Below are 72,089 nucleotides of genomic sequence, written 5' to 3'. Positions count from 1 at the left end.
ATCTCTGAAGGTTCTATGTTTGCAGGGTGGATTCAACCTGACAAAATGGGTCAGTAACAGCAGAAAGGTTCTGTCATATATTCCTGAAAATGAAAGAGCTGCAGAGATGAAAGATTTAGACTTGAAAAAAGACACTCTGCCTACTGAGAGAGCTTTAGGAATACACTGGTGTACCGAGTCGGACACTTTCACATTTAAGGTGAACATACCAAGAAAACCTGCCACAAGGAGAGGAATTCTTTCAGTTGTTAACTCAGTTTATGATCCTCTGGGTTTAATTTCACCGTGTATTCTTCCTGCCAAGCTGATTTTGAGAGAACTCTGTCAAAGGAAATTGAGCTGGGACAAGAATATTGGAGAAGGAGAGTCACAAAGATGGAAGCAGTGGGTGTCAGAACTTGAAGAACTTTCCAGCTTCCACATTAAGAGATGTATGAAGCCAGATGATTTCTGCCCCACAGCTAAAGCAGAGATGCACCATTTCTCAGACGCGAGCGATGTTGGTTATGGTACTGCTTCATATCTATTGCTAATCAATGAAGATGGACGGAGGAGCTGCGGATTGCTCATGGCCAAATCCAGAGTTGCCCCTCTAAAGAAAATAACAGTTCCTAGGATGGAACTGACGGCGGCAGTCATAGCAGTGAAGGTCGACATACTGTTAAGGCAGGAGCTGGAGACCCCCCTTGGGGAGTCTGTTTTTTTGGACAGACAGCTTGACCGTACTTAGGTACATAGAGAATGATGCTTTACGTTTCAAGACCTTTGTGGCCAACCGGGTTACATTCATTAGAGAAGCTACTTCACCATCTCAATGGAGATATGTGAATAGTTCACTTAATCCAGCAGATATTGCTTCACATGGCACAAAATTTACCACTCTCATCCAGAACCACAATTGGATCTGTGGTCCACATTTTCTCTATGAAGAGGAGTCTGAGTGGCCAACAAGACCTGACATACCAAACACCATGGATAAGGACAGTGAGATCAAAAAGACAGCGCTAGTCAGTCTCTTGACTATGACTGAAGTTTCACCCATTAAAAAACTGGTGGAATACTACTCTGACTGGCACAAACTGAAAAAAGCTGTTGCATGGATGCTACGCATGAAAGACCTACTTCACTATCGTGGAGAAGAGAAAGGAATGTAAAGAAGTTGCTGTCCTGAAAGAGTCAGAATCATTGAAGCAGTCCCAGAAAGTGCATGAAAAATTGATAAGATTGAGAAAGTCAGTGAAAGGAAAACCTTTGTCTGTTCAGGACCTGGAAGATGCAAAAATGGTGTTAATATGTCACAGTCAAAGAGAGATGTATCCAGAAGAGTTGTCTTCACTTTTGGGTAAGGATTCCCATCTAAAGAGGTCAAATCGACTTTCTAAATTAGATCCTTTTCTGCATGATGGCATCATCAAAGTTGGAGGTCGACTGAACAAATCAGCCATGCCAGAGGAAGCAAGATGCCCAATTGTGTTGCACAAAGAACATCACATTGCTAGGCTGATTCTGCAACAGGTTCATCGACAGAATGGTCACTGTGGAAGGAACCAGCTGATTGCAAAGGTCAGACAGCAATACTGGATACCAGGACTGAACAGAGCTGCCCGCACAATAATATCAAAATGCATCACATGCAGGAAAATACATGCAAAGCCTGCAGTCCAGAAAATGGCAGACTTATTGGAAGAGCGTGTACTCCCAGACAAACCTCCGTTCACACATGTGGGAGTTGACTATTTTGGACCCTTTGGTGTGAAAAGGGGACGGAGCATAGTGAAGCGCTATGGCGTACTATTTACATGCTTTGCACTGAGGGCTGTCCACATAGAGGTTGCTCACTCTTTGGATGCCTCATCATGCATAAATGCCATCAGAAGGTTCATATGTAGAAGAGGTCAAGCTTCTACTCTGCACTCAGATAATGGCACTAATTTTATTGGTGCTAAAAAGGAGCTTAGAGAAGCCATAGCTGAGCTTGATCATTCTAAAATAAGAGAAGAGCTAATGACAAAAGGTATCGCTTGGACCTTTAACACACCAACTGCCTCCCATCAAGGTGGAATATGGGAAAGACAGATTCGTACTGTCAGAAAGGTGTTGAACTCTGTTTTGGGGGAACAAACATTAGATGATGATGGTCTTCACACACTATTATGTGAAGTGGAAGCGATCATAAACGATCGTCCTTTGACTGCTGCATCAGATGATCCAAATGACCTGGAGGTTTTGACCCCTAATCATCTTCTGTTGTTAAAGAAACAGCCAGTCCTTCCTCCAGGCTTATTTGACAGCAATGATATATTCACGTCGACGATGGCGACAGACACAATACATGGCTGACTTGTTTTGGTCGAGATGGACAAAGGAATATCTTCCATTGCTACAAGAGCGGCAGAGATGGCGGATTCAGATGAGGAATTTTATCCCTGGAGACCTTGTACTCATTGTTGACAGTTTCAGCTCCAAGAAACGCTTGGTTGACTGGAAGAATCCAAAAGACCTTCCCGGACTCTAGAGGACCTAGACCTATTAGTAAACTCTGTTTGTTACAAGAAGCAGAATGATTCAAGGAAAGACTGCTTGTTTGTCACAGCTAAAATGTTAGATTTTTGGTAGGTTAGTATGGCTCTTTTTGAAGTTTAATTGTTATGCATCCTGCCTATACAATTAGGGGCCGGAATGTTAGAGCCATAAATAGAAAATATGTAAGTAATTTGTTTGATGGTTTCTTTTTTATTTTATTACACTTAGATAAGATTATTTGTTCATACAATTTTTATTGTGAAGTTTAGTTTTATTTTGAAAGGCTTACTTCCTGTTGGGAATATGTTGTCAAGGAACAATTCTATTAACGGTTTGACACTTAACGGATTATTTAGACAAGGTGCAGTACAGTTTTTGACCGTGTAAACTGTGTATTGTTAGAAAAGAAAGAAAAGGAAATTGTAAACGGCAGCTCTAATTTTTGTATTTATGTAATTTTTATAGATAAATATTTTTCGTTAAAATTCATAGTTTCACGCGTCCTTTACTCTCCGTCTCTAAGGAATGACACAGATATTGGATCTGTTGCCATAACACCTGTAATGAAGGTCTTCATTACGTGTAGGAAGACAGTTTAAATGTTTTAATTGTTTACTTAGATTGGCTTATCTCAGTTCTTTCCTTATAAGGATTCTGGGAGAGACCAAATATAGAGGGGGAGAAAAGCACTGTGACTTTTAGAATTTATTAATTGGATTGATATTTATAAGAGTATTTTTAGAAATGAAATGATTGCTATGAAATGAAGTGTTTAATATTATGTTGAAGATGTATTGTCTTGTTTGTGTATATGTATTTTGTTTTATCCTGCTGTGAATTGAGTCTGATTTGGCTGAAGCAGTGGCCAGATTCAACCAGCAGGGGGAGTCTAACGCTTCCGCTAGTCATAGTGATGAGCACCGGAAATTCCTCCTTAGATAAAAACCATCGCTGGAGCAGACGCACCGTGTCCGGGTCCTTTTATCAAGACATCCCCCTTTTACAGGTAAGAGTACATACATAAATACACACCTTCAGATTGTAAATAAGTTTATTTACTTTCGGAAAGCTGTAAGTTATTTTCGATGTTTCTAATGTTAAAAAATTCCGTTGTTAGTTCCATTGTTAGCACCGTGCTAAGATACTGCTATCTCAACGCTGACGCCATTTTGTATGTTGGAAGCTAAACTGAGATAACATGTTGACGCCATTTTGTATGTTGGAAGCTAAACTGAGATAACATGTTGACGCCATTGTGTATGTTGGAAGCTAAACTGAGATAATAATCGCTGGAGTAAAAGCACCGTGTTCGGCTCTTTTATTAAAATATCTCCCTTTTAAAGGGCATTTACATGAGCTGATAGGTTTTAAACAGCAGGATTTAGACTGAAAAATGTTTTTATAAGATCATTCAGTTTGAAACAGAAACCACATTCCCTCTAAACAAAAAAAGAACAATTGTTTAAATAAGACATTAGAGAAGGCAGAAAATGTGAGATAATTAACACCTTATTGTATCCGATTCTCATTAGAAAATAAATAATAAACCTGCTGATTAACAGAAAATCTTCCATAGGATCCTAGAAATACAGAAAAACAGGAAATAGTTCAGAGAGAAAAAAACTCAAAGAAAACATTCAGGATCATATGTGTCACCTACCTTCCACCAAACTACCGGTGTTGGAGAAATTGTGATATTGTTAATCAAATATTTGTTATTCTCATTGCTTTATTATGTGTCTTTCTTTTATGCTTTCATTTTAGTTAATCTCATTATATAATTAAGATTATTTCTGTATTGTTGATTAACTCTGATTCCTTTCTCCGAAGGCCTCACTGATAGAGAGCAGAGACGAAATGGCTTCCAGACCAGACGATGATCTCTGCTGTCCGGTCTGTCTGGACATATTTAAGGATCCTGTTCTTCTGTCATGCAGCCACAGCTTCTGTACGGAGTGTGTGCAGAAATCCTGGAGAGAGAAACCAGGAAGAGAGTGTCCAGTTTGTAAAAGGAGATCATCATCAAAAATCCACCACGTAATCTGGCTCTGAAGAATCTGTAGACTTTCTTACAGCGGAGACAGAAGAGAGCTTCAGAGGATCTCTGCAGTCTGCACTCTGAGAAACGCAAACTCTTCTGTCTGGACCATCAGCACCATGTGTCGTCTACAGAGACTCAGAAAACTACACCAGTCACAGATTCAGACCCATTGATGATGCTGCTCAGCAACACAAGAAGAAGCTTCAGGAAACTCTGGAGCCTTTAAAGAAGAAGCTGGATCTCAGGAAGAAAGTTCAGGAGGAGTTTGGTCAGACAGCAGAACACCTGAAGGTCCGGCCCGACAGAGAGGCAGATTAGGGAGCAGTGTAAGCAGCTTCATCAGTTTCTAGCAGAGGAAGAGGAGGCCAGGCTGGCTGCACTGAGGGAGGAAGAGGAGCAGAAGAGAGGGATGATGAAGGAGAAGATGGAGGCTCTGAGCAGAGAGATAGCAGCTCTTTCAGACACAGTCAGAGCCACAGAGGAGGAGCTGAGAGCTGAAGACGTCTCATTCCTGCACAACTACAAGGCTGCAGTGGAAAGAGTCCAGCGCTGCCCCTGCTGGAGGATCCACAGCTGCCCTCAGGAGCTCTGATAGACCAGGCCAAACATCTGGGCAACCTGGCCTTCAACATCTGGAGCAACATGCAGACCATGGTGACCTACACTCCTCTGGTTCTGGACCCAAACACGGCTGGTAAAGAACTCCATCTGTCTGAAGATCTGACCAGTTTGACTAGAGGAGAGAAACAGCAGCTTCCTGATAATCCAGAGAGATTTGATTATTACTGGTCTGTTCTGAGTTCTGATGGTTTTAACTCAGGGAACCACAGCTGGGATGTTGATGTTGGAGACAGTTTATACTGGAGACTCGGTGTGATAGAAGAGTCTGTTCAGAGGAAGGGACTCATAAAGTCTGGATTGTTGTTTATACGGTTCTATGAAGGTGAATACTCAGCATGGTCTCCACCAGCTCCTTCCACTCGTCTCTCAGTCCAAAAGGTTCTCCAGAGGATCAGAGTGAATCTGGACTGGGACAGAGGAAAGCTGTCCTTCTCTGATCTGGATACTAACACACACATACACACCTTCACACACACCTTCACTGATAAGATGTTTCCATTCTTCTCCACTAATAAAACCTTAAAGATGGAACCGATGAAGATCTCAGTGATCAAGCAGCAGCTCTGATGATCTCAACATAAATAACAAAAGTCCAAATATAACATTATGATCAGGTGATTGATTGGTTTTATCATTGATTATATAGTTTGCTGGTTTGGTGAATTTCTGATTGTCATTATTAAACTGTTTTTTAATCTGGAAACTGGAGACTTTTTCATATCTTTCTGTGTTTTCCACTGTAATGTTTTGAATGTTTATTATTTACAATTTGATGTAAATAAATTAGTTGGTTTTTGAAAACTTGCTCTTTCAATTGTACTTGTGATGGATTACAAATGAAAACTATCCCAACATGTATCCACATGTCAATATATTTCCTTCTGGTTGAATTATTATTGCTTACATAAATGTTGTAGATTATTATTTTTTTCCAAACCTGAAGATTTCTTTTGTTTTTTCGTGTTAATTTTGGAAGAATTTCATGAAAATAAATGTATTAGCTGGTTTATGGGATTAATTGTTCATGAATGTCTCTTGTTAACCTGAAACAGCAAAAATAAAACCAATGAAAACAGATAAAGTTGCAAAGTTTAATTTTATTGATGGCTTCAGATTAATCTGAAACCTTCTGTTTAATCAGAAGATTACAATCACAATGTACTGATGTCTCTGCACAAGACCAAAATTTCATTTGATTTGTAATCAAAAATGTTCTTCTCAGTTTCTATAAGCTGAATTTTTTACAACTCAGGTTTGGTAAACATTTTATGCAGATATTTTGTTGAATGTGCAACATGTACAATTACATGTTTTATATTAAATTACTGCAATTTATTGAAATATTTTTGTTTACCTCGTCAAAAATGTGAGTACATAACTATTATTTGTTGTGAAAGTACATTTGTTTCAACTTTTACAAATATAAACACACAGAATAGTTAATGTAAGAGTTATTAGGTATGAATAAACAATGATTAAGTAATAATGGTTAAATGAGGCTAAATTAAGTGAAGTTGGTATAAAGTGCTATCAAATATTTTGCGTTTTCTGTTATGTTTTTGGAAAAACTTAAATAGTTAAAAAAAACACCCCTGAAGTTTGTTGCCACAGATTTCAGATCTGACCAGTTTGACAAGATGAGAGAAACAGCAGCTTCCTGATAATCTAGAGAGGACTTATGATGATTCCTGGTTCTGATGGTTTTAACTCAGGGAACCACAGCTGGGATGTTGATGTTGGAGACAGTTCACATTGGATAGTTGTGTGTTAGAAGAGTCTGTTCAGAGGAAGGGAATCATAAAGTCTGGATGGTTGTATGTACGGTTCTATAAAGATAAATATTCAAAATAAATATCCACCAGCTCCTTCCACTCGTCTCTCAGTCCAGAAGAATCTCCAGAGGATCAGAGTGAATCTGGACTGGGACAGAGGAAAGCTGTCCTTCTCTGATCTGGATACTAACACACACATACACACCTTCACACACACCTTCACTGATAAGATGTTTCCATTTTTTGACACTTTTAATATTTTAAAGATCCTACCACATAAGATGTCAGTGATTAAACAGCAGCTCTGATGATCTCAGCATGAAGAACAAAAAGTCCAAATAAAACATTATTGATCAAATGATTGATTTGTTTTATGATTGATAAAAAGCAGAGTTTAAAAATTATTAATATCATTTTTAAACTCTGCTTTTAATCAGAAAACTGGAGATGATCTGATTATCCACTTGATGATCAATAAAATATAATCTAATCTAAAACCATTCATCTTTTCCAGGGATTATGTTACCAGCTTTTGTTATCAGTCCACTAATAAACACCATTATTTTCAGTTTTTCATTTATGCTAACAAGACACTGAAAGTCATTTTTCAGAATGTTTGATTTCTTCTTGTCCAGATCTTTGACTCACTTATCCAATCAGTTACGGTCACAAAATGTTCTTTCACAGATAACACAGCAGAAACTTTTAATCAAATCTATTCTTCCTCCTCACCACTAAGTTGTAATGATGTAAATGAGTTGGTATGAAGCTTTCTGTCTAAACTCTCAGATATCATTGATTACTTTGCCCCCATTAAATTGAAGGTTGTGTCTGGTAGGATCAAGTCTCCATGGAGAAATGCACAAACATTTAGATCTGCAGGAATATTCTGACATAGAGCTGAACAAAAATGGCGTAAAACTCGACTTCATGATTATTATGATATAAACAAATCGCTCTACTAAATCTACTAACACTCAACACTAAAACATGCAAAAGAAACATTCTTTGTACATATCATCAGTAAAAACATTAACAAAGCTTGAGCTTTATTTGCAACCAATGAGAGAATCACAAACAAATATATATACAATTATATATGTTATATATATTTTATGTATACAAATATGTCTTTGTTTTTAATCAGGAAACTGGAGATGATCTGATCATTTGGGGATTTTTTCATATCTTTCTGTGTTTTCCACTTTAATTTTTTAATGTTGTAATGTTATGTACAACAACTTGATGTAAATAAATTACTAGAAGATGATTGAAAGCATAATGGGAAGCCTAATAAATTTATTTGTACCTGATAAGAGTGTACTTTGTTTTTCAACACCACAAAAATCTTGTAAAACAACTTTAACATAATCACAATATGCATCCAACCATCTACACTGCTCTGCTTGACTGGTAAACAAAATAAAGGAACACAAAAATCATCCATTTTGAAGCAGAAACCACATTCCCTCTAAAGACAAATAAGAAATATTGGGTAAGTCAGACATTAAAGAAGGCAGAAAATTTGAGATCATTAACACCTTATTTTATCTGATATCTCATTAGAAAGGTAATTATAAAAATTAACCATTTTAAAGGATCCAGAATAATGAGGTTTTGGCAGCAGCTTCAGTCACAAACAGGTTTTTACTCCAAAGCCAAAGTCTTAGATAAAGACAGAAAATTAAACTCATTAGTGGTGAAAGTTCTTAAGGTATCAGTAGTTTTAGGGACAGAAACATTAATGGTCTCATTAAAATCATATTTTAAATGACTGTCTTCTCTGTGGTCAGCAAAGCAGACAGGATTCCATCATGTCCTCCTTCAAATCATATATTTGCATAAAATTCTTCCAAAATGAGCAAGAAAAATACAAAAACAAAACTTCAGGTTTGGTTTAGAAGAGGCTCATTTGTATAAACAATAATGGTAAGCCAATCTGAAACATTATTTTGGATGACTGTTCAGATTTTTGATTTGTAAAATAAATCCTTGTTTTTACAAATCAGAAGTTTTTGATCAGGAAACGGGAGGACATCTCCCATTTCCTGATTAAAATCATTGATTTTTAAAATGATAGAAATAAATTTGCTACGCAGGCAATCATAAACCAACTAATCATCTGATCAATAATGTTTCATCCTCCTCAACTGAACACATCAAGGTTAACCAATTCAACACCTTGCTGCTATGGGTACCTATATAATGTGAGGGAGGAAACAAGCACCTTCCTACTGCATCCTGGGTGCAAAAAGGAGCGCTATAGCAGATCCTTCCTGCAAACAACTTTTATACTTGACAGGCAAAGCAGTTCTTTGCATGTTAAAAAAATTATTAAAAGGTCCAAATTATATGCAAATTTTGTCAATCATTCAAATATTCTCAGTTTCACACTTCTTTTAACCTGGATATGCTATCTTCACTATGGTGTTTTTCTGATGGTAAACCTTAGTTTTCCAACTGAGGCAAAATAAATAAATTTTCATCCAGAGCCAAACTAATCCTCTCAGACCATAGCGCTCCAGTTTCTTAACTAATATTAATGATCAATTGTATCAAATGCTTTTTAAAGTCAATAAAGACCCCCAAGAGCAGATTTCTTTTTATCTAATGAAGTGGTACCCTCTTCTATTAATTTAAGAACTGCCATTGCTGTGGATCTTTGGGAACTAAAGCCAGACTGACTCTCAGCAAGTCATTGATATTTATCAATAAATCTCTCCAATCTGGCAACAAATACATTTTCCAAACTTTGGAGGTTTATGGAAGAAATGAAACAAGCCTGTAATTAGCAAAATGGAGTTTGTTTCCAGGTTTATATAGTGCAGTCTTTCTCAAACTGCTGATGGTCCGCGGGAGCCCCCTAGTGGTCCGCCAGGTACTGCATTTAAATGGCTCTATGGTGGTGAACAGTGGGGCTTGACTTTGCTTGCTTACGATGCTCTGCTTACACGTCACCAGCTATTGACAGTTTGTTCAGATAATTAATCTTTTAATCCATTTATAGATTCTGTAGTCTTTAATCATTTGAAACATGGATTTTTCTTCTGTTGTAACTTTTAAACAATTTGTCCTTCAGTTCAACCTTATAAGTGGAGACAATTGTTGATGTTACATTATAAAATAACTTACAATTAAGTATTAGCAAAGTTCTATGTAATTTTCACAGGTGGTGGAGCGCTGTTGATAGCAGCTACTGAAAGTAACTAAAACGTTACTTTTAATGTAACTTAATTACTTTCAAAATCAAGTAGTCAGTGATTAACTAAGTTACTTTTTCAAGGAGTAATCAGTAATCTGATTAAAGATACTTTATCAAGGTAACTATGCCATCACTGGTTGTATGTCAGTTTGTTGACATTTCACAGATTTATACTATGGAAGTATTCAGTTGGCCTTGCAGCAAGGAGGTCCTGGGTTCGATTCCCGGCCCGGGGACTTTCTGCATGGAGTTTGCATGTTCTCCCTGTGCATGCGTGGGTTCTCTCCGGGTTCTCCGGCTTCCTCCCGCAGTCCAAAAACATGACTGTCAGGTTAATTGGCCTTCCTAAATTCTCCCTAGTGTCTTTGTGCATGATTGTTTGTCCTGTTTGTCTCTGTGTTGCCCTCCGACAGACTGGCGACCTGTCCAGGGTGAACCCGCCTCTCACCCGGAAAGGAGCTGGAGACACACCAGCACCTCCAGACCCCGTTAGGGAGAAGGGAGCTCAGAAAATGGATGGATGGATGGAAGTATTCAGTTGTTTCCATCTGGTGGTGGAATTTCGGTACTACATTTAAGAGTCTGCCGTTTTCATGATGTCACAAAAAGAAGACAAAGCAGGAGAATGCAAAGCCTGGTTTTCTCTCAGTACATTACAACTTTGATTCAGTGGGTCTTTGAAAGCACTGTTGGTATGTATTCAATTTTGAAATGGATTTGTTGTTGACTAAGAATAATTTAGCCATTTGTGAAAAAAGCAATACTTCTTTTATAAGAACTTTTACAGCCTTGAGCTAAATATTTTATCTGTAGCAAATTTATTGTACATTTAAATGCTTTATTGTTTGCTATTGTGTATTATTCCTGGAAGATTGTATTTTCATTTCTCAGTTTAGCTCCAACTGTCTTCAGTAAAGAGTTAACGAAAGCCATCTTGTTTGTGTGGCCATTTTGGAGAGGAGTTCATCTGAATATCGACACCTATATAAGGCGATGGAGGTTGAGTGTATGAGAGAAATGCTTCAAACAATACAAAGATGGCAATAAGGCTAAATAAAATGCTACAGAAAATATTATGTTTCCCACAGGAATTAAGGTTTTTACACTCTCAGGTCTGCCATTTTTATTCTTCACACCTTAAATCGGTTCAAACGATCATTGTTGGTCCTCCACAGTGAGATCGGCGGCGCCGCTGCTGCACACTTTAAAGTTAATCTCCACATAATAAAAACAACAAAATTTTAAAGTGACCTTTATGTTTTGAAAAACAACAGACAAAATGCAAAAACAAAAGTTTATTAAGTTTTTGAATGTCATATTGAATGTCAAATGGAACCCCACAGGATCCATTTTTCTATTGACTATAACAATATTTTTCAGTGTTTTTGAAGTTTTAATAAATAAAGTTGATTACACCCATGTATTGTTTCTGTAAAATAGGAAAAAATCATTTAGTTTCTCAGTATTTTTAAAGTATTTTTCTGTTGATTTTATGTAAACTTCACTGCCATGTTTTTACAGTGTGCTCTGGGAGAAAAGCTAAGGGGATTGCCGTAAACAAGAAAAACCTGTTTTAACATTCATGTTCCTGTTCATCTGCATTTTGTTCTGTAGTTCTGAGTCACACAGAGCAGAAAACAAAATTCAACGATAAAAACAACGTGCAAGAATTAAAAACCTTTTTATCATTAACATGTTGCATATCGGCTCTAATTTCACTGAAATACATTCTTAGCCTAATTGATGGCCTTTAGCAGCTAAATGAAGGGATTTCAGGCCAACCTGAGTTTATGTTTTATTACCACAGCTTCTGTATTTGTTCCTCTATAATATTTCAACAATCATATTGACAAAGTCCATCACAGTTTTTACCTGAACTGTGGCCTTCCTTTAATCTTTCATCATGTTTTTATAGTTGCACAGGAGATGAAATGAAAGTTAGTCAGGAAATAAGCTAAATAACAACCAGATATCAAACTTGATCCTAATCCTGAGATCCTTCCTTTGTGTTTAGTTTTTTGTGGAGCAGCTGGTCTTTGTTCCCCACAGGATCCATTTACGCCTTGTTTTGATTTCTTCACATCACTTCATCTTTAAAAGCTTGAGGACGGCGTTCCTCCAGTCTGACCAATAAAATCAAGTCTTCTGTTATCAGGAGGATGAGAGAAAACATTAATGCATCATTTATTGATGCATGTTTAATCTGAAGCCATCAATAAAAAGAAACTTTGTAACTTTATCTATTTTTGTAGGTTTTATTTTTGCTGTTTCAAGTTAACAAGAGACATTCATGAACATTTGATCCCATAAACCAGCTGATATATTTGTTTACATGAAATTCTTTCCAAAATTAACAAGAAAAAAAAAGAAAAATCTTCAGGTTCGGAAACAACTAATAATCTACAACATTTGTAAACAGTAATTCTTTAACTAGAAGGAAATATATTGATACGTTGATACAAGTGATAGTTTTCATTTATAATCCATCACAAGTAAAATTGAAAGAGCAAGTTTTCAACAAAAAACCTAGTAATTTATTTACATCGAGTGATAAACAATAAACCTTCAAAATATTTCAGTGGAAACAGAAATATGTAAAAAATCCTCCAGATAATTTATTTAAAGTATTTACTTGCAAATGGTGTAAAATAAGTATTTAGTTAGTAGCATAAGTTCACCTCAATACTTGTTACATATCCTTTGTTGGCAATGACAGAGGTCAGAGGTCAAATGTATTCAGTACATATTCCATAAGTCTCGGCACAAACTGTAGCTGGTATTTTAGCCCATTCCTCCATGCAGATCTCCTCTAGACCAGAGATGGTTTGAGACTTTCAACTCCCTGCAAATGTTTTCTCTGGGGTTGAGGTGTGCTACTGAGTAGGCCACACCAGGACCTGAAACTGGTTCTTACAAAGCCACACCAGGACCTGAAACTGGTTCTTATAGAGCCACACCAGGACCTGAAACTGGTTCTTATAGAGCCACACCAGGACCTGAAACTGGTTCTTATAGAGCCACACCAGGACCTTAAACTGGTTCTTAATAAGCCACACCAGGACCTTAAACTGGTTCTTAATAAGCCACACCAGGACCTGAAACTGGTTCTTACAAAGCCACACCAGGACCTGAAACTGGTTCTTACAAAGCCACACCAGGACCTGAAACTGGTTCTTATAGAGCCACACCAGGACCTTAAACTGGTTCTTAATAAGCCACACCAGGACCTTAAACTGGTTCTTTCAAAGCCACACCAGGACCATAAATCTTGGGGTGAGTGTGATGCTGTCCCCTGCAGTGGGTATACCGTTATCATTATGTTCCAACGTGTCCATATTGGACAGAATGTGTGTGTGTGTATGCGTGCGTGTGTGTGTGTGTGTGTGTGTGTGTGTGTGTGTGTGTGTGTGTGTGTGTGTGTGTGTGTGTGTGTGTGGTGTGTGTGCCGTCCCCGGAAGGTGTAACTTGACCATTGTGTCCTGAAGTATCGTTGTTGGACAGAATGTGTGTGAGTGTGTGGCCGTTCCCTGACTTGATTATTTACTGTTTTTATTAGGACAGTTATTGTCCTATGATGATTTGAAAATATTTAGAACAGTATTATATTCATTATCCACATCATCCATGAACCCAGAATTTCATGAAGCTTCTTCTTGTGTTGTTGAGCAGCTTCATTGATCATTGGTGTGTTTTTCTGAATCTCTGCAGACGAGACACAGAGTTTGAGTTTCTCAGACTGCAGAGATCCTCTGAAGCTCTCTGCTCTCTCTGCTGTAAGAAAGTCTCACACAGATTCTTCAGAGCCAGATTAAAAGGTGGATTATGTCTTGAAGATCTCCTCCGACAAATTGGACATTCTCTTACAGGTTTCTCTTTCCACCAGTTCTTCAGACTCTCTTTACAGAAGCTGTGGCTGCATGACAGAAGAACCGGATCCTTAAAGACGTCCTGACAGACAGGACAGCAGAGATTCTCCCGCAAATTGGAAGCCATTTTGTCTCTGAGTGAAGCTGAAAACACAGCAGACTGAATGTTAAACCAGGAAGTCAGTTTCCCTTGTGCAGAAACTGTATTCTCTTACTTTCACTTTGATTTCCTTTTTTTTTTATTATCCAGCAGCAGTCTGTGTTTCAGTGTCTTGTTCTTCAATTTTCTCTCTGGTCGCCTTTAATCTTTCCTGAGTCAGTCGTTTGGTGGAAGGCTTGTGAGAAAGACATTCGTGATTGCTTTCTTCGAGTTTTTCTCTCTGAACTATTTTCTGTTTTTCCTGTATATCAAGGTGTCCTGTTTGAATTCCAGTCTTGAGGCAAAGATGTGGCGCCCTCTTATGGATTTTCTGTTAATCTGTTTTAGAAAAAACTGCAGTCCTGGAGATAAAGGCAGTGTTGGATTTTGAGGAAAACTTTGCCCTTCTGCAAATAATCAGGTTCAGAATAAAAAATGCTTTGATGCAAATTTGATTATTTTTCTGACCTTTGTATAATGTGGTTAAAAACGGAGATAGAAAAATTACAAAAAATATTGTAAATGTAAACCAAAATAATGTTAAGAAATTCAACAAATTTAAATAAAAGCCATGAAAGTATAATAGAAACTAAGTATTGATACTCCTCCATTGTTAATGGAGGAGTATCAATACTTTCATGTTGTTTCAAATACTTAGCAACATGTTTCATTGCACCTCCATGGATTGATGTGTTCTTGGAATGTTTCAGGGTCTACTGTCTGTCTTCACATCTCTGTTAATGTAACTAATTTCATAACCATCTAGTTCAAGTCAGCCTTAATATTAATCCAGGTTTCAGACATAGTTATGATACTTAAAGCCTGAATGAACTGGATTAAACAGTCTTTGATGCTGGTCAAATTCACATATCAGCTTTTGCTGTTGAAATGTATGATGGAAAATGTATTATCTGCTTTAACAGTCAAATTGTATTGCTGAGTAGAATAGTAGCAACAATGGTCAACATTATTATAGATAAAGTTCTTTTCGGGATCCAAATCCTTTTCTATTTCTAGACTTTAATATTCAATGTTATCAAATGTTTTTGATAGAGGTGTTCATGTTTTATCCATAACTAAAGATAAAGTTTTGGCAAATTATGACATGATTGAAATACATCATGTGACAGGATGATTGTCTCTTAATGAATCTGCCTTATTTTTGTCCTTTAGCTCCATCTAGTGGAGGATAAAATACATAGATCTGTTCTGCATCCCTGACTGCAAATATTTCACTCCCAGTTTATCGTATATTTTAAAGTGCTTCTAATTATCGGTTTCCAGTTTTCTTTCTTTAGTTCTAGAAATTACTATACCATACCATACCAACTTTATTTATAAAGCACTTTAAAACAACCACAGCTGAAACAAAGTGCTGTACATAAAATAGATAAAAACAAATACAGTTTAAAACAACAAACATACAATATAAAACTAGATGTCGCTGGAGTTGAAAGCCAAGTAAAATAAATAGGTTTTAAGACGAGCTTTAAAATTGTTAAATCATTTCATGGCTTTAAAGCATGAAATCCTTTTATTCCATAAAAATCATTTCAAAAAACTACAAAGAACATTAAAATCTCATTGAAAATTGTTTCATTTTAGTGATTCCATTGATCAATTTAATAATGGCTTCCAGAAAATAGAAGCAGTTTCAGGATTTCCTTTTTGTATTCGGTAAATAATAACTTTCCTGCTAATGCTAGCTAGCCTGTTTGCTTTGGTTGTATGTACCCAGAAAGCCTTGCTCTGTGGTCCACCTCATGCTTTTGGAGCAGCTGCTGGTCTAGTCCACCTCCAAGCACCAAACAATTCTGATCAAATCAAATCAAATTTTATTTTATAGCATCTTTCAGCAGCAAGGCATTTCAAAGTGCACAATCAATAATCAAAAACTACATTAAGTCCCATAACAATGCAAATAAAACATTTTTAATATTTCATCTACACAACTCAGCCAATGGACATTGACCTAGAGGGCCCTTCAAAAACTCACTTAAACGTGATGTTCAACCTACAAAACTCAGAGAAATTTAACCATCTAAATCCTTGATGAAAGAAAATTATCTTTCCTGATGACAGAAAATACAAAGTTCTTTGATATAATAGAAGAAAATCAGAACATTATATTTCTGTCTCAAAAACACACCAGGTCCCTTCAATCTAAGAGTTTAATTCAAATAAAAGTTTGACTTCAGAGTAAAAACTTGTTTGTAACTGAAGCTGTTGCCAAAACCTCATTATTCTGGTGCCTCTAATTGGTTTCTTTGTTTTATAATTACTTTTCTAATGGAAAATTGGATACAATAAGATGGTAAGTCGCTCAAATGTTCTGCCTTTCTTAATGTTTCATTTTGTTAACATTTAGCTTTCTGTTTCTGAACGTGGTTTCTGGTGCATTTCTGGTCCTAATTCTGAGATCCTTCCTTTGTGTTTAGTTTTTTGTGGAGCAGCTGGTCTTTGTTCCCCACAGGATCCATTTAGACGCCTTGTTTTGATTTCTTCACATCACTTCATCTTTAAAAGCTTGAGGGCGGCGTTCCTCCAGTCTGACCAATAAAATCAAGTCTTCTGTTATCAAAAGGATGAGAGAAAACATTAATGCATCATTTATTGATGCATGTTTAATCTGAAGCCATCAATGAAAAGAAACTTTGATACGTTATCTGATTTTAAAGGTTTTATTTTTGCTGTTTCAAGTTAACAAGAGACATTCATGAACATTTGATCCCATAAACCAGCTGATATATTTGTTTACATGAAATTCTTTCCAAAATTAACAAGAAAAAAAAGAAAAATCTTCAGGTTTGGAAACAACTAATAATCTACAACATTTGTGTAAACAGTAATTCTTTAACTAGAAGAAAATATATTGATACGTTGAGACAAGTGATAGTTTTCATTTATGATCCATCACAAGTAAAATTGAAAGAGCAAGTTTTCAACAAAAAACCTAGTAATTTATTTACATCGAGTGATAAATAATAAACCTTCAAAATATTTCAGTGGAAACAGAAATATGTAAAAAATCCTCCAGATGATCAGATCATCTTTCATTTCCTGATTAAAAACAGAGTTTAAAAATGACAATAAGAAATTCACCAAACCAGAAAACCATATAATCAATCATAAAACCAATCAATCATCTGATCAATAAGTTTTGATTTGGATCATCAGAGCTGCTGCTTGTTCACTGAGATCTTCATCGGTTCAATCTTTAAGGTGTTAGTAGTGGTGAAGAGTGGAAACATCTTATCAGTGAAGGTGTATTTGAAGGTGAGTATGTGTGTGTTAGTATCCAGATCAGAGAAGGACAGCTTTCCTCTGTCCCAGTCCAGATTCACTCTGATCCTCTGGAGATTCCTCTGAATGGAGAGACGATGGAAAGGAGCTGATGGAGAATATGCATAGTATGTACCTTTATAGAACCATAAAAACATCCATCCAGACTCTATTCTTCCCTTTCTCTCAACAGACTCTTCTATCACACCAAGGCTCCAGGCTTTAGTGTCTCCAACATCAACATCCCAGCTGTGGTTCCCTGAGTTAAAACCCTCAGAACTCAGAACAGAACAGCAGGCTTTATCAAATCTCTCTGGATTATCAGGAAGCTGCTGTTCCTCTCTAAAAGTCAAACTGGTCAGATCTTTAGACAGACGGAGTTCTGAACCAGCCGTGTTTGGATCCAGAACCAGAGGAGTGTAGGTCACCACTGTCTCCATGTTGCTCCAGATGTTGAAGGCCAGGTTGCCCAGATGTTTGGCCTGGTCTATCAGAGCTCCTGAGGGCAGCTGTGGATCCTCCAGCAGGGGGCAGCGCTGGACTCTTTCCACTGCAGCCTTGTAGTTGTGCAGGAATGAGACGTCTTCAGCTCTCAGCTCCTCCTCTGTGGCTCTGACTGTGTCTGAAAGAGCTGCTATCTCTCTGCTCAGAGCCTCCATCTTCTCCTTCATCATCCCTCTCTTCTGCTCCTCTTCCTCCCTCAGTGCAGCCAGCCTGGCCTCCTCTTCCTCTGCTAGAAACTGATGAAGATGCTTAAACTGCTCCCTAATCTGCCTCTCTGTGTGTCGGGCCTGGACCTTCAGGTGTTCTGCTGTCTGACCAAACTCCTCCTGAACTTTCTTCCTGAGCTCCAGCTTCTCCTTTAAAGGCTCCAGAGTTTCCTGAAGCTTCTTCTTGTGTTGCTGAGCAGCTTCATCAATGGGTCTGAATCTGTGACTGGTGTAGTTTTCTGAGTCTCTGTAGACGACACACACTGGCTGCTGATGGTCCAGACAGAAGAGTTTGCGTTTCTCAGAGTGCAGACTGCAGAGATCCTCTGAAGCTCTCTTCTGTCTCCGCTGTAAGAAAGTCTCACACAGATTCTTCAGAGCCAGATTACGTGGTGGATTTTTGATGAATGATCTCCTTTTACAAACTGGACACTCTCTTCCTGGTTTCTCTCTCCAGGATTTCTGCAGACACTCCGTACAGAAGCTGTGGCTGCATGACAGAAGAACAGGATCCTTAAATATGTCCAGACAGACCGGACAGCAGAGATCATCGTCTGGTCTGGAAGCCATTTCGTCTCTGCTCTCTATCAGTGAGGCCTTCGGAGAAAGGAATCAGAGTTAATCAACAATACAGAAATATTCTTCATTATATGAGATTAACTAAAATGAAAGCATAAAAGAAAGACACATAATAAAGCAATGAGAATAACAAATATTTGATTAATAATATCACAATTTCTCCAACACCGGTAGTTTGGTGGAAGGTAGGTGACACATATGATCCTGAATGTTTTCTTTGAGTTTTTTTCTCTCTGAACTATTTCCTGTTTTTCTGTATTTCTAGGATCCTATGGAAGATTTTCTGTTTATCTGCAGTTTTATTATTTATTTTCTAATGAGAATCAGATACAATAAGGTGTTAATTATCTCACATTTTCTGCCTTCTCTAATGTCTTATTTAAACAATTGTTCTTTTTTTGTTTAGAGGGAATGTGGTTTTGTTTCAAACTGAATGATCTTATAAAAACATTTTTCAGTCTAAATCCTGCTGTTTAAAACCTATCAGCTCATGTAAATGCCCTTTAAAAGGGAGATATTTTAATAAAAGAGCCGAACACGGTGCTTTTACTCCAGCGATTATTATCTCAGTTTAGCTTCCAACATACAACATGGCGTCAGCGTTGAGATAGCAGTATCTTAGCACGGTGCTAACAACGGAACTAACAACGGAATTTCTTAACATTAGAAACATCGAAAATAACTTACAGCTTTCCGAAAGTAAATAAACTTATTAACAATCTGCAGTTGTGTATTTATAAATGTACTCTTACCTGTAAAAGGGGGATATTTTGATAAAAGAGCCGAACACGATGATTTTTATCTAAGGAGGAAATTCCGGTGCTCTTCACTATGACTACCGCAAGCGGTAGACTCCCCCTGCTGGTTGAATCTGGCCACTGCTTCAGCCAAATCAGACTAGTCAGCCTCTGAGATAACAAAATTTCAACCCATCACAAATTTGATTAATTTTCTGACATTTGTATGTGTCTAAAACTGAGATCATGTAATTGCAGAAAATTCTGTAAATGTAAACCAAAATAATAGTTTTTAAAATTCAGAAAATTAAAATAAAAGCCATCAAATAGAAACCCTCTATTGATAGTCCTCCATAAACAATGGAGGAGTGTCAAAACTCCTCCATCAATATCCTCCAACATGAAAGTCTTTTCGTTGTTGAAAAAACTTTCATGTTGTTTCAAATACTTAGAAACAGGTTTTATTACGTCTCCATACATTGATTTCTTCTTGGATGGTTAAGATTCACTGAAAGTCATCATAATGTAGAGCTGAGTGTCATCTGCGTAGCTACTCTAGCTAATCTTATTTCTTGTGATAACCTGAGTTAACAGGAGCCTCAAGATGGAGTCCTGAGGGACCCCAAATTTGATTTTTGTCAGCTCCGATAAAAACATACTTGAAAAAAATAAATCCCTTTTATTGTAAATGATTGGTTACCAGTAGAAACGCACCACAAACATGTTGAATTTGATTATTTTAGATTTTTATATATTTCTAGTTGAATTCAGGCTTAAAATATATTGTAAGGAAGGTCGCATCGCGAGATTTGTTGTTTTAAGTCTGTTTATTCTGTTCTTGACAGCTGGGGTTGCCTTAGCAACCAGTTCTAACAGCTGATCCGTTATGTTTTTACTGTTGTTGGATATGGCACTCACCGCTCGCTGCCCGGACATCGCTGAACGCTGTCCGTGCCAGAGCTAGAGGCCAGAAGCCACACAGTTCATTGTGGCAAAGCTCAGTTTTTGTTGTAATTCCTCCGTGTGCTGGAAGGAGTAAAGTTTCTGCAAGAGACCCTTCGTTTTTTGTCGTGTATCTTCAAGTGCCGACACGCCTCCTTAACAACGGAAATCAAAAAGCACGACAACTGGTGTCAGAAGTGGGATCATCTACAAGACTTTTGTGAGTGAATCCAATCGTAAAGAAAATATCCAAGCCATCCTGAACTAATTACAACTTAAAGACAAGCTACAACTAGAGCAGGAAAAGAAATCGCGCTGAGACAGTAATAAAGCTGCTGCAGTACTACCGCGTAGCACTTCCGGTCCAGCCCTTCACAATAACGGCAACAGTAACAAAGTTGGCACAGCGTTGAAGAAGGTTGTTTTTGGTCGTATTCTGTCAATATAAGAGCATGAGCAAACTTACCAACGGAAAAAAAATAAATAAAATAAAATGACAGAGGATTTACAAGGTGCTACAGCTGGCCCTGGAGAGGCAGACACAGCTCCAAAGTGGTTACAGGCTTTGCTGGAAAACCAAAATCAACAAACAAGACACTTTCAAATGATGTTGGCTCCTGTCCTTTCACATATAACTGGACAATCAGCTGTACAGCAAACCCAAGCATCAGGTACTGTTCCTGAGAGGAGTGATGACTTAATTCCAATTCATTCTACAAGAGAAAGGCATACATGTGAAACACATGCCCCTTTGGATGTGACAACTAGACCACGTATTCACGCTCCTTTTGCAGCTGAGCTGGAGGTTATAAATGAAAGATCACGAAGCTCAGGCCCAGTGAGACAAACCACCACCCCTGGACCTGACCCAAGACACAGAGACATCAGGGACAGTGAACCTGAGGCCCAACACACTTTTACCTACAATGATGAAAGAAGGCAAAATAATACTGGAGGCCATTATAACAACTGGTCAGAGTTTCAGAGGCCTCTTCAGAGGCCATCATATATTAGCCACATATGATGGAAATGAGGACTGGGACTCTTTTCTGATGCCGTTCGAACGCCAAGCCAGGAAACACGGATGGACTGCTGCTGAACGAGTGGACAGGCTGCACGAGTGTCTGAGGGGAGCTGCAGTACGCTACGTTTGTTCATTACCAGAGCGCACAAAGGAAGATTATGTTCTCTTGGTGGAACAGCTCACTCAACGCTTTGGGAAAAAAGACCCTCCCACAACAGTACGAAGAAGACTGGGAGAACTTCGACAGGGGCGGGAGACATCAGTTGAGTTTGCAGAGGAGGTAAGACGCCTGACCACCCTTGCATATCCAGGGGTAGATCTCCTGCTGCAGGACCAATTGGCAACTGATGCTTTCCTCAAAGGCCTAAGAAACCAGAAAGTAGCATACGAAGTAATGAATCGTGACCCAAGCTCCTTCATAGAGGCCCAAAAGTTTGTGGAGGCTCATGAGCATAACTTTAAAGCTACGGTGGGTCGGGACACAGAAGTAAAAAACAGAGCAAGGCGCATTTCATGGGTTGATGAGGGGGACATGTGCGATGACAGTGCAACAATGTCCCGCAGGGTCAGTACTCCCCAGTATGTCACAGCTGATCAGTTTGCTGCACTGGCAGAACAAGTGAAGACCCTTGTTAGCACCGTGGGGAACCTACAGCTCCAGGTTGCCAATTTACAGCCCATAAGTGTCGGATTCCAAAACTCCAAGGCAGCCCAAAGTCCTGCAACAGAGAGGAAACAAAATTATCAGCACATGCAGCCCAGCAGAGGGCGTTCTCAAACTCCAAGTCCAAATCGTGGAACAACTGGCCCGTGTTTTAAGTGTGGGGAGACAGGGCATTTTAGGAAGGACTGCATTAGGGCTCCCAGTCCTGTGACTGCAAGAAACAATAGCGACAAGTATATAGACAACCCACTGCAGTCAAATGGAACCACAACCTCAGATTACCAACTACAAGGCAGACAGGTTGGCTGCACTAAGAAGAAGGGTGAGAGCCTGCAAATTCTACTGACCCTAAATGGCATCCCAACGCAGGCCGTAGCTGATACTGGAGCTCAGACAACTGTAATATCAGAGGAGCTTTATCAGAAAATCCTGAATGGTAATTCTGCACCCGCAGACCTTCACCATACCTACCTACTAAATGCAGGAGTCGGAGATGGCATGAAAGCTAAACATGGACTCACAGTGACCTTCCAGATTGGGTCCAAATCCATAGACTGGGAAGTACATGTAGCCCCTATAAGAGACTCTGTCCTCCTCGGATTGGATCTGATGAAGGCCCATGATGTTGTCATCTATACCCAAGGCAAAGTTTTCATTGGGGATGAATTGATCCCCTCAAAAATTGTGCGAGATGATGGATCAGACTACTGTGTGGCTAGAGTAACTCTGGAAAGAACCTCAATCATCCCAGCCAAATCTGAATGTGTTGTGTGGGGTGAAGTGGAGGACCCACAGCCAGGGGTTACAGCATTATTGGAACCCTTGAACATTGCAAACAATGTAGCCTCTGGAAGTGTTGTTGTCACCATGAAGCCAAAGTCACCAATCAGAGTATGCAATTTTTCAACCAAGAGAGTGGCTCTACAGAGAGGAGTGTGTCTTGGACTCTTAGTTGAAGTTTATCCTCTGCCCTCATTTGCACCAAAACCAGATGCAATGCCTGCACCATCACTGGTGGTTGGGAGAGTAGCAACAATCTCTGACATTCCTGAGCACCTTCAAAGTTTGGTGGCTACCATAAGTGAGACCCTCAGTGAGGAACAGCAACAGCGATTCATTCAGCTACTCCTCAAATACCAATCCATCTTTGCTAAAAGTGACTCTGACCATGGCTACTTGTCTGCTGTTACACACAAAATTGACACTGGGTCTGCCAGACCTGTGCGTCAACCTGTGAGAAGAACCCCGCTTGGATTTCAGGGCGAGGAGGAAGCACATCTAAAAAAAATGCTGGCGGAGGGCATAATCACACCCTCAGCATATGAGTGGGCTTCTCCAGTGGTCCTAGTTCGAAAAAAGGATGGAGGAGTAAGATGGTGCATAGATTACCGCTGTCTGAACAACCTAACAATCAAGGATGCTTATCCATTACCCCAGATTGAAGAATGTCTTGATGTTGTGGGTGAAGCCATCATGTTCTCTACTCTTGACCTTCAATCCGGCTATTGGCAGATTGCAGTGGATAGTAAAGATCGAGAAAAGACAGCATTTATCACCAAATGGGGCCTTTATGAATACACTCGAATGCCATTTGGACTATGTAACGCTCCAAGTACATTTCAGAGAGCAATGGAGCTTGTTCTCGGGGGCCTTCAGTGGGAAACTCTTCTCATCTACCTGGATGATGTCATTGTCATCGGAAATGGAGTAGATCAAAGTTTAGATCGGCTCGAGCAGGTTTTTCAGAGGTTCCAAAGCTATGGATTAAAACTAAAACCATCAAAATGTCACCTGCTGCAAGAAGAAGTTCTCTTCTTGGGTCACGTTGTGAGTGGCAAAGGAATCAGTCCAAATCCAGCCCTCATAAAGAATGTTCAGCAGTGGAACTCCCCCAATAACTTACAGGAGCTACAAATCTTTCTTGGACTGTGTAACTATTACCGGAAGTTTGTTCCCAATTTTGCAGAGCTGGCAAGCCCCCTCCATACTCTGCTCAAAAAGGGACAGTGTTTCTATGGACTGATGAGCAGCAGTCTGCATTTATGAGGCTCAAAGAGAGACTGACCACTGCACCAGTGTTGGTATCTCCAAGCTGAAGGGAAGTTCATTCTGGATACGGATGCCTCAAACAACAGTGTTGGTGCAGTTTTGTCACAAGTACAATGGGGAGAGGAACGAGTTCTGAGCTATGCTAGTAGCCGCCTTTCACCGGCCCAGCAGAGGTATTGTGTCACTCGTCGTGAATTACTTGCTGTTGTTCGTTTCACACGGCAATTTCGGCATTACCTACTAGGTAGAAAGTTTCTACTTAGGACCGACCATGGCAGTCTGACCTGGCTTTTTAGGTTCAAATGTCCTGAAGGACAACTAGCCCGTTGGCTTGAAGAATTAAGCCAGTATGACTTTCAGATTGAACATCGAGCTGGCAAACAACATGGTAATGCAGATGCCATGTCAAGGATGCCAGGAGAAAAGGTGGATAATTGTGACTGTTACCAGGCAGGGATTAACCTGTCAGACCTGCCATGTAAAGGGTGCAGGTACTGCCAAAAAATTCACATCCAGTGGGCCAAGTTTGAAGATGACGTGGATGATGTTGTGCCTTTAGCCGTAAGGTGCATCCAGCCCAGAAGCAGCACCATTAATGAATCGCACACATTAGGGGATCAGACATCTGTGTCCCTACCAGAGAGGCCGGAAGTCAATTGGCTTGAATCCCTTAGTCCTGAGCAACTGTCAACACTCCAGAAAGCAGATCCTGTTCTCACTGTTCTTCACAAATGGAAAGAAACAGGGACACTCCCTACCAAAGATGAAGTGGCTTGGAGAGCCCTGCAGTGAGGAAGTTCTGGCTCTGTTGGCCTCAAGTCACACTGAGGCAAGGAGTGCTCTATTACTCCTGGGAGAGAATTGGAGATCAGCGTCCAAACTTGCTGTTATTAGTTCCCTCGTCCATGCAGAAGGAAGTCTTGGAATCATGCCATAACCCTCCATACTCTGGCCATCTAGGAGAAGCCAAAACCCTGGAGCGTGTGCGTCAGAGCTACCATTGGTTTGGCATGGGTGGAGATGTTCACCTGTTTGTCAAGAGATGCCCACATTGTAGTGCATGCAAGGTCACAGGTCCGGCAAAGAGAGCAAAACTGCAAAGCTACCAAGTTGGAGCACCACTGGACCCTACATCTTGATATCCTTGGGCCATTCCCCATGTCCAGCACTGGGAACAAATACATTCTTGTTATTATTGACCAGTTCACAAGATGGGTTGAAGCTTTTCCTGTTCCTGATCAAAGTGCTGAAACAACTGCAAGGAAGCTAGTCTACGACTTCATTGCCAGGTTTGGAGCTCCACTCGAGCTACACACAGATCAAGGTCATAATTTGATAGCTGTCTGTTTCAGAATGTCTGCAAGCTCCTGCAAATCACTAAGACCAGAACTACCCCTTACCACCCCTCCTCCAATGGACAAGTAGAACGTTTCAACAGGACCTTATTACAGATGCTTCGATGTTATGTGAATCAGGACCAAAAGAACTGGACGAACAACTGCCACTACTCACAGCAGCTTATCGCAGCTCACGACACACAGTGACAGGGTTCACACCCAATAGGCTTATGCTTGGCAGGGAAGTCCACCAACCACAAGACATCCAGTCTGGCACTGCAAAACTCAAGGTTGATGCACTACAAGCTGGAGATTTCCTCTACAACCTGGAAGAAAGCTTAAAAGAAGCACAAGACCTGGCAAGAGTCCATCTTCGTACTGCACAAGCGGGCAGAAAAGGGTGCATGACCTCCGGGCCAAAGAACACTTCTACAGTGTAGGAGACCTGGTGTTTGTCAAAGATGATGCAAAGAAGAAAGGGTTAAGCCTAAACTTCAGAAAACAATGGAAAGGCCCATTAATTATTGCAGCTTGCAGTGGTCCTGTGCTGTATGAAATACAGGGCCCCAAGCGCAGCACAGTGATGCACCATGATCGGCTCAAGCCATATGACAGTGATGTGATACCAGTCTGGGTTTTACGCCAAAGAAACAGGCTGCTGCAAAATTGCCAAGACCAAGAATTCCAACCAAAAGAAGAGGATGTCGCCCTGGTTCCTCTGCTACCGCTGTCAGATGATCAGATGAAGACCTCCATCCCAAGGACCCAGGATGCCATCCAGATGGACGACTGGGGGATTCACACGCGTCTGAAAAGACTGTTAAAACAGCTAGTGGTCGTTTAGTCAAAAGACCACAGAGATTTAGGCACTAGTTAATTTAGAGAGTTAATTGAATGTTACAATTAGATAATTTAAATAACTTAGTTCTGTTTTCTTGCCCTTATGGCACACATGTTTCAGTAGTTAAGTTCTTATAACTACTACTTTTTTCTAAATTTTGGCTGTATAAGCTGTACTGAAGGACTCAGTATTCCTAAAGGGGGATAGTGTAAGGAAGGTCGCATCACGAGATTTGTTGTTTTAAGTCTGTTTATTCTGTTCTTGACAGCTGGGGTTGCCTTAGCAACCAGTTCTAACAGCTGATCCGTTATGTTTTTACTGTTGTTGGATATGGCACTCACCGCTCGCTGCCCGACATCGCTGAACGGTCCGTGCCAGAGCTAGAGGCCAAAGCCACACAGTTCATTGTGGCAACAGCTCAGTTTTTGTTGTAATTCCTCCGTGTGCTGGAAGGAGTAAAGTTTCTGCAAGAGACCCTTCGTTTTTTGTCGTGTATCTTCAAGTGCCGACACGCCTCCTTAACAACGGAAATCAAAAAGCACGACAATATTATATGACTCCCACTGAAAAAAAATTCCAAATATTTTGCTTTCATGGCTAATCTCCGTATCCAGCTTTTGGTATCAGCCTGTAATGAAGGTCTTCATTACGTGTAGGAAGACAGTTTAAATGTTTTAATTGTTTACTTAGATTGGCTTATCTCAGTTCTTTCCTTATAAGGATTCTGGGAGAGACCAAATATAGAGGGGGAGCAAAGCACTGTGACTTTAGAATTTATTAATTGGATTGATATTTATAAGAGTATTTATAGAAATGAAATGATTGCTATGAAATGAAGTGTTTAATATTATGTTGAAGATGTATTGTCTTGTTTGTGTATATGTATTTTGTTTTATTCTGCTGTGAATTGAGTCTGATTTGGCTGAAGCAGTGGCCAGATTCAACCAGCAGGGGGAGTCTACCGCTTGCGGTAGTCATACTGAAGAGCACCGGAATTTCCTCCTTAGTAAAAAATCATCGCTGGAGCAGACGCACCGTGTCCGGGTCCTTTTATCAAGACATCCCCCTTTTACAGGTAAGAGTACATACATAAATACACACCTTCAGATTGTAAATAAGTTTATTTACTTTCGGAAAGCTGTAAGTTATTTTCGATGTTTCTAATGTTAAAAAATTCCGTTGTTAGTTCCGTTGTTAGCACCGTGCTAAGATACTGCTATCTCAACGCTGACGCCATTGTGTATGTTGGAAGCTAAACTGAGATAACATGTTGACGCCATTGTGTATGTTGGAAGCTAAACTGAGATAACATGTTGACGCCATTTTGTATGTTGGAAGCTAAACTGAGATAACATGTTGACGCCATTGTGTATGTTGGAAGCTAAACTGAGATAATAATCGCTGGAGCAAAAGCACCGTGTTCGGCTCTTTTATTAAATATCTCCCTTTTAAAGGGCATTTATGAGCTGATAGGTTTTAAAACAGCAGGATTTAGACTGAAAAATGTTTTTATAAGATCATTCAGTTTTGTTGTGTATGGAACACTAGTTCAAAATAAATGATGTCCAAGCAGACGACTGGAACAAGCACATAGCAACATTTTATTTCCAAACGGGAACTCACTTCTTCTTCTGTAGTTACAGGTTCTCTAACCAGACTCTCAAAACCACGAGAGCGCCACCTACAGAGTTTCATTAATTTCTGTGTCTGGAACACCACAGCTCCTCCCCTGTAAAATCAGTACTTCTCAATCAAGTATACATTTTTCAGGATTTTTTTTTTCGTATGAACATAACTGAAAACAAGAAACTTCTTCTAACTCTCATTTAGAGTTGTAATTTCAAGTTCAGTCTGTCAGGAGGACGCCGGTTCCTCTCTGGACGAGTGTTCCTTTCGACTGTAGGCGAAGACATGTCTATTGGTGGACTTCCAGCAGTTTTTTCTTCCACCTGTTGATCCACACCTTTAGTTGTAACAAGATCAACATCCTCATTCCAAAAGTTTCCTGTAGACAAGTCTGTCTGTGTAACACAAACTGGATTTCCATTTACACCCAGAATCTGATTTACATGTCTTTTAACACATTTTCCATTCACTTCCACACTGTAAGTTACAGGACCCAAAATCTCTTGTACAACTCCGTTCAACCACTTCTCCCCTCCCCTGTAATTCTTTACTAAAACAGGTTGACCTACTGTGAACACTCTAAGACGTGGGAGCATTGGTTCCGTTCTTGTTGCATCCTATGAGAAAAACTGGGGTCTGATCAGTGACAGTCTTGTTCTAACTTGTCTTTTTAGGAATAACTCAGCAGGAGTTTTCCCTGTGGTTGTATGGGGTGTGTTTCGATACCCTAAAAGAAAATTTGCAACACAGTGCTCAAGTGTTAAACCACCTACAGCTCGATTCTTGGCTAGTGACTTTTTGAGATTTTGGACTAAGCGCTCTGCTAGTCCATTACTGGCAGGGTGGTAAGCAGGTGACTTAATGTGCTGCACTCCATTCTTTTTTAGAAAAAAACTCAAAATCTTGTGAAAAAAACTGAGGACCGTTATCTGTAACAACTTCTTTTGGTAACCCATAAGCAGCAAACAAATTCCTCAGTGTTTCAATGGTTTTGACTGAAGTCGTAGTATGCATGGGAATAATCTCTGGCCATCTAGCATAGGCATCCATAACTACTAGAAAACATCTGCTTGTGGTCCTCTGCAAAGTCCAGATGGATTCTCTCCCACGGGCTGGCAGCCCACTTCCAGGTATGCACTGGTGCTGTACAAGGCATACTACGCTGCTTTTGACAAATAGTACACTCACTGACTTCCTGTTCAATGCACTCATCTACTGCTGGCCACCAGAATAAACTTCTGGCAAGAGATTTCATCTTTACTATTCCCCAGTAGAGAGACATTAGGGACAGTTCTCGTCAAGTCCCATTTTGACAGGTCCCCTTTGACCTAATTCCCCCCCCCCTCCCCCTCTCCCTCCCCCCCCCTCCTCCTTCCCCTCCTCCTCCTCCTCCTCCTCCTATTGATTTTTATCTTTTTAAAGAGTAATACCAATACAACAACAGTTATTTAATCAAGAAAAATGTATATAATTATATACTATGTCTACTGAAGTTTTAATTAGATTTGGAATGGAGATGTTGCTTCTGATTCTGCGACTGGCGTACAACTGTGGTCTGAGCTGTGGGGGGTTGATCAAATATAGGGTACGGCCTGTGAAATCCATATGGTCTCTGTGTTAGGTTTTTTCTGTTTTCTCTCTGCTGAATTCAGAAAATGTCGTATATCTGACTTTCTTTTTAAGAGTAATACAGCACCCAACAACAACAACAATTATTTAACCAAGTAAAAAAAAAAAAAAAAAAGTATATAATTATGTAGTGAAGTTGAAATAGATTTGGAATGGAGATGTTGCTTCTGATTCTGTGTCTTTATTCAGCCAGGCATAGAATTGGAGGTCCGAGCTGCGATACGCAGAGGCTTGCTTGCTTGCAAGTAGGTGCGAACTTTGCTGGATGCAGACAGAATGACAAATTAGCCACCTCGGGGAATTCAGAGCAAGACCCTCATGAACCCCGCTGGTTCATGAGGGGGGCAAACCAGAGCGACATCTGGTTTTTGTTTTTTTTCTCAGTTTATCGCTCTTTGTCTAAAGAGTGATTACCTTCAGTTATCTGTGAGCGACACACGCTTTAAACACATTTGAAACTCATAGATTTTTCTGTAACACTCACTAGTGTGATACATTTCAGTAAATGTTTCTCATTTGTACATGTACTTCTTAAGAATATGTGACTGTTTGTAAGCAGGCCAACGGGAGGTTATTCAAATTAGACTTTTAACTTTCCTTGGTTAAAGAATTTGTCCAGAATTTTCCAAAATTTATCCTCGCATCGTTGTAAATGCTACTTTCGTTCAATTTTTTTTCCTGCTGCTGAATCAACACTGATCTTCCCAGAGCTTCATGCTTTCTCCAAAATAGTAAACGCCGGTATAAAACACATTTGAAACTCATACATTTTTCTCTGTAACACTCGCTAGTGTGAACATGTCAGTAAAAGTTTCTCATTTGTAAATTTATTTCTTAAGAATATGTGACACTTAAACAGACCTTACTGAGACTACTCATATTTAAGTTTTAGCTTTCCCTAGAGTTGAAAGTTATTTTTTCTCTCTTTCTTTCTTTATTTTTTTAACACTGCACAACTACGCTCCGACATGGTAAATTATTTTGTTACCTTTATCATTATCCACTACTTTGTCTCTAACTTATATGCTGTATGTTTCTCAGCCCAAATGATGCTTTTTTCCTCCATCCATCATTTTACACACTTGAGTGTGTTCAGTAACAAAATATAGTTGTTGAATTTTCCATTACTGAAGCTTATAAATGATCAATGTAAACTTTCAGTCTGTATTCAGATAGTGAATACAATTCCTATTATTTAGATTGGATGTTTTAATGCATGCACTTGGATTTCTATCGATTTATTGAATAATAGTCTGCGTAAACATTTATCAACTGAATGGCCATTCAGGTTTCATATAATTTTTTTAGTTTGGTTTTTGTTGCACAACTTCAAATATATGCTGGCTATCAACCAACCATTCAATCAGTGATTTTTTTTCTTTTTTTTAAAATAACCCCTCTCACATCTTCTGACAACTAGCCCCAAGTTATAATAACATTAACTAAGTTTTGCTAATGGTGCACTTTACCTAAAAACAAATATTAAAAAAAAAATAAAACATACTCACTACACAGCCCCTTCTCCCAGAGCTGGTCACAACATGGTGATTGTTTTTTTTTTTACCGTTAAAATTATCTACAGCTTTTGTTCCTTGCTTCTCATGATGCTATCTGTTCACTAATGTTCACTAATGTTCACTAATGTTCACCTCTTGTAAATGATAAGCTTATTAACGAACAATATGAACCATCAGCATGCGTTAAAGAAGATCATATCAGTCAGATGAAGTAAAAATATCATGATACTCAAAGCAATCAAAAATATATTGATCTGAAAGGTAATTTCTCCTTTTCAGGGAGCTTAGACTGAATGAAAGGAATTATTGAAATATACGACAAATATTTAATTTGCAGAATTCCGATAATAGAACTTCAACTATGAATTGAAAGATTACATTGTATTTATTGACTGAAGATCACTTAATAAATCAACTGTTAATTAGTCATCATACTATGTAAATGACTAACAAAATTTGAACAAACAAGAAACTTGACTACCTCAAGGGATTTCTCACATTGGAGAATCAACTGTCTGATTTCTTTGCCCACTAAATTTAACCTTACCAAAGCTCTACAGTAAAGCAAACGGGTACTTAGTTTGAAGCCTGAATCAGATGCCTTCAGCCTTCTGCTGAACCTGGACTTTGGCCGCTCTCAGTGTAAAATAAAACATCAGACTTTTTAAAAAAAAAAAAAAAAGTCCAAGTGAACATCACTTAATTATCATCAACTAGTTGTTTATACTCATCTTAAACCATTGGCAGGAATCTTTGGAAAAAACACAAACAATAAAAAAAAAAAGCTTTATCAGTTAATCTATTTAAATTGAGTCCACGCAACAACAAAAATAAAATAAAAAGTGAACTATCTGAAAGTAGTGAGGATGTTGTGTGCTAAATGTTTAACGTTTTAACATGCCCAGCAGACACCACACCATTTCTGCTCAAGCAAACCACAAGGTTTTGAACAGGACAACTATGTCCCAAAAAAAAAAAAAAAAAATGAGACCGTGTATCTTTATTGTATGTAGCAAATATATTGCTGCTGGTGCTGCTGCTGCTGTAGGTAGAAAATAAAAGAAGTTTTTGCAGAGGAATAATATTCTGGATGAGTTTAAGAATATTCTTTGCCAAAATTACACAGTGTAACTACACTTGTATTTTATATGTTGCAGTAACTGAATCTTTTGAGGCAATTGGTTTGCATAAATTTAAGTAAATCCAACCTATTTTCCTGCTCTACATACTTAGCTAGCAATTTGCCAGTTAGCTTCCCAGTCTGAATTTCTGTGCAATGTCTTTATTCAGTGAACTCTTCTATCCTGTACTCCAATTCTATTCCTGAACTCCGATATTCTACATCCATTTTGTGAATGTTTTGCTTGCTTGCTTGTTGATCTTCAGCATGCTCTGAAGGCAGTATCGAGTTTCTCTTACTTTAAACCGCCCAACTTGCACCTGATTGGCACTTTAGCCTTTTGATTCCCTCCCAGTGAGGCGGTGCTTCACAAAGCAAATTGATTGTCAATCTGTTGCTCTCTGCCTGGTGGTTGTTTCAGAAGATGAGGAAACATGGTGACTGAGGTTTACAGCCAACTAGCCAGATTATGCAGCTTTTTTTTTTTACTAGATAGCGGTCCTAAAAAACTACATACCTTTAAAATATGAACAAATACGTACAATTCCTTAATTATTTGATTCATGGGTGATACAAGTTTGGTCATTTGGAATGCAACTCAAGGACTGTGGCTCTTAATGTAAGTATTTCTGCTACTGGACAAGAAACAAGGTTAAAAGATGACAGTTTGTATTTACTGAGAGCAAGACTATGTCTAGTTATCAGGACAGACTGAGACCTGTAAAAAAAACTGTTGGATCCATATGACACAATTATGATCTTAATATGACAGAGGAGGGAACCGGTTATCTGCTCCAACAATGTATTAGCCTTCAAGGAAATCATTTTGGATGCATAGAGCAGAAATATCTCAACATCAGATTATTATTATTGTTTTTACTCTTATATCAGTGATTTAAAAACATTTTTTAAATTTTGATATCATGCAGTACCATGCAGTACCATGTGGTCGACCGCAAAGTTGTGCGTGAATGTAAAAGTCAATTATTTTAGTCACCCAAAGAAAATTGTAATGTGTTTATTATGAGTAGGATTAACCGAGCTGAAGGGAAAACAAAGAAAAAAGGAGAAATAAATATTCAGCGATACAGAATTGACTCAGCAAATATGAACCTAGGAAATTATTGAAACCTTCAAGAATTTTATGTGGCATAAGATATTTAAGAAAAATAATTCTAATTCTTTATTTGGTTGTTATCTCTAAAATACGTTTTTATGTTGAACCCCAGACATCTAACCTCTTTCCCACAGTTTTTCATTTTGCTCCACTATACTTATAGTCAATGTTTTAAAAAAATAAAAAACCCAGTACAGAGTTTTGAAGCGATGGAGGAAATTTACGTCAATATGGAACCTGTTGAACAAAGTGCATCTCATCCCACAGGTAAGAACAAAGTTACAGAGAAATATAGTATGTATTTAATTTAATTACATTTTGCTAAGGCTCAGGTTTCTGTTCAGGTTTCTGTTCAGGTAGCAGCAGCTCCAAAGAGAGGCTCTGCCTCGGTGTGGCCGTATCTTTGGAATCCTGAACGTTTTCCTTTTGACCAAACTCATCGCCCTCAGTGTACACAGTGAGTCTTGTTATAGTCATCTTAAAGATGTAAAAATGAGTACATTTTATGTTTCTGTTATAAAAAAAAAAAAATGTCATTGATTCCTTTCTGAAATCGAACTGATGAATTAGCAAGGGTATAAAAAAGAATAAAGCTTGATGACTCAAAGTGATGCAGAGAGCTGAAACATTACGCGATGTTACATGAGTTTGAATTATTTTCAGCAATGCTTGCATTTGCAGCATTTAGGGTAGAATGTCTCCTCTTTCTTTTTTTCAAACGATTTTCTGTTCAGCGTTACCTCAGTTTAAATTCTACAGCAGATTTTACACCTGATTGGCACTTTTGCCAAAATCATGAAATTATTTTGTAAGTCTTAAGTGAAAATACGATGCAACTTGTTTTTGCAAACACGTTTGTTGATTTTATTTATTTATTTTGTTTCCAGCTCATGACATGACAGCAGATTTTTCTGACATCAGCAACATTCTGACTGAGCAGAACAGCAACAAGTTTCCCTCCGTGAACGCTAACTTCACTGATAACTTCACTGAAACGGATCCTCCACGAGCTGAAAAGACTTTAAGGTTTGTCAAAACTTTAAAAAACTTTTCCCTTTTGAATTGTAGAGTATAACTACGTAATAACTTTCCTTTCTGGTCTAAACAAATATAATATAATATATCTAAATGAAGACTTTTATTAAAATTTATTAAGTACTCTATCATTTGTGTGCGCTAAAAACAACAATGTAAAAGAAATAAAACTTTGATTTTTTTTTTCTCCTTACGGGGAGATTTTGGTCCTAAGGAACAGCAGAGATCAGTTGTTGCTATTATTCCAGGGGCTGCAGAAGAAGAGAAGAGCAGATCCAGTACTGATCGACGTTTAGATGTTGTGTTCAGAATGATACTATTAACTAACAACAAATAATGTAGCTTATTAGCACGTTGTTGCATAAAAGCCTAAAGATAAAATGTACACTTTCAGCCGTTGTGATTTATAAAGCAACAATTTTACCGGTTGGACTCTGTGTTTTTTTTCTTTCTTTCTTGTTAAAACTCTGACATGATAAACAAACGTCGGACAGAGGATGGTTTTTGTGCGAAGGATCTGTTTAGCATGATAAGTTCTGATTGTGTCTTAATGTGACTTTTACTGCCTGACTTTATGGAACTCCAGTTGTGTCCAGTAACAGCGGGTCAAGCTCTATCTTGGTAAAATTATATTTCTACATGTCCAATTATTTACTATCATTTGTAATAAAGTGATGCCGACACCATGGAATCAACAGTGAGGAGCTTGTTCTAGTCATCTTAAAGATGGAAAGAGTCAATGTTGTGCTGATTCTGAGTATCTGAATGATTAACCGAATGATTTTTATTCATTTCAAAAGTTCAGTCGGTGAGGTTATTAATTTTGTGGTGTTCCTACTCTATGAAAGAAACAAAGAAGAAAGGTAGCAATCGTACATGTTGGTTCCACAGGCTTAGGGTTAGGGTTAGTGTGACTCATATCTTTTGCTTCGTAAATAAAAATTAAGATCGTAATTTTTGACAACAGCTTCTTAATATTGCAAGGGATGACCTTTGCCAGCTCAGACACCAGGCAATGGTATATGGGAAAATGCACAGTAAATTTTGTAACGTGTAAATTTTGATGTTACAGAGAAAAACATCAATCTCTGCTTTCATCAACCCCTAAAACATTGCTCATCATTTCTCTTCAGTTGTACAAATTGTAACCTTTCTTAATTTAATTCAGTTGATTTTAAAATGCAAATTTTACAATAGGTAATCTAAAGACAGTTTACAAAAAAATAAAAAAATAATAATTTTCCATTCTACTTATCAAACAGCGCAGCAATTTAAATGTATTATTTAAGTCAGAAAAAAACAAACATAAAAGTTAAGTAATCGGAGTTTTAAAAAAAATTGCAGATTGCATCATGTCATTGACTTGTCATTGACTTGACTTGTTTATATGCTTCTTCCTCTTCAAATTACTGTTATCCTATCATGACCGATTTTATCCATATTTTCAGGGAAAGCCTGTGGAACCAACATGTACGATTGCTACCTTTCTTCTTTGTTTCTTTCATAGAGTAGGAACACCACAAAATTAATAACCTCACCGACTGAACTTTGAAATGAATAAAAAGTCATTCGGTTAATCATTCAGATACTCAGAATCAGCACAACATTGACTCTTTCCATCTTTAAGATGACTAGAACAAGCTCCTCACTGTTGATTCCATGGTGTCGGCATCACTTTATTACAAATGATAGTAAATAATTGGACATGTAGAAATATAATTTTACCAAGATAGAGCTTGACCCGCTGTTACTGGACACAACTGGAGTTCCATAAAGTCAGGCAGTAAAAGTCACATTAAGACACAATCAGAACTTATCATGCTAAACAGATCCTTCGCACAAAAACCATCCTCTGTCCGACGTTTGTTTATCATGTCAGAGTTTTAACAAGAAAGAAAGAAAAAAACACAGAGTCCAACCGGTAAAATTGTTGCTTTATAAATCACAACGGCTGAAAGTGTACATTTTATCTTTAGGCTTTTATGCAACAACGTGCTAATAAGCTACATTATTTGTTGTTAGTTAATAGTATCATTCTGAACACAACATCTAAACGTCGATCAGTACTGGATCTGCTCTTCTCTTCTTCTGCAGCCCCTGGAATAATAGCAACAACTGATCTCTGCTGTTCCTTAGGACCAAAATCTCCCCGTAAGGAGAAAAAAAAATCAAAGTTTTATTTCTTTTACATTGTTGTTTTTAGCGCACACAATGATAGAGTACTTAATAAATTTTAATAAAAGTCTTCATTTAGATATATTATATTATATTTGTTTAGACCAGAAAGGAAAGTTATTACGTAGTTATACTCTACAATTCAAAAGGGAAAAGTTTTTTAAAGTTTGACAAACCTTAAAGTCTTTTCAGCTCGTGGAGGATCCGTTTCAGTGAAGTTAGCAGTGAAGTTAGCAGTGAAGTTAGCAGTGAAGTTAGCGTTCACGGAGGGAAACTTGTTGCTGTTCTGCTCAGTCAGAATGTTGCTGATGTCAGAAAAATCTGCTGTCATGTCATGAGCTGGAAACAAAATAAATAAATAAAATCAACAAACGTGTTTGCAAAAAACAAGTTGCATCGTATTTTCACTTAAGACTTACAAAATAATTTCATGATTTTGGCAAAAGTGCCAATCAGGTGTAAAATCTGCTGTAGAATTTAAACTGAGGTAACGCTGAACAGAAAATCGTTTGAAAAAAAAGAAAGAGGAGACATTCTACCCTAAATGCTGCAAATGCAAGCATTGCTGAAAATAATTCACTCATGTAACATCGCGTAATGTTTCAGCTCTCTGCATCACTTTGAGTCATCAAGCTTTATTCTTTTTTATACCCTTGCTAATTCATCAGTTCGATTTCAGAAAGGAATCAATGACATTTTTTTTTTTTATAACAGAAACATAAAATGTACTCATTTTTACATCTTTAAGATGACTATAACAAGACTCACTGTGTACACTGAGGGCGATGAGTTCGGTCAAAAGGAAAACGTTCAGGATTCCCAAAGATACGGCCACACCGAGGCAGAGCCTCTCTTTGGAGCTGCTGCTACCTGAACAGAAACCTGAACAGAAACCTGAGCCTTAGCAAAATGTAATTAAATTAAATACATACTATATTTCTCTGTAACTTTGTTCTTACCTGTGGGATGAGATGCACTTTGTTCAACAGGTTCCATATTGACGTAAATTTCCTCCATCGCTTCAAAACTCTGTACTGGGTTTTTTATTTTTTTAAAACATTGACTATAAGTATAGTGGAGCAAAATGAAAAACTGTGGGAAAGAGGTTAGATGTCTGGGGTTCAACATAAAAACGTATTTTAGAGATAACAACCAAATAAAGAAATTCATGAGTATGGAATCAGAATTATTTTTCTTAAATATCTTATGCCACATAAAATTCTTGAAGGTTTCAATAATTTCCTAGGTTCATATTTGCTGAGTCAATTCTGTATCGCTGAATATTTATTTCTCCTTTTTTCTTTGTTTTCCCTTCAGCTCGGTTAATCCTACTCATAATAAACACATTACAATTTTCTTTGGGTGACTAAAATAATTGACTTTTACATTCACGCACAACTTTGCGGTCGACCACATGGTACTGCATGGTACTGCATGATATCAAAAATTTAAAAAATGTTTTAAATCACTGATATAAGAGTAAAAACAATAATAATAATCTGATGTTGAGATATTTCTGCTCTATGCATCCAAAATGATTTCCTTGAAGGCTAATACATTGTTGGAGCAGATAACCGGTTCCCTCCTCTGTCATATTAAGATCATAATTGTGTCATATGGATCCAACAGTTTTTTTTACAGGTCTCAGTCTGTCCTGATAACTAGACATAGTCTTGCTCTCAGTAAATACAACTGTCATCTTTAACCTTGTTTCTTGTCCAGTAGCAGAAATACTTACATTAAGAAGCCACAGTCCTTGAGTTGCATTCCAAATGACCAAACTTGTATCACCCATGAATCAAATAATTAAGGAATTGTACGTATTTGTTCATATTTTAAAGGTATGTAGTTTTTTAGGACCGCTATCTAGTAAAAAAAAAAGCTGCATAATCTGGCTAGTTGGCTGTAAACCTCAGTCACCATGTTTCCTCATCTTCTGAAACAACCACCAGGCAGAGAGCAACAGATTGACAATCAATTTGCTTTGTGAAGCACCGCCTCACTGGGAGGGAATCAAAAGGCTAAAGTGCCAATCAGGTGCAAGTTGGGCGGTTTAAAGTAAGAGAAACTCGATACTGCCTTCAGAGCATGCTGAAGATCAACAAGCAAGCAAGCAAAACATTCACAAAATGGATGTAGAATATCGGAGTTCAGGAATAGAATTGGAGTACAGGATAGAAGAGTTCACTGAATAAAGACATTGCACAGAAATTCAGACTGGGAAGCTAACTGGCAAATTGCTAGCTAAGTATGTAGAGCAGGAAAATAGGTTGGATTTACTTAAATTTATGCAAACCAATTGCCTCAAAAGATTCAGTTACTGCAACATATAAAATACAAGTGTAGTTACACTGTGTAATTTTGGCAAAGAATATTCTTAAACTCATCCAGAATATTATTCTCTGCAAAAAAACTTCTTTTATTTTCTACCTACAGCAGCAGCAGCACCAGCAGCAATATATTTGCTACATACAATAAAGATACACGGTCTCATTTTTTTTTTTTTTTTGGGACATAGTTGTCCTGTTCAAAACCTTGTGGTTTGCTTGAGCAGAAATGGTGTGGTGTCTGCTGGGCATGTTAAAACGTTAAACATTTAGCACACAACATCCTCACTACTTTCAGATAGTTCACTTTTTATTTTATTTTTGTTGTTGCGTGGACTCAATTTAAATAGATTAACTGATAAAGCTTTTTTTTTTTATTGTTTGTGTGTTTTATCCAAAGATTCCTGCCAATGGTTTAAGATGAGTATAAACAACTAGTTGATGATAATTAAGTGATGTTCACTTGGACTTTTTTTTTTTTTTTTTAAAAGTTTGATTTTTTATTTTACACTGAGAGCGGCCAAAGTCCAGGTTCAGCAGAAGGCTGAAGGCATCTGATTCAGGCTTCAAACTAAGTACCCGTTTGCTTTACTGTAGAGCTTTGGTAAGGTTAAATTTAGTGGGCTAAAGAAAATCAGACAGTTGATTCTCCAATGTGAGAAATCCCTTGAGGTAGTCAAGTTTCTTGTTTGTTCAAATTTTGTTAGTCATTTACATAGTATGATGACTAATTAACAGTTGATTTATTAAGTGATCTTCAGTTAATAAATACAATGTAATCTTTCAATTCATAGTTGAAGTTCTATTATCGGAATTCTGCAAATTAAATATTTTGTCGTATATTTCAATAATTCCTTTCATTCAGTCTAAGCTCCCTGAAAAGGAGAAATTACCTTTCAGATCAATATATTTTTGATTGCTTTGAGTATCATGATATTTTTACTTCATCTGACTGATATGATCTTCTTTAACGCATGCTGATGGTTCATATTGTTCGTTAATAAGCTTATCATTTACAAGAGGTGAACATTAGTGAACATTAGTGAACATTAGTGAACAGATAGCATCATGAGAAGCAAGGAACAAAAGCTGTAGATAATTTTAACGGTAAAAAAAAAACAATCACCATGTTGTGACCAGCTCTGGGAGAAGGGGCTGTGTAGTGAGTATGTTTTATTTTTTTAATATTTGTTTTTAGGTAAAGTGCACCATTAGCAAAACTTAGTTAATGTTATTATAACTTGGGGCTAGTTGTCAGAAGATGTGAGAGGGGTTATTTTAAAAAAAGAAAAAAAATCACTGATTGAATGGTTGGTTGATAGCCAGCATATATTTGAAGTTGTGCAACAAAAACCAAACTAAAAAAATTATATGAAACCTGAATGGCCATTCAGTTTGATAAATATTTACGCAGACTATTATTCAATAAATCGATAGAAATCCAAGTGCATGCATTGAAACATCCAATAAATAATAGGAATTGTATTCACTATCTGAATACAGACTGAAAGTTTACATTGATCATTTATAAGCTTCAGTAATGGAAATTCAACAACTATATTTTGTTACTGAACACACTCAAGTGTGTAAAATGATGGATGGAGGAAAAAAGCATCATTTGGGCTGAGAAACATACAGCATATAAGTTAGAGACAAAAGTAGTGGATAATGATAAAGGTAACAAAATAATTTACCATGTCGGAGCGTAGTTGTGCAGTGTTAAAAAAATAAAGAAAGAAAGAGAGAAAAAATAACTTTCAACTCTAGGGAAAGCTAAACTTAAATATGAGTAGTCTCAGTAAGGTCTGTTTAAGTGTCACATATTCTTAAGAAATAAATTTACAAATGAGAAACTTTTACTGACATGTTTCACACTAGCGAGTGTTACAGAGAAAAATGTATGAGTTTCAAATGTGTTTATACCGGCGTTTACTATTTTGGAGAAAGCATGAAGCTCTGGGAAGATCAGTGTTGATTCAGCAGCAGGAAAAAAAATTGAACGAAAGTAGCATTTACAATGATGCGAGGATAAATTTTGGAAAATTCTGGACAAATTCTTTAACCAAGGAAAGTTAAAAGTCTAATTTGAATAACCTCCCGTTGGCCTGCTTACAAACAGTCACATATTCTTAAGAAGTACATGTACAAATGAGAAACATTTACTGAAATGTATCACACTAGTGAGTGTTACAGAAAAATCTATGAGTTTCAAATGTGTTTAAAGCGTGTGTCGCTCACAGATAACTGAAGGTAATCACTCTTTAGACAAAGAGCGATAAACTGAGAAAAAAAAAACAAAAACCAGATGTCGCTCTGGTTTGCCCCCCTCATGAACCAGCGGGGTTCATGAGGGTCTTGCTCTGAATTCCCCCGAGGTGGCTAATTTGTCATTCTGTCTGCATCCAGCAAAGTTCGCACCTACTTGCAAGCAAGCAAGCCTCTGCATATCGCAGCTCGGACCTCCAATTCTATGCCTGGCTGAATAAAGACACAGAATCAGAAGCAACATCTCCATTCCAAATCTATTTCAACTTCACTACATAATTATATACTTTTTTTTTTTTTACTTGGTTAAATAATTGTTGTTGTTGTTGGGTGCTGTATTACTCTTAAAAAGAAAGTCAGATATACGACATTTTCTGAATTCAGCAGAGAGAAAACAGAAAAAACCTAACACAGAGACCATATGGATTTCACAGGCCGTACCCTATATTTGATCAACCCCCCACAGCTCAGACCACAGTTGTACGCCAGTCGCAGAATCAGAAGCAACATCTCCATTCCAAATCTAATTAAAACTTCAGTAGACATAGTATATAATTATATACATTTTTCTTGATTAATAACTGTTGTTGTATTGGTATTACTCTTTAAAAAGATAAAAATCAATAGGAGGAGGAGGAGGAGGAGGAGGGGAAGGAGAAGGGGGGGGAGGGGGGGGGGGGGGGAATTAGGTCAAAGGGGACCTGTCAAAATGGGACTTGACGAGAACCTGTCCCTAATGTCTCTCTCCCAGTGATGCTCGTGTAGTTGAGAAATCAACTGATCCCTTAATTTCTTAGGCACCACCACTCGTAATCCCCACAGTAGACAATCATCTTCAACAGTGAGCTCAAAACGTCTCTGAAAATATGGCTTCAGCAACTCATCCTGTACATGTTAGGCCAGCCAGTTAACACCAGCTGTTTCACCACCTTTAACACAGGATCTTTGTCTGTTTCTTTTGCAACCTCCTTTGCAGTGATAGGTAGCTCGTCAAGATAAGATACTTTGTAAATAGGGTTTGACACCACATCCACATTTGGTTTCATCGGTAACCTTGATAAAGCATCCGCATTACTGTGTTGCTCAGATCTTTTGTACTGAATCTCATATTTGTAGGCAGCTAGAATTAGAGCCCACCTTTGCAATCTAGCAGCAGCTAGTGTTGGTACACCTGTTTTTGGTCCCAAGATTTTAGCAATGGTTTGTGGTCTGTTACCAAAATGAATTTCCTTCCATAAAGATAGTCATGGAACTTCATAACACCAAACACTAAACCAAGTGCTTCTTTTTCAATTTGTGAGTAGTTTTGTTCAGTCTTAGTTAGCATTCGTGATGCAAATGCAATCGGTCTTTTGCTTCCATCTTTCATTTGGTGACTGATTACAGCACCAACTCCATAAGGAGATGCATCGCATGCTAAAATAAGTGGTAACTCTGCATCAAAATGTACCAAGATTTTGTCAGATTGAAGAGCCTTCTTGGCATTCTCAAAAGCATTCTGACAACTTTCTGACCAACTCCAGTCTGCATCTTTGTGTAGCAGTGCTGACATTGGCTGGATCAGAGTCGATAAGTTTGGTATAAACTTCCCATAGTAGTTTAACAGAGCCAAGAATGACCTAAGTTCAGTTACATTTCTTGGAACTGGAGCCTTCTGAATAGCGGTTGTCTTTTCCTTCATAGGATGAATTCCAGTAGCATCAATGACATGTCCTAAATATGAAACACTGTCTTGCATGAATTCACATTTTTCTCTCCTTACCCTAAGGTTGTAGCTTTGGAGCCTCTTAAGGACCTCCTTTAAGTTACTCAGGTGGCTTTCTGCATCTTTACCAGTTATCAAAATATCATCAAGATAGCAGATAACACCATCCATGCCCTGAAGTACTTGATCCATTATTTTCTGGAAAATTGCAGGAGCACTTGCAACACCGTAGGGCAACCTGTTGTATTGATACAGCCCTTTGTGAGTGTTGATGGTCAGGTAGCACCTAGAGCTGTCCTCCAACTGGACTTGCTGGTAAGCCTGCGATAAGTCTAGTTTGGTAAATTTCTGACCTCCTGCTAATTTTGCAAATAGATCTTGCGTTTTTGGAAGTGGATATTGATCCACGTTTAACCATGGATTGATGGTGACTTTATAGTCTCCACATAGTCTCACACTGTCATCCTTTTTAGGTATGCACACTATTGGAGCAGCCCACTCACTGTAATTAGTGGGTGAAATAACTCCTTCTGCCTCCAATTTTGTCAGTTCCTTTTCAACAGCTCCTCTTAATGCATATGGAACATTTCTTGGTTTGTGGAACTTTGGCGTTGCTTCTGGAACAACATGTAACTTGGCTTTAATACCTTTCAACTTGCCTAGCTCAGGGTTGAACACTGATCCATACTGAGCGCAAATGTCTTCCACTGTTACTGGAGCCACTCTGTTCACCTGTGACCAGTCTAGCTTCAACTGGCTAATCCAGTCTCTACCCATCAAAGCAGGGCCTCTTCCTTTTACTACTAACAGTTCTAGTTTCTTAGTGGTCTCTTGACATTTCACTTTTGCCACAAATTTACCCATCAACTGTAATGACTCTTGACTGTACGTTTTAAGTACACAATTTGCTGAACTAAGTTTGACTGATTTAAATCTGCGCCTATACAGATTTTCAGATATCACTGACACTGCGGCACCAGTGTCTAGTTCCATCTTCACTCTTGAACCATTTACACTGACATACACATAGTAAGGCTTTACAATGTCATCATTACCTGTGTTCATTTCAAACAGACCAAAATCTGGACTGTCCAATGTCAGATCTGGAACAGTGTCAGAGTTCGGTGCAGCTTCCGTCTTGCACTGAACCACATTACTGGCTGCTCTGTCTTCTCTGACTTGATGTGACAGGAATTGGTTGTCCTCGGGATCTCTTTTTAACCCATGCTGGTTGCCTGGATCTGCATCCTGGGGCGCATCTTCAGGGGGGCTATGCAGACTGTGGACATCCTGCTGTTGAACGCAGACATCATGGCGCTGCTTGAGAGCGCTGGGTTGCCTCTTAAAATCCAGATGCATGGTTCCTTTGGTCGTACTCGAACAACCTTCTTTACGCGTGCAACAGGCTTTTGCGATGTGTCCCTTTTTCTTACACTCGTGGCACTCACTTTCTTTAAACCTGCAGTCATTCGGGTTATGATTTTTTCCACCGCAGCGATAACAGGGCTTACCGGCCACTGTATTTTTCTCAGCTTCACGGTATTTTGGTTTCACTCTTTTGTCCACTACATGAGCCTTGAAAGCTTTCTGTGCAAATTGCTGTGCACTGTCCTTGGTTACCTCAAAGGATAGCGCCATCTCTACAGCCAGCGGCAGCGTCAAGTCTTTGGTGTGCGCGGTGCTGAGTAGACGGTCTCTCAGCTCGCTGCTCTTTACCCCACAGACAAATCTGTCACGCAGAGCTTCCTCTAAGAAAGTCCCGAATTTACATGTAGCTGCTACTTTTCGTAAACTAACCACGTACTCACTGATTGTTTCATTGTTTTTTGGTTTCTTCCGTGAAACTTGCACCTTTCTGCAATAAAGTTAGTCTTCGGTACGTAGTGCTTCTGCAGCAAACCCACCAGCTCCTCGTAGCTTTTCTCTGACGGTTTATCCGGAGCACACAGGTCCATCAGCAAGCTGTGGGATCTTTTTCCCACCACCGTGAGAAATACCGACTTAGTTTTCTCATCTTTAGTGTCCAAGTCGTTTGCCGCAAAATACTGCTCGAGACGCTCGCGGTAGTTGTCAAAACTTTCCTCACTTTCCTCGAAGTGAAATCTTCTGGCTTTCCAAACGCCATCTTTGTAGCTCTGGTTCGGCGGTCCTTTCACTCACCCAAACGGTCGGCTTTTTAACGGTCCCGTTTTGCCTCTATGGAGCCGCAGCTTCTGCGCACTCTGTGCCTTCCAGCTTGAACAATCCCATCCTCGTCGCCAAAATTCTGTTGTGTATGGAACACTAGTTCAAAATAAATGATGTCCAAGCAGACGACTGGAACAAGCACATAGCAACATTTTATTTCCAAACGGGAACTCACTTCTTCTTCTGTAGTTACAGGTTCTCTAACCAGACTCTCAAAAACCACGAGAGCGCCACCTACAGAGTTTCATTAATTTCTGTGTCTGGAACACCACAAGTTTGAAACAGAAACCACATTCCCTCTAAACAAAAAAAGAACAATTGTTTAAATAAGACATTAGAGAAGGCAGAAAATGTGAGATAATTAACACCTTATTGTATCTGATTCTCATTAGAAAATAAATAATAAACCTGCTGATTAACAGAAAATCTTCCATAGGATCCTAGAAATACAGAAAAACAGGAAATAGTTCAGAGAGAAAAAAACTCAAAGAAAACATTCAGGATCATATGTGTCACCTACCTTCCACCAAACTACCGGTGTTGGAGAAATTGTGATATTGTTAATCAAATATTTGTTATTCTCATTGCTTTATTATGTGTCTTTCTTTTATGCTTTCATTTTAGTTAATCTCATTATATAATTAAGATTATTTCTGTATTGTTGATTAACTCTGATTCCTTTCTCCGAAGGCCTCACTGATAGAGAGCAGAGACGAAATGGCTTCCAGACCAGACGATGATCTCTGCTGTCCGGTCTGTCTGGACATATTCAAGGATCCTGTTCTTCTGTCATGCAGCCACAGCTTCTGTACGGAGTGTGTGCAGAAATCCTGGAGAGAGAAACCAGGAAGAGAGTGTCCAGTTTGTAAAAGGAGATCATTCATCAAAAATCCACCACGTAATCTGGCTCTGAAGAATCTGTGTGAGACTTTCTTACAGCGGAGACAGAAGAGAGCTTCAGAGGATCTCTGCAGTCTGCACTCTGAGAAACGCAAACTCTTCTGTCTGGACCATCAGCAGCCAGTGTGTGTCGTCTACAGAGACTCAGAAAACTACACCAGTCACAGATTCAGACCCATTGATGAAGCTGCTCAGCAACACAAGAAGAAGCTTCAGGAAACTCTGGAGCCTTTAAAGGAGAAGCTGGAGCTCAGGAAGAAAGTTCAGGAGGAGTTTGATCAGACAGCAGAACACCTGAAGGTCCAGGCCCGACACACAGAGAGGCAGATTAGGGAGCAGTTTAAGCAGCTTCATCAGTTTCTAGCAGAGGAAGAGGAGACCAGGCTGGCTGCACTGAGGGAGGAAGAGGAGCAGAAGAGAGGGATGATGAAGGAGAAGATGGAGGCTCTGAGCAGAGAGATAGCAGCTCTTTCAGACACAGTCAGAGCCACAGAGGAGGAGCTGAGAGCTGAAGACGTCTCATTCCTGCACAACTACAAGGCTGCAGTGGAAAGAGTCCAGCGCTGCCCCCTGCTGGAGGATCCACAGCTGCCCTCAGGAGCTCTGATAGACCAGGCCAAACATCTGGGCAACCTGGCCTTCAACATCTGGAGCAACATGGAGACAGTGGTGACCTACACTCCTCTGGTTCTGGATCCAAACACGGCTGGTTCAGAACTCCGTCTGTCTAAAGATCTGACCAGTTTGACTTTCAGAGAGGAACAGCAGCTTCCTGATAATCCAGAGAGATTTGATAAAGCCTGCTGTTCTGTTCTGAGTTCTGAGGGTTTTAACTCAGGGAACCACAGCTGGGATGTTGATGTTGGAGACACTAAAGCCTGGAGCCTTGGTGTGATAGAAGAGTCTGTTGAGAGGAAGGGAAGAATAGAGTCTGGATGGATGTTTTTATGGTTATATAAAGGTACATACTATGCATATTCCATCAGCTCCTTTCCATCGTCTCTCCATCCAGAAGAATCTCCAGAGGATCAGAGTGAATCTGGACTGGGACAGAGGAAAGCTGTCCTTCTCTGATCTGGATACTAACACACACATACTCACCTTCAAATACACCTTCACTGATAAGATGTTTCCACTCTTCACCACTACTAACACCTTAAAGATTGAACCGATGAAGATCTCAGTGAACAAGCAGCAGCTCTGATGATCCAAATCAAAACTTATTGATCAGATGATTGATTGGTTTTATGATTGATTATATGGTTTTCTGGTTTGGTGAATTTCTTATTGTCATTTTTAAACTCTGTTTTTAATCAGGAAATGAAAGATGATCTGATCATCTGGAGGATTTTTACATATTTCTGTTTCCACTGAAATATTTTGAAGGTTTATTATTTATCACTCGATGTAAATAAATTACTAGGTTTTTTGTTGAAAACTTGCTCTTTCAATTTTACTTGTGATGGATTATAAATGAAAACTATCACTTGTCTCAACGTATCAATATATTTTCTTCTAGTTAAAGAATTACTGTTTACACAAATGTTGTAGATTATTAGTTGTTTCCAAACCTGAAGATTTTTCTTTTTTTTCTTGTTAATTTTGGAAAGAATTTCATGTAAACAAATATATCAGCTGGTTTATGGGATCAAATGTTCATGAATGTCTCTTGTTAACTTGAAACAGCAAAAATAAAACCTTTAAAATCAGATAACGTATCAAAGTTTCTTTTCATTGATGGCTTCAGATTAAACATGCATCAATAAATGATGCATTAATGTTTTCTCTCATCCTTTTGATAACAGAAGACTTGATTTTATTGGTCAGACTGGAGGAACGCCGCCCTCAAGCTTTTAAAGATGAAGTGATGTGAAGAAATCAAAACAAGGCGTCTAAATGGATCCTGTGGGGAACAAAGACCAGCTGCTCCACAAAAAACTAAACACAAAGGAAGGATCTCAGAATTAGGACCAGAAATGCACCAGAAACCACGTTCAGAAACAGAAAGCTAAATGTTAACAAAATGAAACATTAAGAAAGGCAGAACATTTGAGCGACTTACCATCTTATTGTATCCAATTTTCCATTAGAAAAGTAATTATAAAACAAAGAAACCAATTAGAGGCACCAGAATAATGAGGTTTTGGCAACAGCTTCAGTTACAAACAAGTTTTTACTCTGAAGTCAAACTTTTATTTGAATTAAACTCTTAGATGAAGGGACCTGGTGTGTTTTTGAGACAGAAATATAATGTTCTGATTTTCTTCTATTATATCAAAGAACTTTGTATTTTCTGTCATCAGGAAAGATAATTTTCTTTCATCAAGGATTTAGATGGTTAAATTTCTCTGAGTTTTGTAGGTTGAACATCACGTTTAAGTGAGTTTTGAAGGGCCCTCTAGGTCAATGTCCATTGGCTGAGTTGTGTAGATGAAATATTAAAAATGTTTTATTTGCATTGTTATGGGACTTAATGTAGTTTTTGATTATTGATTGTGCACTTTGAAATGCCTTGCTGCTGAAAGATGCTATAAAATAAAATTTGATTTGATTTGATCAGAATTGTTTGGTGCTTGGAGGTGGACTAGACCAGCAGCTGCTCCAAAAGCATGAGGTGGACCACAGCGCAAGGCTTTCTGGGTACATACAACCAAAGCAAACAGGCTAGCTAGCATTAGCAGGAAAGTTATTATTTACCGAATACAAAAAGGAAATCCTGAAACTGCTTCTATTTTCTGGAAGCCATTATTAAATTGATCAATGGAATCACTAAAATGAAACAATTTTCAATGAGATTTTAATGTTCTTTGTAGTTTTTTGAAATGATTTTTATGGAATAAAAGGATTTCATGCTTTAAAGCCATGAAATGATTTAACAATTTTAAAGCTCGTCTTAAAACCTATTTATTTTACTTGGCTTTCAACTCCAGCGACATCTAGTTTTATATTGTATGTTTGTTGTTTTAAACTGTATTTGTTTTTATCTATTTTATGTACAGCACTTTGTTTCAGCTGTGGTTGTTTTAAAGTGCTTTATAAATAAAGTTGGTATGGTATGGTATGGTAATTTCTAGAACTAAAGAAAGAAAACTGGAAACCGATAATTAGAAGCACTTTAAAATATACGATAAACTGGGAGTGAAATATTTGCAGTCAGGGATGCAGAACAGATCTATGTATTTTATCCTCCACTAGATGGAGCTAAAGGACAAAAATAAGGCAGATTCATTAAGAGACAATCATCCCGTCACATGATGTATTTCAATCATGTCATAATTTGCCAAAACTTTATCTTTAGTTATGGATAAAACATGAACACCTCTATCAAAAACATTTGATAACATTGAATATTAAAGTCTAGAAATAGAAAAGGATTTGGATCCTGAAAAGAACTTTATCTATAATAATGTTGACCATTGTTGCTACTATTCTACTCAGCAATACAATTTGACTGTTAAAGCAGATAATACATTTTCCATCATACATTTCAACAGCAAAAGCTGATATGTGAATTTGACCAGCATCAAAGACTGTTTAATCCAGTTCATTCAGGCTTTAAGTATCATAACTATGTCTGAAACCTGGATTAATATTAAGGCTGACTTGAACTAGATGGTTATGAAATTAGTTACATTAACAGAGATGTGAAGACAGACAGTAGACCCTGAAACATTCCAAGAACACATCAATCCATGGAGGTGCAATGAAACATGTTGCTAAGTATTTGAAACAACATGAAAGTATTGATACTCCTCCATTAACAATGGAGGAGTATCAATACTTAGTTTCTATTATACTTTCATGGCTTTTATTTAAATTTGTTGAATTTCTTAACATTATTTTGGTTTACATTTACAATATTTTTGTAATTTTTCTATCTCCGTTTTTAACCACATTATACAAAGGTCAGAAAAATAATCAAATTTGCATCAAAGCATTTTTTATTCTGAACCTGATTATTTGCAGAAGGGCAAAGTTTTCCTCAAAATCCAACACTGCCTTTATCTCCAGGACTGCAGTTTTTTCTAAAACAGATTAACAGAAAATCCATAAGAGGGCGCCACATCTTTGCCTCAAGACTGGAATTCAAACAGGACACCTTGATATACAGGAAAAACAGAAAATAGTTCAGAGAGAAAAACTCGAAGAAAGCAATCACGAATGTCTTTCTCACAAGCCTTCCACCAAACGACTGACTCAGGAAAGATTAAAGGCGACCACAGAGAAAATTGAAGAACAAGACACTGAAACACAGACTGCTGCTGGATAATAAAAAAAAAAGGAAATCAAAGTGAAAGTAAGAGAATACAGTTTCTGCACAAGGGAAACTGACTTCCTGGTTTAACATTCAGTCTGCTGTGTTTTCAGCTTCACTCAGAGACAAAATGGCTTCCAATTTGCGGGAGAATCTCTGCTGTCCTGTCTGTCAGGACGTCTTTAAGGATCCGGTTCTTCTGTCATGCAGCCACAGCTTCTGTAAAGAGAGTCTGAAGAACTGGTGGAAAGAGAAACCTGTAAGAGAATGTCCAATTTGTCGGAGGAGATCTTCAAGACATAATCCACCTTTTAATCTGGCTCTGAAGAATCTGTGTGAGACTTTCTTACAGCAGAGAGAGCAGAGAGCTTCAGAGGATCTCTGCAGTCTGAGAAACTCAAACTCTGTGTCTCGTCTGCAGAGATTCAGAAAAACACACCAATGATCAATGAAGCTGCTCAACAACACAAGAAGAAGCTTCATGAAATTCTGGGTTCATGGATGATGTGGATAATGAATATAATACTGTTCTAAATATTTTCAAATCATCATAGGACAATAACTGTCCTAATAAAAACAGTAAATAATCAAGTAAGGGAACGGCCACACACTCACACACATTCTGTCCAACAACGATACTTCAGGACACAATGGTCAAGTTACACCTTCCGGGGACGGCCACACACACACACACACACACACACACACACACACACACACACACACACACACACACACACACACACACACGCACGCATACACACACACACATTCTGTCCAATATGGACACGTTGGAACATAATGATAACGGTATACCCACTGCAGGGGACAGCATCACACTCACCCCAAGATTTATGGTCCTGGTGTGGCTTTGAAAGAACCAGTTTAAGGTCCTGGTGTGGCTTTGTAAGAACCAGTTTCAGGTCCTGGTGTGGCCTACTCAGTAGCACACCTCAACCCCAGAGAAAACATTTGCAGGGAGTTGAAAGTCTCAAACCATCTCTGGTCTAGAGGAGATCTGCATGGAGGAATGGGCTAAAATACCAGCTACAGTTTGTGCCGAGACTTATGGAATATGTACTGAATACATTGACCTCTGACCTCTGTCATTGCCAACAAAGGATATGTAACAAGTATTGAGGTGAACTTATGCTACTAACTAAATACTTATTTTACACCATTTGCAAGTAAGTACTTTAAATAAATCATCTGGAGGATTTTTTACATATTTCTGTTTCCACTGAAATATTTTGAAGGTTTATTATTTATCACTCGATGTAAATAAATTACTAGGTTTTTTGTTGAAAACTTGCTCTTTCAATTTTACTTGTGATGGATTATAAATGAAAACTATCACTTGTATCAACGTATCAATATATTTCCTTCTAGTTAAATAATTACTGTTTACACAAATGTTGTAGATTATTAGTTGTTTCCGAACCTGAAGATTTTTCTTTTTTTTTCTTGTTAATTTTGGAAAGAATTTCATGTAAACAAATATATCAGCTGGTTCATGGGATCAAATGTTCATGAATGTCTCTTGTTAACTTGAAACAGCAAAAATAAAACCTACAAAAATAGATAAAGTTACAAAGTTTCTTTTTATTGATGGCTTCAGATTAAACATGCATCAATAAATGATGCATTAATGTTTTCTCTCATCCTCCTGATAACAGAAGACTTGATTTTATTGGTCAGACTGGAGGAACGCCGTCCTCAAGCTTTTAAAGATGAAGTGATGTGAAGAAATCAAAACAAGGCGTCTAAATGGATCCTGTGGGGAACAAAGACCAGCTGCTCCACAAAAAACTAAACACAAAGGAAGGATCTCAGGATTAGGATCAATTTGATATCTGGTTGTTATTTAGCTTATTTCCTGACTAACTTTCATTTCATCTCCTGTGCAACTAAAAACATGATGAAAGATTAAAGGAAGGCCACAGTTCAGGTAAAAACTGTGATGGACTTTGTCAATATGATTGTTGAAATATTATAGAGGAACAAATACAGAAGCTGTGGTAATAAAACATAAACTCAGGTTGGCCTGAAATCCCTTCATTTAGCTGCTAAAGGGCCATCAATTAGGCTAAGAATGTATTTCAGTGAAATTAGAGCCGATATGCAACATGTTAATGATAAAAAGGTTTTAATTCTTGCACGTTGTTTTTATCGTTGAATTTTGTTTTCTGCTCTGTGTGACTCAGAACTACAGAACAAAATGCAGATGAACAGGAACATGAATGTTAAAACAGGTTTTCTTGTTTACGGCAATCCCCTTAGCTTTTCTCCCAGAGCACACTGTAAAAACATGGCAGTGAAGTTTACATAAAATCAACAGAAAAATACTTTAAAAATACTGAGAAACTAAATGATTTTTTCCTATTTTACAGAAAACAATACATGGGTGTAATCAACTTTATTTATTAAAACTTCAAAAACACTGAAAAATATTGTTATAGTCAATAGAAAAATGGATCCTGTGGGGTTCCATTTGACATTCAATATGACATTCAAAAACTTAATAAACTTTTGTTTTTGCATTTTGTCTGTTGTTTTTCAAAACATAAAGGTCACTTTAAAATTTTGTTGTTTTTATTATGTGGAGATTAACTTTAAAGTGTGCAGCAGCGGCGCCGCCGATCTCACTGTGGAGGACCAACAATGATCGTTTGAACCGATTTAAGGTGTGAAGAATAAAAATGGCAGACCTGAGAGTGTAAAAACTTTAATTCCTGTGGGAAACATAATATTTTCTGTAGCATTTTATTTAGCCTTATTGCCATCTTTGTATTGTTTGAAGCATTTCTGTCATACACTCAACCTCCATCGCCTTATATAGGTGTCGATATTCAGATGAACTCCTCTCCAAAATGGCAACAAACAAGATGGCTTCCGTTAACTCTTTACTGAAGACAGTTGGAGCTAAACTGAGAAATGAAAATACAATCTTCCAGGAATAATACACAATAGCAAACAATAAAGCATTTAAATGTACAATAAATTTGCTACAGATAAAATATTTAGCTCAAGGCTGTAAAAGTTCTTATAAAAGAAGTATTGCTTTTTTCACAAATGGCTAAATTATTCTTAGTCAACAACAAATCCATTGCAAAATTGAATACATACCAACAGTGCTTTCAAAGACCCACTGAATCAAAGTTGTAATGTACTGAGAGAAAACCAGGCTTTGCATTCTCCTGCTTTGTCTTTTTGTGACATCATGAAAAACGGCAGACTCTTAAATGTAGTACCGAAATTCCACCACCAGATGGAAACAACTGAATACTTCCATCCATCCATCCATTTTCTGAGCTCCCTTCTCCCTAACGGGGTCTGGAGGTGCTGGTGTGTCTCCAGCTCCTTTCCGGGCGAGAGGCGGGTTCACCCTGGACAGGTCGCCCAGTCTGTCGCAGGGCAACACAGAGACAAACAGGACAAACAATCATGCACAAAGACACTAGGGAGAATTTAGGAAGGCCAATTAACCTGACAGTCATGTTTTTGGACTGCGGGAGGAAGCCGGAGAACCCGGAGAGAACCCACGCATGCACAGGGAGAACATGCAAACTCCATGCAGAAAGTCCCCGGGCCGGGAATCGAACCCAGGACCTCCTTGCTGCAAGGCCAACTGAATACTTCCATAGTATAAATCTGTGAAATGTCAACAAACTGACATACAACCAGTGATGGCATAGTTACCTTGATAAAGTATCTTTAATCAGATTACTGATTACTCCTTGAAAAAGTAACTTAATTAATCACTGACTACTTGATTTTGAAAGTAATTAAGTTACATTAAAAGTAACGTTTTAGTTACTTTCAGTAGCTGCTATCAACAGCGCTCCACCACCTGTGAAAATTACATAGAGCTTTGCTAATACTTAATTGTAAGTTATTTTATAATGTGACATCAACAATTGTCTCCACTTATAAGGTTGAACTGAAGACAAATTGTTTAAAAGTTACAACAGAAGAAAAATCCATGTTTCAAATGATTAAAGACTACAGAATCTATAAATGGATTAAAAGATTAATTATCTGAACAAACTGTCAATAGCTGGTGACGTGTAAGCAGAGCATCGTAAGCAAGCAAAGTCAAGCCCCACTGTTCACCACCATAGAGCCATTTAAATGCAGTACCTGGCGGACCACTAGGGGGCTCCCGCGGACCATCAGCAGTTTGAGAAAGACTGCACTATATAAACCTGGAAACAAACTCCATTTGCTAATTACAGGCTTGTTTCATTTCTTCCATAAACCTCCAAAGTTTGGAAAATGTATTTGTTGCCAGATTGGAGAGATTTATTGATAAATATCAATGACTTGCTGAGAGTCAGTCTGGCTTTAGTTCCCAAAGATCCACAGCAATGGCAGTTCTTAAATTAATAGAAGAGGGTACCACTTCATTAGATAAAAAGAAACCTGCTCTTGGGGGTCTTTATTGACTTTAAAAAGCATTTGATACAATTGATCATTAAATATTAGTTAAGAAACTGGAGCGCTATGGTCTGAGAGGATTAGTTTGGCTCTGGATGAAAATTTATTTATTTTGCCTCAGTTGGAAAACTAAGGTTTACCATCAGAAAAACACCATAGTGAAGATAGCATATCCAGGTTAAAAGAAGTGTGAAAACTGAGAATATTTTGAATGATTTACAAAATTTGCATATAATTTGGACCATTTAATAATTTTTTTAACATGCAAATAACTGCTTTGCCTGTCAAGTATAAAAGTTGTTTGCAGGAAGGATCTGCTATAGCGCTCCTTTTTGCACCCAGGATGCAGTAGGAAGGTGCTTGTTTCCTCCCTCACATTATATAGGTACCCATAGCATCAAGGTGTTGAATTGGTTAACCTTGATGTTTCAGTTGAGGAGGATGAAACATTATTGATCAGATGATTAGTTGGTTTTATGATTGCCTGCGTAGCAAATTTATTTCTATCATTTTAAAAATCAATGATTTTAATCAGGAAATGGGAGATGTCCTCCCGTTTCCTGATCAAAAACTTCTGATTTGTAAAAACAAGGATTTATTTTACAAATCAAAAATCTGAACAGTCATCCAAATAATGTTTCAGATTGGCTTAAACATTATTGTTTATACAAATGAGCCTCTTCTAAACCAAACCTGAAGTTTTGTTTTGTATTTTTCTTGCTCATTTTGGAAGAATTTTATGCAAATATATGATTTGAAGGAGGACATGATGGAATCCTGTCTGCTTTGCTGACCACAGAGAAGACAGTCATTTAAAATATGATTTTAATGAGACCATTAATGTTTCTGTCCCTAAAACTACTGATACCTTAAGAACTTTCACCACTAATGAGTTTAATTTTCTGTCTTTATCTAAGACTTTGGCTTTGGAGTAAAAACCTGTTTGTGACTGAAGCTGCTGCCAAAACCTCATTATTCTGGATCCTTTAAATGGTTAATTTTTTTATAATTACCTTTCTAATGAGATATCAGATAAAATAAGGTGTTAATGATCTCAAATTTTCTGCCTTCTTTAATGTCTGACTTACCCAATATTTCTTATTTGTCTTTAGAGGGAATGTGGTTTCTGCTTCAAACTGGATGATTTTTGTGTTCCTTTATTTTGTTTACCAGTCAAGCAGAGCAGTGTAGATGGTTGGATGCATATTGTGATTATGTTAAAGTTGTTTTACAAGATTTTGTGGTGTTGAAAAACAAAGTACACTCTTATCAGGTACAAATAAATTTATTAGGCTTCCCATTATGCTTTCAATCATCTTCTAGTAATTTATTTTACATCAAGTTGTTGTACATAACATTACAACATTAAAAAATTAAAGTGGAAAACACAAAAAGATATGAAAAAATCCCCAAATGATCAGATCATCTCCAGTTTCCTGATTAAAAACAAAGACATATTTGTATACATAAAATATATATATAACATATATAATTGTATATATATTTGTTTGTGATTCTCTCATTGGTTGCAAATAAAGCTCAAGCTTTGTTAATGTTTTTACTGATGATATGTACAAAGAATGTTTCTTTTGCATGTTTTAGTGTTGAGTGTTAGTAGATTAGTAGACCGATTTGTTTATATCATAATAATCATGAAGTCGAGTTTTACGCCATTTTTGTTCAGCTCTATGTCAGAATATTCCTGCAGATCTAAATGTTTGTGCATTTCTCCATGGAGACTTGATCCTACCAGACACAACCTTCAATTTAATGGGGGCAAAGTAATCAATGATATCTGAGAGTTTAGACAGAAAGCTTCATACCAACTCATTTACATCATTACAACTTAGTGGTGAGGAGGAAGAATAGATTTGATTAAAAGTTTCTGCTGTGTTATCTGTGAAAGAACATTTTGTGACCGTAACTGATTGGATAAGTGAGTCAAAGATCTGGACAAGAAGAAATCAAACATTCTGAAAAATGACTTTCAGTGTCTTGTTAGCATAAATGAAAAACTGAAAATAATGGTGTTTATTAGTGGACTGATAACAAAAGCTGGTAACATAATCCCTGGAAAAGATGAATGGTTTTAGATTAGATTATATTTTATTGATCATCAAGTGGATAATCAGATCATCTCCAGTTTTCTGATTAAAAGCAGAGTTTAAAAATTATATTAATAATTTCACCAAACCAAAAAATTATCAATCATAAAACAAATCAATCATTTGATCAATAATGTTTTATTTGGACTTTTTGTTCTTCATGCTGAGATCATCAGAGCTGCTGTTTAATCACTGACATCTTATGTGGTAGGATCTTTAAAATATTAAAAGTGTCAAAAAATGGAAACATCTTATCAGTGAAGGTGTGTGTGAAGGTGTGTATGTGTGTGTTAGTATCCAGATCAGAGAAGGACAGCTTTCCTCTGTCCCAGTCCAGATTCACTCTGATCCTCTGGAGATTCTTCTGGACTGAGAGACGAGTGGAAGGAGCTGGTGGATATTTATTTTGAATATTTATCTTTATAGAACCGTACATACAACCATCCAGACTTTATGATTCCCTTCCTCTGAACAGACTCTTCTAACACACAACTATCCAATGTGAACTGTCTCAACATCAACATCCCAGCTGTGGTTCCCTGAGTTAAAACCATCAGAACCAGGAATCATCATAAGTCCTCTAGATTATCAGGAAGCTGCTGTTTCTCTCCTCTTGTCAAACTGGTCAGATCTGAAATCTGTGGCAACAAACTTCAGGGGTGTTTTTTTAACTATTTAAGTTTTTCCAAAAACATAACAGAAAACGCAAAATATTTGATAGCACTTTATACCAACTTCACTTAATTTAGCCTCATTTAACCATTATTACTTAATCATTGTTTATTCATACCTAATAACTCTTACATTAACTATTCTGTGTGTTTATATTTGTAAAAGTTGAAACAAATGTACTTTCACAACAAATAATAGTTATGTACTCACATTTTTGACGAGGTAAACAAAATATATTTCAATAAATTGCAGTAATTTAATATAAAACATGTAATTGTACATGTTGCACATTCAACAAAATATCTGCAGAGACATCAGTACATTGTGATTTTAATCTTCTGATTAAACAGAAGGTTTCAGATTAATCTGAAGCCATCAATAAAATTAAACTTTGCAACTTTATCTGTTTTCATTGGTTTTATTTTTGCTGTTTCAGGTTAACAAGAGACATTCATGAACAATTAATCCCATAAACCAGCTAATACATTTATTTTCATGAAATTCTTCCAAAATTAACACGAAAAACAAAAGAAATCTTCAGGTTTGGAAAAAAATAATAATCTACAACATTTATGTAAGCAATAATAATTCAACCAGAAGGAAAATATTGACATGTGGATACATGTTGGGATAGTTTTCATTTGTAATCCATCACAAGTACAATTGAAAGAGCAAGTTTTCAAAAACCAACTAATTTATTTACATCAAATTGTAAATAATAAACATTCAAAACATTACAGTGGAAAACACAGAAATATATGAAAAAGTCTCCAGTTTCCAGATTAAAAACAGTTTAATAATGACAATCAGAAATTCACCAAACCAGCAAAACTATATAATCAATGATAAAACCAATCAATCACCTGATCAATAATGTTATATTTGGACTTTTTGTTATTTATGTTGAGATCATCAGAGCTGCTGCTTGATCACTGAGATCTTCATCGGTTCCATCTTTAAGGTTTTATTAGTGGAGAAGAATGGAAACATCTTATCAGTGAAGGTGTGTGTGAAGGTGTGTATGTGTTAGTATCCAGATCAGAGAAGGACAGCTTCCTCTGTCCCAGTCCAGATTCACTCTGATCCTCTGGAGAACCTTTTGGACTGAGAGACGAGTGGAAGGAGCTGGTGGAGACCATGCTGAGTATTCACCTTCATAGAACCGTATAAAACAACAATCCAGACTTTATGAGTCCCTTCCTCTGAACAGACTCTTCTATCACACCGAGTCTCCAGTATAAACTGTCTCCAACATCAACATCCCAGCTGTGGTTCCTGAGTTAAAACCATCAGAACTCAGAACAGACCAGTAATAATCAAATCTCTCTGGATTATCAGGAAGCTGCTGTTTCTCTCCTCTAGTCAAACTGGTCAGATCTTCAGACAGATGGAGTTCTTTACCAGCCGTGTTTGGGTCCAGAACCAGAGGAGTGTAGGTCACCATGGTCTGCATGTTGCTCCAGATGTTGAAGGCCAGGTTGCCCAGATGTTTGGCCTGGTCTATCAGAGCTCCTGAGGCAGCTGTGGATCCTCCAGCAGGGGGCAGCGCTGGACTCTTTCCACTGCAGCCTTGTAGTTGTGCAGGAATGAGACGTCTTCAGCTCTCAGCTCCTCCTCTGTGGCTCTGACTGTGTCTGAAAGAGCTGCTATCTCTCTGCTCAGAGCCTCCATCTTCTCCTTCATCATCCCTCTCTTCTGCTCCTCTTCCTCCCTCAGTGCAGCCAGCCTGGCCTCCTCTTCCTCTGCTAGAAACTGATGAAGCTGCTTAAACTGCTCCCTAATCTGCCTCTCTGTGTCGGGCCTGGACCTTCAGGTGTTTGCTGCTGACCAAACTCCTCCTGAACTTTCTTCCTGAGATCCATTATCTTCTGTCGGCTGATGACTGCTGCCAGTGCATCCAGGCCTGCGTCCTGGACTTCAATGATTCTCTGCTGTTGTTGTTTAATCTCTCCAAAGGAGATTAAAGGCTCCAGAGTTTCCTGAAGCTTCTTCTTTAAAGGCTCCAGAGTTTCCTGAAGCTTCTTCTTGTGTTGCTGAGCAGCTTCATCAATGGGTCTGAATCTGTGACTGGTGTAGTTTTCTGAGTCTCTGTAGACGACACACACTGGCTGCTGATGGTCCAGACAGAAGAGTTTGCGTTTCTCAGAGTGCAGACTGCAGAGATCCTCTGAAGCTCTCTTCTGTCTCCGCTGTAAGAAAGTCTCACACAGATTCTTCAGAGCCAGATTACGTGGTGGATTTTTGATGAATGATCTCCTTTTACAAACTGGACACTCTCTTCCTGGTTTCTCTCTCCAGGATTTCTGCACACACTCCGTACAGAAGCTGTGGCTGCATGACAGAAGAACAGGATCCTTGAATATGTCCAGACAGACCGGACAGCAGAGATCATCGTCTGGTCTGGAAGCCATTTCGTCTCTGCTCTCTATCAGTGAGGCCTTCGGAGAAAGGAATCAGAGTTAATCAACAATACAGAAATAATCTTAATTATATAATGAGATTAACTAAAATGAAAGCATAAAAGAAAGACACATAATAAAGCAATGAGAATAACAAATATTTGATTAACAATATCACAATTTCTCCAACACCGGTAGTTTGGTGGAAGGTAGGTGACACATATGATCCTGAATGTTTTCTTTGAGTTTTTTTCTCTCTGAACTATTTCCTGTTTTTCTGTATTTCTAGGATCCTATGGAAGATTTTCTGTTAATCAGCAGGTTTATTATTTATTTTCTAATGAGAATCGGATACAATAAGGTGTTAATTATCTCACATTTTCTGCCTTCTCTAATGTCTTATTTAAACAATTGTTCTTTTTTTGTTTAGAGGGAATGTGGTTTCTGTTTCAAACTTGTGGTGTTCCAGACACAGAAATTAATGAAACTCTGTAGGTGGCGCTCTCGTGGTTTTTGAGAGTCTGGTTAGAGAACCTGTAACTACAGAAGAAGAAGTGAGTTCCCGTTTGGAAATAAAATGTTGCTATGTGCTTGTTCCAGTCGTCTGCTTGGACATCATTTATTTTGAACTAGTGTTCCATACACAACAGAATTTTGGCGACGAGGATGGGATTGTTCAAGCTGGAAGGCACAGAGTGCGCAGAAGCTGCGGCTCCATAGAGGCAAAACGGGACCGTTAAAAAGCCGACCGTTTGGGTGAGTGAAAGGACCGCCGAACCAGAGCTACAAAGATGGCGTTTGGAAAGCCAGAAGATTTTCACTTCGAGGAAAGTGAGGAAAGTTTTGACAACTACCGCGAGCGTCTCGAGCAGTATTTTGCGGCAAACGACTTGGACACTAAAGATGAGAAAACTAAGTCGGTATTTCTCACGGTGGTGGGAAAAAGATCCCACAGCTTGCTGATGGACCTGTGTGCTCCAGATAAACCGTCAGAGAAAAGCTACGAGGAGCTGGTGGGTTTGCTGCAGAAGCACTACGTACCGAAGACTAACTTTATTGCAGAAAGGTGCAAGTTTCACGGAAGAAACCAAAAAGACAATGAAACAATCAGTGAGTACGTGGCTAGTTTACGAAAAGTAGCAGCTACATGTAAATTCGGACTTTCTTAGAGGAAGCTCTGCGTGACAGATTTGTCTGTGGGGTAAAGAGCAGCGAGCTGAGAGACCGTCTACTCAGCACCGCGCACACCAAAGACTTGACGCTGCCGCTGGCTGTAGAGATGGCGCTATCCTTTGAGGTAACCAAGGACAGTGCACAGCAATTTGCACAGAAAGCTTTCAAGGCTCATGTAGTGGACAAAAGAGTGAAACCAAAATACCGTGAAGCTGAGAAAAATACAGTGGCCGGTAAGCCCTGTTATCGCTGCGGTGGAAAAAATCATAACCCGAATGACTGCAGGTTTAAAGAAAGTGAGTGCCACGAGTGTAAGAAAAAGGGACACATCGCAAAAGCCTGTCGCACGCGTAAAGAAGGTTGTTCGAGTACGACCAAAGGAACCATGCATCTGGATTTTAAGAGGCAACCCAGCGCTCTCAAGCAGCGCCATGATGTCTGCGTTCAACAGCAGGATGTCCACAGTCTGCATAGCCCCCCTGAAGATGCGCCCCAGGATGCAGATCCAGGCTACCAGCATGGGTTAAAAAGAGATCCCGAGGACAACCAATTCCTGTCACATCAAGTCAGAGAAGACAGAGCAGCCAGTAATGTGGTTCAGTGCAAGACGGAAGCTGCACCGAACTCTGACACTGTTCCAGATCTGACATTGGACAGTCCAGATTTTGGTCTGTTTGAAATGAACACAGGTAATGATGACATTGTAAAGCCTTACTATGTGTATGTCAGTGTGAATGGTTCAAGAGTGAAGATGGAACTAGACACTGGTGCCGCAGTGTCAGTGATATCTGAAAATCTGTATAGGCGCAGATTTAAATCAGTCAAACTTAGTTCAGCAAATTGTGTACTTAAAACGTACAGTCAAGAGTCATTACAGTTGATGGGTAAATTTGTGGCAAAAGTGAAATGTCAAGAGACCACTAAGAAACTAGAACTGTTAGTAGTAAAAGGAAGAGGCCCTGCTTTGATGGGTAGAGACTGGATTAGCCAGTTGAAGCTAGACTGGTCACAGGTGAACAGAGTGGCTCCAGTAACAGTGGAAGACATTTGCGCTCAGTATGGATCAGTGTTCAACCCTGAGCTAGGCAAGTTGAAAGGTATTAAAGCCAAGTTACATGTTGTTTCCAGAAGCAACGCCAAAGTTCCACAAACCAAGAAATGTTCCATATGCATTAAGAGGAGCTGTTGAAAAGGAACTGACAAAATTGGAGGCAGAAGGAGTTATTTCACCCACTAATTACAGTGAGTGGGCTGCTCCAATAGTGTGCATACCTAAAAAGGATGACAGTGTGAGACTATGTGGAGACTATAAAGTCACCATCAATCCATGGTTAAACGTGGATCAATATCCACTTCCAAAAACGCAAGATCTATTTGCAAAATTAGCAGGAGGTCAGAAATTTACCAAACTAGACTTATCGCAGGCTTACCAGCAAGTCCAGTTGGAGGACAGCTCTAGGTGCTACCTGACCATCAACACTCACAAAGGGCTGTATCAATACAACAGGTTGCCCTACGGTGTTGCAAGTGCTCCTGCAATTTTCCAGAAAATAATGGATCAAGTACTTCAGGGCATGGATGGTGTTATCTGCTATCTTGATGATATTTTGATAACTGGTAAAGATGCAGAAAGCCACCTGAGTAACTTAAAGGAGGTCCTTAAGAGGCTCCAAAGCTACAACCTTAGGGTAAGGAGAGAAAAATGTGAATTCATGCAAGACAGTGTTTCATATTTAGGACATGTCATTGATGCTACTGGAATTCATCCTATGAAGGAAAAACACCGCTATTCAGAAGGCTCCAGTTCCAAGAAATGTAACTGAACTTAGGTCATTCTTGGCTCTGTTAAACTACTATGGGAAGTTTATACCAAACTTATCGACTCTGATCCAGCCAATGTCAGCACTGCTACACAAAGATGCAGACTGGAGTTGGTCAGAAAGTTGTCAGAATGCTTTTGAGAATGCCAAGAAGGCTCTTCAATCTGACAAAATCTTGGTACATTTTGATGCAGAGTTACCACTTATTTTAGCATGCGATGCATCTCCTTATGGAGTTGGTGCTGTAATAGTCACCAAATGAAGATGGAAGCAAAAGACCGATTGCATTTGCATCACGAATGCTAACTAAGACTGAACAAAACTACTCACAAATTGAAAAAGAAGCACTTGGTTTAGTGTTTGGTGTTATGAAGTTCCATGACTATCTTTATGGAAGGAAATTCATTTTGGTAACAGACCACAAACCATTGCTAAAAATCTTGGGACCAAAAACAGGTGTACCAACACTAGCTGCTGCTAGATTGCAAAGGTGGGCTCTAATTCTAGCTGCCTACAAATATGAGATTCAGTACAAAAGATCTGAGCAACACAGTAATGCGGATGCTTTATCAAGGTTACCGATGAAACCAAATGTGGATGTGGTGTCAAACCCTATTTACAAAGTATCTTATCTTGACGAGCTACCTATCACTGCAAAGGAGGTTGCAAAAGAAACAGACAAAGATCCTGTGTTAAAGGTGGTGAAACAGCTGGTGTTAACTGGCTGGCCTAAACATGTACAGGATGAGTTGCTGAAGCCATATTTTCAGAGACGTTTTGAGCTCACTGTTGAAGATGATTGTCTACTGTGGGGATTACGAGTGGTGGTGCCTAAGAAATTAAGGGATCAGTTGATTTCTCAACTACATGAGCATCACTGGGGAATAGTAAAGATGAAATCTCTTGCCAGAAGTTTATTCTGGTGGCCAGCAGTAGATGAGTGCATTGAACAGGAAGTCAGTGAGTGTACTATTTGTCAAAAGCAGCGTAGTATGCCTTGTACAGCACCAGTGCATACCTGGAAGTGGGCTGCCAGCCCGTGGGAGAGAATCCATCTGGACTTTGCAGAGGACCACAAGCAGATGTTTCTAGTAGTTACGGATGCCTATGCTAGATGGCCAGAGATTATTCCCATGCATACTACGACTTCAGTCAAAACCATTGAAACACTGAGGAATTTGTTTGCTGCTTATGGGTTACCAAAAGAAGTTGTTACAGATAACGGTCCTCAGTTTGTTTCACAAGATTTTGAGTTTTTTCTAAAAAAGAATGGAGTGCAGCACATTAAGTCACCTGCTTACCACCCTGCCAGTAATGGACTAGCAGAGCGCTTAGTCCAAAATCTCAAAAAGTCACTAGCCAAGAATCGAGCTGTAGGTGGTTTAACACTTGAGCACTGTGTTGCAAATTTTCTTTTAGGGTATCGAAACACACCCCATACAACCACAGGGAAAACTCCTGCTGAGTTATTCCTAAAAAGACAAGTTAGAACAAGACTGTCACTGATCAGACCCCAGTTTTCTCATAGGATGCAACAAAGAACGGAACCAATGCTCCCACGTCTTAGAGTGTTCACAGTAGGTCAACCTGTTTTAGTAAAGAATTACAGGGGAGGGAGAAGTGGTTGAACGGAGTTGTACAAGAGATTTTGGGTCCTGTAACTTACAGTGTGGAAGTGAATGGAAAATGTGTTAAAAGACATGTAAATCAGATTCTGGGTGTAAATGGAAATCCAGTTTGTGTTACACAGACAGACTTGTCTACAGGAAACTTTTGGAATGAGGATGTTGATCTTGTTACAACTAAAGGTGTGGATCAACAGGTGGAAGAAAAAACTGTTGGAAGTGCACCAATAGACATGTCTTCGCCTACAGTCGAAAGGAACACTCGTCCAGTGAGGAACCGGCGTCCTCCTGACAGACTGAACTTGAAATTACAACTCTAAATGAGAGTTAGAAGAAGTTTCTTGTTTTCAGTTATGTTCATACGAAAAAAAAAAATCCTGAAAAATGTATACTTGATTGAGAAGTACTGATTTTACAGGGGAGGAGCTGTGGTGTTCCAGACACAGAAATTAATGAAACTCTGTAGGTGGCGCTCTCGTGGTTTTTGAGAGTCTGGTTAGAGAACCTGTAACTACAGAAGAAGAAGTGAGTTCCCGTTTGGAAATAAAATGTTGCTATGTGCTTGTTCCAGTCGTCTGCTTGGACATCATTTATTTTGAACTAGTGTTCCATACACAACAAAACTGAATGATCTTATAAAAACATTTTTCAGTCTAAATCCTGCTGTTTAAAACCTATCAGCTCATGTAAATGCCCTTTAAAAGGGAGATATTTTAATAAAAGAGCCGAACACGGTGCTTTTACTCCTGCGATTATTATCTCAGTTTAGCTTCCAACATACACAATGGCGTCAACATGTTATCTCAGTTTAGCTTCCAACATACAAAATGGCGTCAACATGTTATCTCAGTTTAGCTTCCAACATACAAAATGGCGTCAACATGTTATCTCAGTTTAGCTTCCAACATACACAATGGCGTCAGCGTTGAGATAGCAGTATCTTAGCACGGTGTTAACAACGGAACTAACAACGGAATTTTTTAACATTAGAAACATCGAAAATAACTTACAGCTTTCCGAAAGTAAATAAACTTATTTACAATCTGAAGGTGTGTATTTATGTATGTACTCTTACCTGTAAAAGGGGGATGTCTTGATAAAAGGACCCGGACACGGTGCGTCTGCTCCAGCGATGATTTTTTCTAAGGAGGAAATTCCGGTGCTCTTCAGTATGACTACCGCAAGCGGGAGACTCCCCCTGCTGGTTGAATCTGGCCACTGCTTCAGCCAAATCAGACTCAATTCACAGCAGGATAAAACAAAATACATATACACAAACAAGACAATACATCTTCAACATAATATTAAACACTTCATTTCATAGCAATCATTTCATTTCTAAAAATACTCTTATAAATATCAATCCAATTAATAAATTCTAAAAGTCACAGTGCTTTTCTCCCCCTCTATATTTGGTCTCTCCCAGAATCCTTATAAGGAAAGAACTGAGATAAGCCAATCTAAGTAAACAATTAAAACATTTAAACTGTCTTCCTACACGTAATGAAGACCTTCATTACAGGTGTTATGGCAACAGATCCAATATCTGTGTCATTCCTTAGAGACGGAGAGTAAAGGACGCGTGAAACTATGAATTTTAACGAAAAATATTTATCTATAAAAATTACATAAATACAAAAATTAGAGCTGCCGTTTACAATTTCCTTTTCTTTCTTTTCTAACAATACACAGTTTACACGGTCAAAAACTGTATTGCACCTTGTCTAAATAATCCGTTAAGTGTCAAACCGTTAATAGAATTGTTCCTTGACAACATATTCCCAACAGGAAGTAAGCCTTTCAAAATAAAACTAAACTTCACAATAAAAATTGTATGAACAAATAATCTTATCTAAGTGTAATAAAATAAAAAAGAAACCATCAAACAAATTACTTACATATTTTCTATTATGGCTCTAACATTCCGGCCCCTAATTGTATAGGCAGGATGCATAACAATTAAACTTCAAAAAGAGCCATACTAACCTACCAAAAATCTAACATTTTAGCTGTGACAAACAAGCAGTCTTTCCTTGAATCATTCTGCTTCTTGTAACAAACAGAGTTTACTAATAGGTCTATCTAATAAACTAGTCTTGGTGCGAACTTGAACCCGTCGCACAATTCCTCTAGAGTCCGGGAAGGTCTTTTGGATTCTTCCAGTCAACCAAGCGTTTCTTGGAGCTGAACTGTCAACAATGAGTACAAGGTCTCCAGGGATAAAATTCCTCATCTGAATCCGCCATCTCTGCCGCTCTTGTAGCAATGGAAGATATTCCTTTGTCCATCTCGACCAAAACAAGTCAGCCATGTATTGTGTCTGTCGCCATCGTCGACGTGAATATGTATCATTGATGTCAAATAAGCCTGGAGGAAGGACTGGCTGTTTCTTTAACAACAGAAGATGATTAGGGGTCAAAACCTCCAGGTCATTTGGATCATCTGATGCAGCAGTCAAAGGACGATCGTTTATGATCGCTTCCACTTCACATACATTGATTTCTTCTTGGATGGTTAAGATTCACTGAAAGTCATCATAATGTAGAGCTGAGTGTCATCTGCGTAGCTACTCTAGCTAATCTTATTTCTTGTGATAACCTGAGTTAACAGGAGCCTCAAGATGGAGTCCTGAGGGACCCCAAATTTGATTTTTGTCAGCTCCGATAAAAACATACTTGAAAAAAATAATCCCTTTTATTGTAAAATGATTGGTTACCAGTAGAAACGCACCACAAACATGTTGAATTTGATTATTTTAGATTTTTATATATTTCTAGTTGAATTCAGGCTTAAAATATATTGTAAGGAAGGTCGCATCGCGAGATTTGCTGTTTTAAGTCTGTTTATTCTGTTCTTGACAGCTGGGGTTGCCTTAGCAACCAGTTCTAACAGCTGATCCGTTATGTTTTTACTGTTGTTGGATATGGCACTCACCGCTCGCTGCACGGACATCGCTGAACGCTGTCCGTGCCAGAGCTAGAGGCCAGAAGCCACACAGTTCATTGTGGCAACAGCTCAGTTTTTGTTGTAATTCCTCCGTGTGCTGGAAGGAGTAAAGTTTCTGCAAGAGACCCTTCGTTTTTTGTCGTGTATCTTCAAGTGCCGACACGCCTCCTTAACAACGGAAATCAAAAAGCACGACAACTGGTGTCAGAAGTGGGATCATCTACAAGACTTTTGTGAGTGAATCCAATCGTAAAGAAAATATCCAAGCCATCCTGAACTAATTACAACTTAAAGACAAGCTACAACTAGAGCAGAAAAGAAATCGCGCTGAGACAGTAATAAAGCTGCTGCAGTACTACCGCGTAGCACTTCCGGTCCAGCCCTTCACAATAACGGCAACAGTAACAAAGTTGGCACAGCGTTGAAGAAGGTTGTTTTTGGTCGTATTCTGTCAATATAAGAGCATGAGCAAACTTACCAACGGAAAAAAAATAAATAAAATAAAATGACAGAGGATTTACAAGGTGCTACAGCTGGCCCTGGAGAGGCAGACACAGCTCCAAAGTGGTTACAGGCTTTGCTGGAAAACCAAAATCAACAAACAAGACACTTTCAAATGATGTTGGCTCCTGTCCTTTCACATATAACTGGACAATCAGCTGTACAGCAAACCCAAGCATCAGGTACTGTTCCTGAGAGGAGTGATGACTTAATTCCAATTCATTCTACAAGAGAAAGGCATACATGTGAAACACATGCCCCTTTGGATGTGACAACTAGACCACGTATTCACGCTCCTTTTGCAGCTGAGCTGGAGGTTATAAATGAAAGATCACGAAGCTCAGGCCCAGTGAGACGAACCACCACCCCTGGACCTGACCCAAGACACAGAGACATCAGGGACAGTGAACCTGAGGCCCAACACACTTTTACCTACAATGATGAAAGAAGGCAAAATAATACTGGAGGCCATTATAACAACTGGTCAGAGTTTCAGAGGCCTCTTCAGAGGCCATCATATATTAGCCACATATGATGGAAATGAGGACTGGGACTCTTTTCTGATGCCGTTCGAACGCCAAGCCAGGAAACACGGATGGACTGCTGCTGAACGAGTGGACAGGCTGCACGAGTGTCTGAGGGGAGCTGCAGTACGCTACGTTTGTTCATTACCAGAGCGCACAAAGGAAGATTATGTTCTCTTGGTGGAACAGCTCACTCAACGCTTTGGGAAAAAAGACCCTCCCACAACAGTACGAAGAAGACCGGGAGAACTTCGACAGGGGCGGGAGACATCAGTTGAGTTTGCAGAGGAGGTAAGACGCCTGACCACCCTTGCATATCCAGGGGTAGATCTCCTGCTGCAGGACCAATTGGCAACTGATGCTTTCCTCAAAGGCCTAAGAAACCAGAAAGTAGCATACGAAGTAATGAATCGTGACCCAAGCTCCTTCATAGAGGCCCAAAAGTTTGTGGAGGCTCATGAGCATAACTTTAAAGCTACGGTGGGTCGGGACACAGAAGTAAAAAACAGAGCAAGGCGCATTTCATGGGTTGATGAGGGGGACATGTGCGATGACAGTGCAACAATGTCCCGCAGGGTCAGTACTCCCCAGTATGTCACAGCTGATCAGTTTGCTGCACTGGCAGAACAAGTGAAGACCCTTGTTAGCACCGTGGGGAACCTACAGCTCCAGGTTGCCAATTTACAGCCCATAAGTGTCGGATTCCAAAACTCCAAGGCAGCCCAAAGTCCTGCAACAGAGAGGAAACAAAATTATCAGCACATGCAGCCCAGCAGAGGGCGTTCTCAAACTCCAAGTCCAAATCGTGGAACAACTGGCCCGTGTTTTAAGTGTGGGGAGACAGGGCATTTTAGGAAGGACTGCATTAGGGCTCCCAGTCCTGTGACTGCAAGAAACAATAGCGACAAGTATATAGACAACCCACTGCAGTCAAATGGAACCACAACCTCAGATTACCAACTACAAGGCAGACAGGTTGGCTGCACTAAGAAGAAGGGTGAGAGCCTGCAAATTCTACTGACCCTAAACGGCATCCTAACGCAGGCCGTAGCTGATACTGGAGCTCAGACAACTGTAATATCAGAGGAGCTTTATCAGAAAATCCTGAATGGTAATTCTGCACCCGCAGACCTTCACCATACCTACCTACTAAATGCAGGAGTCGGAGATGGCATGAAAGCTAAACATGGACTCACAGTGACCTTCCAGATTGGGTCCAAATCCATAGACTAAGAAGTACATGTAGCCCCTATAAGAGACTCTGTCCTCCTCGGATTGGATCTGATGAAGGCCCATGATGTTGTCATCTATACCCAAGGCAAAGTTTTCATTGGGGATGAATTGATCCCCTCAAAAATTGTGCGAGATGATGGATCAGACTACTGTGTGGCTAGAGTAACTCTGGAAAGAACCTCAATCATCCCAGCCAAATCTGAATGTGTTGTGTGGGGTGAAGTGGAGGACCCACAGCCAGGGGTTACAGCATTATTGGAACCCTTGAACATTGCAAACAATGTAGCCTCTGGAAGTGTTGTTGTCACCATGAAGCCAAACCAATCAGAGTATGCAATTTTTCAACCAAGAGAGTGGCTCTACAGAGAGGAGTGTGTCTTGGACTCTTAGTTGAAGTTTATCCTCTGCCCTCATTTGCACCAAAACCAGATGCAATGCCTGCACCATCACTGGTGGTTGGGAGAGTAGCAACAATCTCTGACATTCCTGAGCACCTTCAAAGTTTGGTGGCTACCATAAGTGAGACCCTCAGTGAGGAACAGCAACAGCGATTCATTCAGCTACTCCTCAAATACCAATCCATCTTTGCTAAAAGTGACTCTGACCATGGCTACTTGTCTGCTGTTACACACAAAATTGACACTGGGTCTGCCAGACCTGTGCGTCAACCTGTGAGAAGAACCCCTCTTGGATTTCAGGGCGAGGAGGAAGCACATCTAAAAAAAATGCTGGCGGAGGGCATAATCACACCCTCAGCATCTGAGTGGGCTTCTCTAGTGGTCCTAGTACGAAAAAAGGATGGAGGAGTAAGATGGTGCATAGATTACCGCTGTCTGAACAACCTAACAATCAAGGATGCTTATGCATTACCCCAGATTGAAGAATGTCTTGATGTTGTGGGTGAAGCCATCATGTTCTCTACTCTTGACCTTCAATCCGGCTATTGGCAGATTGCAGTGGATAGTAAAGATCGAGAAAAGACAGCATTTATCACCAAATGGGGCCTTTATGAATACACTCGAATGCCATTTGGACTATGTAACGCTCCAAGTACATTTCAGAGAGCAATGGAGCTCGTTCTCGGGGGCCTTCAGTGGGAAACTCTTCTCATCTACCTGGATGATGTCATTGTCATCGGAAATGGAGTAGATCAAAGTTTAGATCGGCTCGAGCAGGTTTTTCAGAGGTTCCAAAGCTATGGATTAAAACTAAAACCATCAAAATGTCACCTGCTGCAAGAAGAAGTTCTCTTCTTGGGTCACGTTGTGAGTGGCAAAGGAATCAGTCCAAATCCAGCCCTCATAAAGAATGTTCAGCAGTGGAACTCCCCCAATAACTTACAGGAGCTACAAATCTTTCTTGGACTGTGTAACTATTACCGGAAGTTTGTTCCCAATTTTGCAGAGCTGGCAAGCCCCCTCCATACTCTGCTCAAAAAAGGGACAGTGTTTCTATGGACTGATGAGCAGCAGTCTGCATTTATGAGGCTCAAAGAGAGACTGACCACTGCACCAGTGTTGGGGTATCCCCAAGCTGAAGGGAAGTTCATTCTGGATACGGATGCCTCAAACAACAGTGTTGGTGCAGTTTTGTCACAAGTACAATGGGGAGAGGAACGAGTTCTGAGCTATGCTAGTAGCCGCCTTTCACCGGCCCAGCAGAGGTATTGTGTCACTCGTCGTGAATTACTTGCTGTTGTTCGTTTCACACGGCAATTTCGGCATTACCTACTAGGTAGAAAGTTTCTACTTAGGACCGACCATGGCAGTCTGACCTGGCTTTTTAGGTTCAAATGTCCTGAAGGACAACTAGCCCGTTGGCTTGAAGAATTAAGCCAGTATGACTTTCAGATTGAACATCGAGCTGGCAAACAACATGGTAATGCAGATGCCATGTCAAGGATGCCAGGAGAAAAGGTGGATAATTGTGACTGTTACCAGGCAGGGATTAACCTGTCAGACCTGCCATGTAAAGGGTGCAGGTACTGCCAAAAAATTCACATCCAGTGGGCCAAGTTTGAAGATGACGTGGATGATGTTGTGCCTTTAGCCGTAAGGTGCATCCAGCCCAGAAGCAGCACCATTAATGAATCGCACACATTAGGGGATCAGACATCTGTGTCCCTACCAGAGAGGCCGGAAGTCAATTGGCTTGAATCCCTTAGTCCTGAGCAACTGTCAACACTCCAGAAAGCAGATCCTGTTCTCGCTGTTCTTCACAAATGGAAAGAAACAGGGACACTCCCTACCAAAGATGAAGTGGCGCTGGAGAGCCCTGCAGTGAGGAAGTTCTGGCTCTGTTGGCCTCAAGTCACACTGAGGCAAGGAGTGCTCTATTACTCCTGGGAGAGAATTGGAGATCAGCGTCCAAACTTGCTGTTATTAGTCCCCTCGTCCATGCAGAAGGAAGTCTTGGAATCATGCCATAACCCTCCATACTCTGGCCATCTAGGAGAAGCCAAAACCCT

General features: G+C 38.9%; 1 protein-coding gene, 1 long non-coding RNA gene and 2 pseudogenes across 3 annotated transcripts; 1 reads left to right on the top strand and 3 right to left on the bottom strand.

Moving 5' to 3' along the window:
* Positions 1 to 17,140: 17,140 nt before the first annotated feature.
* Positions 17,141 to 32,821, bottom strand: LOC129356842 (nuclear factor 7, brain-like). The gene is made up of 2 exons (XM_055026390.1): positions 32,521 to 32,821; positions 17,141 to 18,753 (listed from the first exon to the last, which is right to left on the bottom strand). The coding sequence occupies exon 2, from the start codon at positions 18,724 to 18,726 to the stop codon at positions 17,338 to 17,340; it is 1,389 nt and encodes a 462-aa protein (XP_054882365.1). The 5' UTR covers positions 18,727 to 18,753; positions 32,521 to 32,821; the 3' UTR covers positions 17,141 to 17,337.
* LOC129356843 (nuclear factor 7, brain-like) lies at positions 27,348 to 47,271 on the top strand (annotated as a pseudogene).
* On the bottom strand, positions 28,573 to 44,970 carry LOC129356845 (uncharacterized protein K02A2.6-like; annotated as a pseudogene).
* On the bottom strand, positions 36,793 to 39,353 carry LOC129356844 (uncharacterized). Of its 2 annotated transcripts, XR_008605461.1 has the most exons (4): positions 38,287 to 39,353; positions 37,508 to 37,582; positions 37,317 to 37,430; positions 36,793 to 36,887 (listed from the first exon to the last, which is right to left on the bottom strand). It is a non-coding gene; the product is annotated as an uncharacterized LOC129356844 (long non-coding RNA). The 2 variants fall into 2 exon arrangements; XR_008605460.1 differs by lacking the exon at positions 38,287 to 39,353 and having other exon boundaries at positions 37,508 to 37,606.
* Positions 47,272 to 72,089: the final 24,818 nt, after the last annotated feature.

This window comes from Poeciliopsis prolifica, unplaced genomic scaffold (genome assembly GCF_027474105.1).
Source record: "Poeciliopsis prolifica strain line A6 unplaced genomic scaffold, Auburn_PproV2 SCAFFOLD200, whole genome shotgun sequence".
NCBI lineage: Eukaryota > Metazoa > Chordata > Actinopteri > Cyprinodontiformes > Poeciliidae > Poeciliopsis > Poeciliopsis prolifica.
Note: the sequence above shows the minus strand (reverse complement) of the source record. Positions and strands in the feature narration are given on the sequence as shown.

What these genes read in the sequence shown, in the direction of transcription:
- LOC129356842 (XM_055026390.1), bottom strand. Translation starts at nt 18,726, where the DNA reads ATGGCTTCCAGACCAGACGATGATCTCTGCTGTCCGGTCTGTCTGGAC.